The sequence below is a fragment of the Arabidopsis thaliana genome, assembly GCF_000001735.4.
Source record: "Arabidopsis thaliana chromosome 1 sequence".
In the NCBI taxonomy this organism is placed as follows: Eukaryota; Viridiplantae; Streptophyta; class Magnoliopsida; order Brassicales; family Brassicaceae; genus Arabidopsis; species Arabidopsis thaliana.
The window spans coordinates 15,261,407-15,322,899 of NC_003070.9; the positions used below are offsets into that span (position 1 = coordinate 15,261,407).

General features: G+C 39.5%; 7 pseudogenes across 7 annotated transcripts; 4 read left to right on the forward strand and 3 right to left on the reverse strand.

The window, feature by feature from the left end:
* Positions 1–19,829: 19,829 nt before the first annotated feature.
* AT1G40131 lies at positions 19,830–24,519 on the forward strand (annotated as a pseudogene; the record flags this gene model as incomplete). Its single annotated transcript has 1 exon — positions 19,830–24,519.
* A 514-nt stretch (positions 24,520–25,033) lies between these two features.
* AT1G40133 lies at positions 25,034–27,349 on the reverse strand (annotated as a pseudogene; the record flags this gene model as incomplete). Its single annotated transcript has 6 exons — positions 25,034–25,183; positions 25,220–25,628; positions 25,674–25,747; positions 25,831–26,353; positions 26,434–26,506; positions 26,587–27,349.
* Positions 27,350–30,874: 3,525 nt separating this feature from the next.
* On the forward strand, positions 30,875–34,600 carry AT1G40135 (annotated as a pseudogene; the record flags this gene model as incomplete). Its single annotated transcript has 1 exon — positions 30,875–34,600.
* A 4,578-nt stretch (positions 34,601–39,178) lies between these two features.
* Positions 39,179–43,072, forward strand: AT1G40137 (annotated as a pseudogene; the record flags this gene model as incomplete). Its single annotated transcript has 1 exon — positions 39,179–43,072.
* A 102-nt stretch (positions 43,073–43,174) lies between these two features.
* Positions 43,175–45,358, reverse strand: AT1G40139 (annotated as a pseudogene; the record flags this gene model as incomplete). The annotated part of the gene is made up of 1 exon: positions 43,175–45,358.
* A 5,254-nt stretch (positions 45,359–50,612) lies between these two features.
* AT1G40141 lies at positions 50,613–51,725 on the forward strand (annotated as a pseudogene; the record flags this gene model as incomplete). Its single annotated transcript has 1 exon — positions 50,613–51,725.
* On the reverse strand, positions 51,726–55,508 carry AT1G40143 (annotated as a pseudogene; the record flags this gene model as incomplete). The annotated part of the gene is made up of 1 exon: positions 51,726–55,508.
* Between the last annotated feature and the right edge of the window lie 5,985 nt (positions 55,509–61,493).

Genomic DNA, 61,493 nt, shown 5'->3' on the forward strand with positions numbered 1-61,493 from the left:
AGTTTTATATTCAATCATACACATAAGATCTAGTCATATTTAACTTTGAAACGCTAACCTAGATTCTTTTTACTTCTTAAAGTATTAAATATATTTGCTCTTAAACACTAAACATAAACCCTACACCCTAAATCCCAAACCCTAAAATCTAATCCCTAAACCCTAAACTCTAAATCCTAACGCTAAACCTTAAACCCTAAACCCTAACTCTAAACCCTAACCCGTACACCCTAAACCTTAAAACTTAAACCCTAAACGCAAAACCTTAACCTTAAACCTTAAACCCTGAATCCTACTTTAACTTACAGGTTCTTATTGCGTTTCTAGTTTTTATACTGAATGATAAACAAAACATCAAGTCAATTTGGACTACAAAAACACAAACGAAGCTTCTTCATGATTCTCAAAGCTTTGATGGTGAACCCGAAGTTCTTAACAGTTTTTGGTTTTGAATCGTATAACAAGGAAGCACTACTTTACTCTTCGGGATCTCGTTGAGGTTCTAGTTTTATATTCAATCATACACATGACAACTACTCATATTTCACTCTGAAATGCTAACCCAGATTCTTCTTGCTCCTCAAAGCTTTGATGGTGTAGCCTAAGTCTGTATGATTTTTGGTTTTGGATCTTCTAACAGGGAAAGATAAATTTAGGTTCATAGCCCTGGTTGTGGTTTTAGCCCTAAAATTCAATCATCCACCTATCATCTTGAGATATTTGATTCCAAAACGCTTACAAAGATTATGCTTACTTTTTAAAGTATATTTGCTCCTCAACACTAAACCTAAAACCTTAAACCCTAAACATAAATCCTACACCCTAAACTAAAAATCCAAAACCTTAAAACTTAAACCCAAAACCCTAAACCCTAAACCCTAAACCCTAAATTCTTAACCCTAAACACTTAAACCTAAACCTAAAACCATAGTCCCCAAACTTTATAACCAATATCCTACTTTAGCTTCTAGAAGCCTGTTGCGGTTCTAGTTCTTATGCTCAACGATACACAAAGCATCTAGTCATATTTGGCTATAAATCCGCTAACCAAGCCACTTCTTAATTCTCAAAGCTTTGATGGTAAAGTCAAAGATCTTATGAGTTTTTGGTCTTGAATCGTATAACAAGGAAGCACTACTTTACTTTTCGGGATCTCGTTGAGGTTCTAGTTTTATATATTCAATCATACATATGACATCTAGTCATATTTCACTCCGAAACGCTAACCAAGATTCTTTTTGCTTCTCTAAGTGTCATACTATATTTGATCCTAAACACTAAACCTAAACTTTACACCCTAAATCCCAAAACCTAAAATCAAACCCCTAAACCCTAACCGTACCCCTGAACCCTAAATACTAAACCCGAAACCGTAAACCCTAAACCATAAACTCTTAACCCTAAACCCTTAAACCTAAACCCTAAACCATAGATCCCAAACTTTAAAACCAAAATCCAACTTTAGGCTTCAGGAATCCGGTTGCGGTTCTAGTTCTTATGCTCAATGATACATAAAGCATCTAGTCAAATTTGACTAAAAATCCGCTAGCAAAGCTTCTTCTTTATTCCCAAAGCTTTGATGGTGAAGCCGAAATTCTTATGAGTTTTTGGTGTTTTGAATCGTTTAACAAGGAAGCACTACTTTACTTTTCGAGATCTGGTTGAGGTTCTAGTTTTCTATTCAATCATACACAGGACATGTAGTCATATTTCACTCTGAAACGCTAACCAAGATTCTTCTTGCTTCTTAGAATATTATAGTATCTTTGCTCCTAACCACGAAACCTAAACTCTACACCATAAATCCCAAAACCTAAAATCTTACCCCTAAACCTGAAAACCCTAGCTAAACCCTAAACCCTAACCCTAAACCATAAATTTTTAACCCTAAACCCTTAAACCTAAACACTTAAACCTAAACCCTAAACCCTTAAACCTAAACCCTAAACACTAAACCATAGATCCCAAACTTTAAAACCTAAATCCTACTTTAGGCTTCCGGAATCCGGTTGCGGTTCTAGTTCTTATGCTCAATGATACACAAAGCATCTAGTCATATTTGACTACGAATCCGCTAACCAAGCTTATTCTTGATACTCAAAGCTTTGATAGTGAAGCCGAATTCTTATGAGTTTTTTTATTTGAATAGTTTAACAAGGAAGCACTACTTTACTTTTCGGGATCTGGTTGAGGTTCTAGTTTTATATTCAATCGTACACATAACATCTAGTCATATTTAACTCTGAAACGCTAACCTAGATTCTTTTTGCTTATTAAAGTATTAAATATCTTTGCTCCTAAACACTAACATAAACCCTACACCCTAAATCCCAATTCCTAAAATCTAATCCCTAAACCCTAAACCCTAACGCTAAACCTTAAACCCTAAACCCTAACTCTAAACCCTAAACCGTACACCCTAAACCTTAAAACCTAAACCCTAAACACAAAACCTTAACCTTAAACCTTAAACTTTGAATCCTACTTTAACTTCAGGGTTCTTATTGCGTTTCTAGTTTTTATACTGAATGATAAACAAAACATCAAGTCAATTTGGACTACAAAAACCCAAACCAAGCTTCTTCATGATTTCTCAAAGCTTTGATGGTGAACCCGAAGGTCTTAACAATTTTTGGTTTTGAATCGTATAACAAGGAAGCACTACTTTACTCTTCGGGATCTCGTTAAGGTTCTAGTTTTATATTCAATCATACACATGACATCTACTCATATTTCACTCCGAAATGCTAACCCAGATTCTTCTTGCTCTTCAAAGCTTTGATGGTGTATCCTAAGTCCGTATGATTTTTGGTTTTGAATCTTCTAACAAGGAAATATAAATTTAGGTTCATAGCCCTGGTTGTGGTTTTAGCCTTAAAACTCAATCATCCACCTATCATCTTGAGATATTTGATTCCAAAACGCTTACAAAGATTGTGCTTACTTTTTAAAGTATATTTGCTCCTCAACACTAAACCTAAAACCTTAACCCCTAAACATAAATCCTACACCCTAAACTAAAAATCCAAAACCTTAAAACTTAAACCCAAAACACTAAACCCTAAACCCTAAATTCTTAACCCTAAACCCTAAATTCTTAACCCTAAACCCTTAAACCTAAACCCAAAACCATAGTCCCCAAACTTTATAACCAAAATCCTACTTTAGCTTCTGGAAGCCTGTTGCGGTTCTAGTTCTTATGCTCAACGATACACAAAGCATCTAGTCATATTTGGTTATAAATCCGCTAACCAAGCCACTTCTTGATTCTCAAAGCTTTGATGGTGAAGTCAAAGATCTTATGAGTTTTTGGTTTTGAATCGTATAATAAGGAATTACTACTTTACTTTTCGGGATCTCGTTGAGGTTCTAGTTTTATATTCAATCATACACATGACATGTAGTCCTATATCACTCTGAAGTGCTAACCAAGAATCTTTTTACTTCTCTAAGTATCATACTATATTTGATCCTAAACAGTAAACCTAAATTCTACACCCTAAATCCCAAAACCTAAAATCCATCCCGTAAACCCTAACCCCTGAACCCTAAATCCTAAACCCGAAACCGTAAACCTTAAACCATAAACTCTTAACCCTAAACCCTTAAACCTAAACCCTAAACCATAGATCCCAAACTTTAAAACCTAAATCCTACTTTAGGCTACCGGAATCCGGTTGCGGTTCTAGTTCTTATGCTCAATGATACAGAAAGCATTTAGTCATATTTGACTACAAATCCGCTAGCAAAAGTTCTTCTTTATTCCCAAAGCTTTGATGGTGAAGCCAAAATTCTTTTGAGTTTTTGGTGTTTTGAATCGTTTAACAAGGAAGCACTACTTTACTTTTCGAGATCTGGTTGAGGTTCTAGTTTTCTATTCAATCATACATATGACATGTAGTCATATTTCATTCTGAAACGCTAACCTAGATTCTTCTTGCTTCTTAAATTATTATAGTATATTTGCTCCTAAACACTAAACCTAAACTCTACACCATAAATCCTAAAACCTAAAATCTTACCCCTAAACCCGAAAACCCTAAACCCTAAACCCTAAACCCTAAACCCTAAACCCTAAACCCGAAACCCGAAACCCGAAACCATAAACTCTTAACCCTAAACCCTTAAACCTAAACCTTAAACCTAAACCCTAAACCCTTAAACCTAAACCCTAAACCCTAAACCCTAAACCATAGATCCCAAACTTTAAAACCTAAATCTTACTTTAGGCTTCCGGAATCCGGTTGCGGTTCAAGTTCTTATGCTCAATGATACATAAAGCATCTAGTCATATTTGACTACAAATTCGCTAACCAAGCTTATTCTTGATTCTCAAAGCTTTGATAGTGAAGCCGAATTCTTATGAGTTTTTGGTTTTGAACAGTTTAACAAGGAAGCACTACTTTACTTTTCGGGATCTGGTTGAGGCTCTAGTTTTATATTCAATCATATAGATAACATCTAGTCATATTTAACTCTGAAACGCTAACCTAGATTCTTTTTGCTTCTCAAAGTATAAAATATATTTGCTCCTAAACACTAAACGTAAACCCTACACCCTAAATCCCAAACCCTAAAATCTAATCCCTAAACCCTAAACCCTAAACCCTAACGCTAAACCTTAAACCCTAAACCCTAACTCTAAACCCTAAACCGTACACGCTAAACCTTAAAACCTAAACCCTAAATGCAAAACCTTAACCTTAAACCTTAAACCCTAAACCCTAAACCCTAAACCCTAAACTCTTAACCCTAAACCCTTAAACCTAAACACAAAACCAAAGTCCCCAAACTTTATAACCAAAATCCTACTTTAGCTTCTGGAAGCCGGTTGCAGTTCTAGTTCTTATGCTCAACGATACACAAAGAATCTAGTTATATTTGGCTATAAATCCGCTAACCAAGCCACTTCTTGATTCTCAAAGCTTTGATGGTAAAGTCAAAGATCTTATGAGTTTTTGGTCTTGAATCGTATAACACGGAAGCACTACTTTACTTTTCCGGATCTCGTTGAGGTTCTAGTTTTATATATTCAATCATACACATGACATCTAGTCATATTTCACTCTGAAACGCTAACCAAGATTCTTTTTGCTTCTCTAAGTATCATACTATATTTGATCCTAAACACTAAACCTAAACTCTAAACCCTAAATCCCAAAACCTAAACCTAAACCTAAACCCTAAACCCTAAACCCTATTCGTACCCCTGAACCTTAAATCCTAAACCCGAAACTGTAAACCCTAAACCATAAACTCTTAACCCTAAACCCTTAAACCAAAATCCTAAACCATAGATCCCAAACTTTAAAACCAAAATCCAACTTTAGGCTTCCGGTATCCGGTTGCGGTTCTAGTTCTTATGCTCAATGATACATAAAGCATCTAGTCAAATTTGACTAAAAATCCGCTAGCAAAGCTTCTTCTTTATTCCCAAAGCTTTGATGGTGAAGCCAAAATTCTTATGAGTTTTTGGTGTTTTGAATCGTTTAACAAGGAAGCACTACTTTACTTTTCGAGATCTGGTTGAGGTTTTAGTTTTCTATTAAATCATACACAGGACATGTAGTCATATTTCACTCTGAAACGCTAACCAAGATTCTTCTTGCTTCTTAAAATATTATAGAATATTTGCTCCGAACCACTAAACCTAAACTCTACACCATAAATCCCAAAACCTAAAATCTTACCCCTAAACCTGAAAACCCTAAACCCTAAACCCTAACCCTAAACCATAAATTCTTAACCCTAAACCCTTAAACCTAAACCCTTAAACCTAAACCCTAAACCCTTAAACCTAAACCCTAAACACTAAACCATAGATCCCAAACTTTAAAACCTAAATCCTACTTTAGGCTTCCGGAATCCGGTTGCGGTTCTAGTTCTAATGCTCAATGATACACAAAGCATCTAGTCATATTTGACTACAAATCCGCTAACCAAGCTTATTCTTGATTCTCAAAGCTTTGATAGTGAAGCCGAATTCTTATGAGCTTTTTGTTTTGAACAGTTTAACAAGGAAGCACTACTTTACTTTTCGGGATCTGGTTGAGGTTCTAGTTTTATATTCAATCATACACATAACATCTAGTCATATTTAACCCTGAAACGCTAACCTAGATTCTTTTTGCTTCTTAAAGTATTAAATATATTTGCTCCTAAACACTAACATAAACCCTACACCCTAAATCCCAAACCCTAAAATCTAATCCCTAAACCCTAAACCCTAACGCTAAATCTTAAACCCTAAACTCTATTTCTAAACCCTAAACTGTACACCCTAAACCTTAAAACCTAAACCCTAAACGCAAAACGTTAACCTTAAACCTTAAACCTTAAACCCTGAATCCTACTTTAACTTCAAGGTTCTTATTGCGTTTCAAGTTTTTATACTGAATGATAAACAAAACATCAAGTCAATTTGGACTACAAAAACACAAACCAAGCTTCTTCATGATTTCTCAAAGCTTTGATGGTGAACCCAAAGTTCTTAACAATTTTTGGTTTTGAATCGCATAACAAGGAAGCACTACTTTACTCTTCGGGATCTCGTTGAGGTTCTAGTTTTATATTCAATCATACACATGACAACTACTCATATTTCACTCTGAAATGCTAACCCAGATTCTTCTTGCTCCTCAAAGCTTTGATGGTGTAGCCTAAATCCGTATGATTTTTGGTTTTGGATCTTCTAACAAGGAAAGATAAATTTAGGTTCACAGCCCTGGTTGTGGTTTTACCCCTAAAACTGAATCATCCACCTATCATCTGGAGATATTTGATTCCAAAACGCTTACAAAGATTATGCTTACTTTTTAAAGTATATTTGCTCCTCAACACTAAACCTAAAACCCTAAACCCTAAGCATAAATCCTACACCCTAAACTAAAAAACCAAAACGTTAAAACTTAAACCCAAAACCCTAAACCCTAAACCCTAAACCCTAAATTCTTAACCCTAAACCCTTAAACCAAAACCCTAAACCCTAAATCCTAACCACAAAACCTTAAACCCTGAACCCTGAACCCTAAATCCTAAACCCAAAACCCTAAAATCTTAACCCTAAACTGTTAAACCTAAACCCTAAACCCGAAACCTAGATCGAAAACTTAAAACCTAAATCCTACTTTAGGCTTCCGGAATCCGGTTGTGGTTCTAGTTCTTATGCTCAATGATACACAAAGCATCTAGTCATATTTGACTACAAATCTGCTAACCAAGTTGCTTTTTGATTCTCAAAGCTTTGATGGTGAAGACGAAGTTCTTATAAGTTTTTGGTTTTGAATCGTTTAACAAGGAAGCACTACTTTACTTCTCGGGATCTGGTTGAGGTTCTAGTTTTATATTGAATCATACACATGACATCTAATTATATTTCACTTAGAAACGCTAACCAAGATTCTTTTTGCTTTTTAAAGTATTATAGTATATTTGCTCCTAAACACTAAACATAAACTCTACACCATAAATCCCAAAACCAAAATCTTAAACCCTAAACCCTAAACCCTAAACCCTAAACCCTAAACACTAAAACCAAAACCCTAAACTCAAAAATCTTTACCCTAAACCCTAAACCATAGACCCCAAACTTTAAAACCTAAATCCTAGATAGTTTAGCTTCCGGAATCTGGTTGCTGTTCAAATTCGTATGCTCAATGATACACAAAGCTTCTAGTCATATTTGACTACAAATCCACTAACCAAGCAACTTTTTGATTCTCAAAGCTTTGATGGTGAAGCTAAAGTTCTTATAAGTTTTTGGTTTTGAATCGTATAATAGGGCAACAATACAGATGACATGTAGTCATATTTCACTCTAAAACGCTAACTAAGATTCTTTTTGCTTCTTAAAGTATTATAGTATATTTACTCCTAAACACTAAACCTAAACCCTACACCCTAAATCCCAAACCCTTAAATCTAATCCATAAACCCTTAACCCAAAACCATAACGCTAAACCTTAAACGCTAAACCCTAACCGTACACCCAAAACCTTAAAACCTAAACCTTAAACGCAAAACCTTAACCTGAAACCTTAAATCCTGAACCCTACTTTAACTTCCGGGTTCTTTTTCCGTTTCTAGTTCTTATATTGAATGATAAACAAAACATCAAGTTATATTTGACTACAAAAACATAAACCAAGCTTCTTCATGATTCTCAAAGCTTTTATGGTGTGGCCGATGTTCTCATGAGTTTTTGGTTTTGAATCTTACAACAAGGAAGCACTACTTTACTTTTCGGGATCTGGTTGAGGTTCTTATTTTATATTCAGTCATACACATGACATCTAGTAATATTTCACTCTGAAACCCTAACCAAGATTCTTATTGCTTGTTAAAGTATCATTGTATATTTAATCCTAAACACTAAACCTAAACTCTACACCCTAAATCCTAAAACCTAAAATCCAACCCGTAAACCCTAACCCTTGAACCATAAATCCTAAACCCAAAACCGTAAACCCTAAACCCTAAACTCTTAACCCTAAAATCTTAAACCTAAACCCTAAACCCTAAACCATAGATCCCAAACTTTAAAACCTAAATTATACTTTAACCTTCCGGAATCCGGTTGCGGTTCTAGTTCTTATGCCTAATGATACACAAACCATCTTGTCATATTTTACTACAAATCCGCTAACCAAGCTTCTTCTTGATTCTCAAAGCTTTGATGGTGAAGCCGAAGTTCTTATGAGTGTTTGGTTTTGAATTGTTTAACAACGAAGCACAACTTTACTTTTTGCTATCTGGTTGAGGTTCTAGTTTTATATTCAATCATACACATGACATCTAGTCATATTTCACTCTGAAACGCTAACCCAGATTCTTCTTGCTTCTCTAAGTATCATAGTATATTTGATCCTAAACCCAAAACCCTAAACCATATACCCCAAACTTTAAAACCTAAACCCTACTTTAGCTTCCGGAATCCAGTTGCGGTTCTAGTTCTTATACTCGTTGAGGTTCTAGTTTTATATTCAATCATACACATGACATTTACTCATATTTCACTCCGAAATGCTAACCCAGATTCTTCTTGCTCTTCAAATCTTTGATGGTGTAGCCTAAGTCCATATGATTTTTGGTTTTGGATCTTCTAACAAGGAAAGATAAATTTAGGTTCATAGCCCTGGTTGTGGTTTTAGCCCTAAAAATTAATCATCCACCTATCATCTTAAGATATTTGATTCCAAAACGCTTACAAAGATTGTGCTTACTTTTTAAAGTATATTTACTCCTCAACACTAAACCTAAAACCTTGAACCGTAAACATAAATCCTACACCCTAAACTAAAAATCCAAAACCCTAAAACCTAAACCCAAAACCCTAAACCCTAAACCCTAAACCCTAAACTCTTAACCCTAAACCCTTAAACCTAAACCCAAAACCATAGTCCCCAAACTTTAGAACCAAAATCCTACTTTAGCTTTTGGAAGCCGGTTGCGGTTCTAGTTCTTATGCTCAACGATACACAAAGAATCTAGTCATATTTGGCTATAAATCCGCTAACCAAGCCACTTCTTGATTCTCAAAGCTTTGATGGTGAAGTCAAATATCTTATGAGTTTTTGGTCTTGAATCGTATAACAAGGAAGCACTACTTTACTTTTCGGGATCTCGTTGAGGTTCTAGTTTTATATTCAATCACACACATGACATCTAGTCATATTTCACCCCAAAACGCTAACCAAGATTCTTCTTGCTTCTCTAAGCATCATACTATATTTGATCCTAAACACTAAACCTAAACTCTACAGCCTAAATCCCAAAACCTAAAATCCAACCCCTAAACCCTAACCCCTGAACCTTAAATACTAAACCTGAAACCGTAAACCCTTAACCATAAACTCTTAACCCTAAACCCTTAAACCTAAACCATACACCATAGATCCCAAACTTTAAAACCTAAATCCTACTTTAGGCTTCCGGAATCCGGTTGCGGTTCTAGTTCTTATGCTCAATGATACACAAAGCATCTTGTCATATTTGACAACAAATCCGCTAGCAAAGCTTCTTCTTTATTCCCAAAGCTTTGATGGTGAAGCCGAAATTCTTATGAGTTTTCGGTGTTTTAAATTGTTTAACAAGGAAGCACTACTTTACTTTTCGAGATCTGGTTGGGGTTCTAGTTTTCTATTCAATCATACACATGACATGACATGTAGTCATATTTCACTCTAAAACGCTAACCAACATTCTTCTTGCTTCTTAAAGTATTATAGTATATTTGCTCCTAAACTCTAAACCTAAACTCTACACCATAAATCCCAAAACCTAAAATCTAACCCCTAAACCCTCAACCCTAAACTCTAAACCCTTAATAACAAATCCTAAACCCTAAACCCTAAACCATAAACCTTAAACCCTAAACTCTTAACCCTAAACCCTTAAACCTAAAAACTAAACGTTAAACCATAGACCCCAAACTTTAAAACCTAAATCCTACTTTAGCTTCCCGAATCCGGTTGCTGTTCTAGTTCTTATACTTAATGATACACAAAACATCTAGTCATATTTGACTACAAATCCGCTAACCAATCTTCTTAAAGTATTATATTATATTTGCTCCTAAACACTAAATTTAAACCCTACACCCTAAATCCCAAACCCTAAAATCTAATCCCTAAACCTAAACCCTAAACCCTAAACCCTAACGTTAAACCTTAAACCCTAAACCCTTACTCTAAACCCTAAACCGTACACCCTAAACCTTAAAAACTAAACCCTAAACGCAAAACCTTAACCTTAAACCTTACACCCTGAATCCTACTTTAACTTCCAAGTTATTTTTGCGTTTCTAGTTCTTATACTAAATGATAAACAAAACATCAAGTCATATTTGACTACAAAAACACAAACTAAGCTTCTTCATGATTCTCAAAGCTTTAATGGTGAAGCCGAAGTTCTTAACAGTTTTTGGTTTTGAATCGTATAAGAAGGAAGCACTGTTCGCCCATTAAAACGGTACGTGAGCTGGGTTTAGAACATCGTGAGACAGTTCGGTCCACTCTTCGGTATCTTGTTGAGGTTCTAGTTTTATATTCAATCCTACACATGAAATCATAAACTCTTTACCCTAACCCCTAAACCCTAAATCCTAAACCCAAAACCGTAAACCCTAAACCATAAACTTTTAACCCTAAACCCTTAAACCAAAACCCTAAACCCTAAACCCTGAACACTAAATCCTAAACAAAAAAACCTTAAACCCTAAACCCTGAACCCTAAACCCTAAACCCTAAACCCTAAACCCTAAACCCTAAACCCTAAACCCTAAATCCTAAACACAAAACCTTAAACCCTAAACCCTGAACCCTAAATCCTAAACCCAAAACCCTAAACCCTAAAATCTTAACCCTAAACCGTTAAATCTAAACCCTAAACCCTAAACCTAGATCGAAAACTTAAAACCTAAATCCTACTTTAGGCTTCCGGAATCCAGTTGTGGTTCTAATTCTTATGCTCAATGATACACAAAGCATCTAGTCATATTTGACTACAAATCTGCTAACCAAGCTGCTTCTTGATTCTCAAAGCTTTGATGGTGAAGACGAAGTTCTTATAAGTTCTTGGTTTTGAATCGTGTAACAAGGAAGCACTACTTTATTTCTCGGGATCTGGTTGAGGTTCTAGTTTTATATTCAATCATACACATGACATCTAATTATATTTCACTTATAAACGCTAACCAAGATTCTTTTTGCTGCTTAAAGTATTATAGTATATTTGCTCCTAAACACTAAACATAAACTCTACACCATAAATCCCAAAACCTAAATCTTAAACCCTAAACCCTAAACCCTAAACACTAAACACTAAAACCAAAACCCTAAACTCAAAACTCTTTACCCTAAACCCTAAACCATAGACCCCAAACTTTAAAACCTAAATCCTAGATAGTTTAGCTTCCGGAATCCGGTTACTGTTCTAATCGTATGCTCAATGATACACAAAGCTTCTAGTCATATTTGACTACAAATCCGCTAACCAAGCTACTTTTTGATTTTCAAAGCTTTAATGGTGAAGCTAAAGTTCTTATGAGTTTTTGGTTTTGAATCGTATAATAGGGCAACAATATAGATGACATGTAGTCATATTTCACTCTAAAACGCTAACTAAGATTCTTTTTGCTTCTTAAAGTATTATCGTATATTTACTTCTAAACACTAAACCTAAACCCTACACCCTAAATCATAAACCCTTAAATCTAATCCATAAACCCTAAACCCGAAACCCTAACGCTAAACCTTAAACGCTAAACCCTAACTCTAAACCCTAAACCGTACGCCCAAAACCTTAAAACCTAAACCTTAAACGCAAAACCTTAACCTGAAACCTTAAACCCTGAACCCTACTCTAACTTCCGGGTTCTTTTTCCGTTTCTAGTTCTTATATTGAATGATAAACAAAACATCAAGTCATATTTGACTACAAAAACATAAACTAAGCTTCTTCATGATTCTCAAAGCTTTTATGGTGTGGCCGATGTTCTCATGAGTTTTTGGTTTTGAATCTTACAACAAGGAAGCACTACTTTACTTTTCGGGATCTGGTTGAGGTTCTTGTTTTATATTCAGTCATACACATGACATCTAGTAATATTTCACTCTGAAACCCTAACCAAGATTCTTATTGCTTGTTAAAGTATCATTGTATATTTGATCCTAAACACTAAACCTAAACTCTACACGCTAAATCCTAAAACCTAAAATCCAACCCCTAAACCCTAACCCTTGAACCATAAATCCTAAACCCAAAACCGTAAACCCTAAACCTTAAACTCTTAACCCTAAAACCTTAAACCTAAACCCTAAACCATAGATCCCAAACTTTAAAACCTAAATTATACTTTAACCTTCCAGAATCCAGTTGCGGTTCTGGTACTTATGCCTAATGATACACAAACCATCTTGTCATATTTGACTACAAATCCGCTAACCAAGCTTCTTCTTGATTCTCAAAGCTTTGATGGTGAAGCCGAAGTTCTTATGAGTGTTTGGTTTTGAATTGTTTAACAACGAAGCACTACTTTACTTTTTGCGATCTGGTTGAGGTTCTAGTTTTATATTCAATCATACACATGACATCTAGTCATATTTCACTCTGAAACGCTAACCCAGATTCTTCTTGCTTCTCTAAGTATCATAGTATATTTGATCCTAAACCCAAAACCCTAAACCATATACCATAAACCTTAAAACTTAAACCCTACTTTAGCTTCCGGAATCCAGTTGCGGTTCTAGTTCTTATACTCGTTGAGGTTGTAGTTTTATATTCAATCATACACATGACATCTACTCATATTTCACTCCGAAATGCTAACCCAGATTCTTCTTGCTCTTCAAAGCTTTGATGGTGTAGCCTAAGTCCGTATGATTTTTGGTTTTCGATCTTCTAACAAGGAAAGATAAATTTAGGTTCATAGCCCTGGTTCTGGTTTTAGCCCTAAAACTCAATCATCCACCTATCATCTTAAGATATTTGATTCCAAAACGCTTACAAAGATTGTGCTTACTTTTTAAAGTATATTTACTCCTCAACACTAAACCTAAAACCTTAAACCGTAAACATAAATCCTACACCCTAAACTAAAAATCCAAAACCCTAAAACCTAAACCCAAAACCTTAAACCCTAAACTCTTAACCCTAAACCCTTAAACCTAAACCCAAAACCATAGTCCCCAAACTTTAGAACCAAAATCCTACTTTAGCTTTTGGAAGCCGGTTGCGGTTCTAGTTCTTATGCTCAACGATACACAAAGCATCTAGTCATATTTGACTACAAATCCGCTAACCAAGCCACTTCTTGATTCTCAAAGCTTTGATGGTGAAGTCAAAGATCTTATAAGTTTTTGGTCTTGAATCGTATAACAAGGAAGCACTACTTTACTTTTCGGGATCTCGTTGAGGTTCTAGTTTTATATTCAATCACACACATGACATCTAGTCATATTTCACCCCAAAACGCTAACCAAGATTCTTCTTGCTTCTCTAAGCATCATACTATATTTGATCCTAAACACTAAACCTAAACTCTACACCCTAAATCCCAAAACCTAAAATCCAACCCCTAAACCCTAACCCCTGAACCTTAAATCCTAAACCCGAAACCGTAAACCCTTAACCATAAACTCTTAACCCTAAACCCTTAAACCTAAACCATACACCATAGATCCCAAACTTTAAAACCTAAATCCTACTTTAGGCTTCCGGAATCCGGTTGCGGTTCTAGTTCTTATGCTCAATGATACACAAAGCATCTTGTCATATTTGACAACAAATCCGCTAGCAAAGCTTCTTCTTTATTCCCAAAGCTTTGATGGTGAAGCCGAAATTCTTATGAGTTTTCGGTGTTTTAAATCGTTTAACAAGGAAGCACTACTTTACTTTTCGAGATCTGGTTGGGGTTCTAGTTATCTATTCAATCATACACATGACATGACATGTAGTCATATTTCACTCTAAAACGCTAACCAACATTCTTCTTGCTTCTTAAAGTATTATAGTATATTTGCTCCTAAACTCTAAACCTAAACTCTACACCATAAATCCCAAAACCTAAAATCTAAACCCTAAACCCTAAACCATAAACCCTAAACCCTAAACTCTTAACCCTAAACCCTTAAACCTAAACACTAAACGTTAAACCATAGACCCCAAACTTTAAAACCTAAATCCTACTTTAGCTTCCGGAATCCGGTTGCGGTTCTAGTTCTTATACTTAATGATACACAAAACATCTAGTCATATTTGACTACAAATCCGCTAACCAATCTTCTTAAAGTTTTATATTATATTTGCTCCTAAACACTAAATTTAAACCCTACACCCTAAATACCAAACCCTAAAATCTAATCCCTAAACCTAAACCCTAAACCCTAAACTCTAACGTTAAACCTTAAACCCTAAACCCTTACTCTAAACCCTAAACCGTACACCCTAAACCTTAAAAACTAAACCCTAAACGCAAAACCTTAACCTTAAACCTTACATCCTGAATCCTACTTTAACTTCCAAGTTATTTTTGCGTTTCTAGTTCTTATACTGAATGATAAACAAAACATCAAGTCATATTTGACTACAAAAACACAAACCAAGCTTCTTCATGATTCTCAAAGATTTAATGGTGAAGCCGAAGTTCTTAACAGTTTTTGGTTTTGAATTGTATAAGAAGGAAGCACTGTTCGCCCATTAAAACGGTACGTGAGCTGGGTTTAGAACGTCGTGAGACAGTTCGGTCCACTCTTCGGTATCTTGTTGAGGTTCTAGTTTTATATTCAATCCTACACATAAAATCATAAATTCTTTACCCTAACCCCTATACCCTAAATCCCAAACCCAAAACCGTAAACCCTAAACCATAAACTTTTAACCCTAAACCCTTAAACCAAAACCCTAAACCCTAAACCCTGAACACTAAATCCTAAACACAAAACCTTAAACCCTAAACCCTGAACCCTAAACCCTAAACCCTAAACCCTAAACCCTAAACCCTAAATCCTAAACACAAAACCTTAAACCCTAAACCCTGAACCCTAAATCCTAAACCCAAAATCCTAAACCCTAAAATCTTAAACCTAAACCGTTAAACCTAAACCCTAAACCCTAAACCTAGATCGAAAACTTAAAACCTAAATCCTACTTTAGGCTTCTGGAATCCGGTTGTGGTTCTAGTTCTTATGCTCAATGATACACAAAGCATCTAGTCATATTTGACTACAAATCTGCTAACCAAGCTGCTTCTTGATTCTCAAAGCTTTGATGGTGTACGGTTTAGGGTTTAGAGTTAGGGTTTAGCGTTTAAGGTTTAGCGTTAGGGTTTGGGATTTAGGGTGTAGGGTTTAGGTTTAGTGTTTAGAAGTAAATATACTATAATACTTTAAGAAGCAAAAAGAATCTTAGTTAGCGTTTTAGAGTGAAATATGACTACATGTCATCTGTATTGTTGTCCTATTATACGATTCAAAACCAAAAACTCATAAGAACTTTAGCTTCACCATTAAAGCTTTGAGAATCAAAAAGTAGCTTGGTTAGCGGATTTGTAGTCAAATATGACTAGAAGCTTTGTGTATCATTGAGCATACGATTAGAACAGTAACCGGATTCTGGAAGCTAAACTATCTAGGATTTAGGTTTTAAAGTTGGGGGTCTATGGTTTAGGGTTTAGGGTAAAGAGTTTTGAGTTTAGTGTTTAGGTTTTAGTGTTTAGTGTTTAGGGTTTAGGGTTCAGGGTTAAAGATTTAGGTTTTGGGATTTATGGTGTTGAATTTATGTTTAGTGTTTAGGAGCAAATATACTATAATACTTTAAGAAGCAAAAAGAATCTTGGTTAGCGTTTCTAAGTGAAATATAATTAGATGTCATGTGTATGATTGAATATAAAAGTAGAACCTCAACCAGATCCCGAGAAGTAAAGTATAAACCATATTTCACTCCGAAATGCTAACCCAGATTCTTCTTGCTCTTCAAAGCTTTGATGGTGTAGCCTAAGTCCGTATGATTTTGGTTTTGGATCTTCTAACAAGGAAAGATAAATTTAGGTTCATAGCCCTGGTTGTGGTTTTAGCCCTAAAACTCAATCATCCACCTATCATCTTAAGATATTTGATTCCAAAACGCTTACAAAGATTGTGCTTACTTTTTAAAGTATATTTGCTCCTCAACACTAAACCTAAAACCTTAAACCGTAAACATAAATCCTACACCCTAAACTAAAAATCCGGTACCCTAAAACCTAAACCAAAACCCAAAACCCTAAACCCTAAACTCTTAACCCTTAAACCTAAACCCAAATCCATAATCCCCAAACTTTATAACCAAAATCCTACTTTAGCTTTTGGAAGCTGGTTGCGGTTCTAGTTCTTATGCTCAACGATACACAAAGCATCTAGTCATATTTGGCTATAAATCCGCTAACCAAGCCACTTCTTGATTCTCAAAGCTTTGATGGTGAAGTCAAAGATCTCATGAGTTTTTGGTTTTGAATCTTACAACAAGGAAGCACTACTTTACTTTTCGAGATCTGGTTGAGGTTCTTGTTTTATATTCAGTCATACACATGACATTTTGTAATATTGCTTGTTAAAGTATCATACTATATTTGATCCTAAACACTAAACCTAAACTCTACACGCTAAATCCTAAAACCTAAAATCCAACCCCTAAACCCTAACCCCTGAACCTTAAATCCTAAACCCGAAACCGTAAACCCTTAACCATAAACTCTTAACCCTAAACCCTTAAACCTAAACCATACACCATTGATCCCAAACTTTAAAACCTAAATCCTACTTTAGGCTTCCGGAATCCGGTTGCGGTTCTAGTTCTTATGCTCAATGATACACAAAACATCTTGTCATATTTGACAACAAATCCGCTAGCAAAGCTTCTTTTTTATTCACAAAGCTTTGATGGTGAAGCCGAAATTCTTATGAGTTTTCGGTGTTTTAAATCGTTTAACAAGGAAGCACTACTTTACTTTTCGAGATCTGGTTTGAGTTCTAGTTTTCTATTCAGTTCATACACATGACATGACATGTAGTCATATTTCACTGTAAAACGCTAACCAACATTCTTCTTGCTTCTTAAAGTATTATAGTATATTTGCTCCTACACTCTAAACCTAAACTCTACACCATAAATCCCAAAACCTAAAATCTAACCCCTAAACCCTCAATACCAAATCCTAAACCCTAAATCCTAAACCATAAACCCTAAACCCTAAACTCTTATCCCTAAACCCTTAAATCTAAACACTAAACGTTAAACCATACACCCCAAACTTTAAAACCTAAATCCTACTTTAGCTTCTGGAATCCAGTTGCGGTTCTAATTCTTATACTTAATGATACACAAAACATCTACTCATATTTGACTACAAATCCGCTAACCAATCTTTTTAAAGTATTATATTATATTTGCTCCTAAACACTAAACCTAAACCCTACACCCTAAATCCCAAACCCTAAATTCTAATCCCTAAACCTCAACCCTAAACCCTAAACCCTAACGTTCAACCTTAAACCCTAAACCCTTACTCTAAACTCTAAACCGTACACCCTAAACCTTAAAAACTAAACCCTAAACGCAAAACCTTAACCTTAAACCTTACACCGTAAATCCTACTTTAACTTCCAAGTTATTTTTGCGTTTCTAGTTCTTATACTCAATGATAAACAAAACATCAAGTCATATTTGACTACAAAAACACAAACCAAGCTTCTTCATGATTCTCAAAGCTTTGATGGTGAAGCCGAAGTTCTTAACAGTTTTTGGTTTCGAATCGTATAAGAAGGAAGCATTGTTCGCCCATTAAAACGGTACGTGAGCTGGGTTTAGAACGTCGTGAGACAGTTCGGTCCACTCTTCGGTATCTCGTTGAGGTTCTAGTTTTATATTCAATCCTACACATGAAATCAACTCATATTTCACTCCGAAACGCTAACCAAGATTCTTCTTGCTTCTTAAAGTATCATAGTATATTTGATCTTATACTCTACACCCTAAAATCTCAAAACTTAAACCCTAAACCCTAAACCCTAAACCCTAAACCCTAAACCCTTAAACCTAAACCCTAAACCCTAAACCCTAAACCCTAAACTCTAAACCCTTAAACTTAAACCCTAAACCCTAAATCATAGATCCCAAACTTTAAAACCTAAATCCTACTTTAGGCTTCCGGAATCCGGTTGTGGTTCTAGTTCTTATGCTCAATGATACACAAAGCATCTACTCATATTTGACTACAAATCCGCTAACCAAGCTGCTTCTTGATTCTTAAAGCTTTGATGGTGAAGACGAAGTTCTTATGAGTTTTTGGTTTTGAATTGTTTAACAAGGAAGTACTACTTTACTTTTCGGGATCTGGTTGAGGTTCTAGTTTTATATTCAATCATACACAGGACATCTAGTTATATTTCACTTAGAAACGCTAACCAAGATTGTTTTTGCTTCTTAAAATATTATAGTATATTTCCTCTTAAACACTAAACATAAACTCTACACAATAAATCCTGTTGGGGTCAGATTCCACCCAGGTAACCGAGCCAACCATGATCAATGCCTCGGAGATCATGTCGAAGAACCATCCCGAACCGGGCCTCAAAACACCTCGGAGATCACATCGAGGAACCATCCCGAGGCGACATCGAGAACGCCTCGGAGCATCACCACAAAAGGGTTCCCCGACCCGGTCTCGAAGTGCATCATTCGACTAGCGCGGTCCGAGTCGCTCAGCCACGACCTGAGGGTCAGCTCAACCCGGCTCAGAAGAACTTCGGATCGGGTAAGAAAACCTTCAAGAAAAGACTTAACCAATAAAAGATCAAACATACCATTTCCGAAAACCCCGGAAGAGATATTAGAGAATCTCCGAGGATGTCACCGAATATAAAAGTTCCCAAAATCTTCAAAAGATAAAGACAATCTCCTTCGCCAACTCTAAGATAAAGAGAAATCTTCCGAGAATATCGCGAGAAGCGATCTGCCAAAGCCCTATATAAAGCACCTCTGAGGACAAACAAAGGGGACACGCACAAAAACGCTCTCAACCTCAGGCTAACAAAACCGCTCTGATTTTGAAGGCAAAACACTTATTTTCCATATTTCTAAACACTTGTACGATCAAATCCTCATTATTTCAATAATATAACCAAGAACACCGTCCTAATGTTCTTTGAGAATCTCACAAAGATCCGTTCTTTGAAGGAACCCTTAGTACAATTTCTATTGTTCGAGTTTTGACTCTCACAATTTGGCGCTAGAAGGAGGGGAACGATTGAGATTTCTCTTACTCCCAGAACACAGAACCAACCAACCAATCCACAATGGTCAACAATCAGATCCCCGATAACACAGTTGACGCAGAGGGAAACCCGATCCCTCCAAACGAGACAGACGTTCCTGAAGCCACCGCTCCCGCGGTCCTAGCAAAATTAAGAAGTATGATGGCTCAACTTCAGAAGAAGGTAAACGGTCAAGAATAGGCGAATCGGTCTTTGGCGCAACAACTCGAAGCAGCTACCACCCAAGGACAGATCAGGACTACTCGTTTCGGCGCAAGGCATTTTCAGGATCGACGAACAGCAGCAGATCTCAACCCAACACGGCTCGTGTTCCACACACCTGGCAACACGACGAGGCCCATCCGCAGAACCGCGCCGGAAATTGGAAGAGACCGAGCAGAGCCGACAACTTTGGGAATTTGAATCACGACGAGCCGAACAGAATCCGCAGCTCCCTCTTCCCTGAGCAGATTTGCCGAGGCCGATCAGATCGAGGTCTCAAACGATGAAGATTCAGAAGAGAACGTTCGATGGGCTGAGGAATGCGCCAGAGAACAAGAAATAAGCACTATCAAGCTCTCCCTAGCCAAAGCAGAAAACGAGATGAAGCTTGTAAGATCCCAAATGCATAATACAGTCCCCTTGGCCCCAAACATCGACCTCATTCTGGAGGAGTCCCACAACACTCCTTTCACACGCAGGATCTCCAACGCAATAATCTCAGATCCAGGGAAGCAAAGGTTCGAATACTTCAATGGATCCTCCGACCCGAAAGGACATTTGAAGTCATTCATAATCTCTGTGGCCCGAGCCAAATTTAGACCCGACGAAAGAGACACCGGTCTCTGTCATCTGTTCGTCGAACACTTGAAAGGACTAGCCCTGGATTCGTTCTCAAGACTCGAGGGAAATTCTGTGGACACTTTTCAGAACCTATCGACGCTCTTCCTAGAGCAATATTCGGTGTTAATCGATCCTTGCACGTCAGACGCCGATCTGTGGTCATTGTCTCAGCAGCCAAATGAGCCACTTCGAGACTTCCTCGCAAAAATCCGATCTACCCTAGCCAAAATCGAAGGAATCAACGATGTAGCGGCTCTCTCTGCTCTGAAGAAAGCACTGTGGTACAAGTCCGAATTTCGAAAGGAGTTAAACTTGTCCAAACCACAGACAATCCGAGATGCCTTGCACCGAGCCTCGGATTACGTTTCCGATGAGGAAAAAATGGAACTACTATCAAAAAGTCACGAGCCGCCTAAGCAGACGCCTCGCAGCGATAAATCCCAACTCAGCGCTCCGAACCACAAAAAGGGCGCTCAAGGCGGGACATTCGTTCACCATGAAGGACGAAATTTCTCCGGAGCCCATAATTGCCAAGCTGATACACCCCGTGGTCAAGGACGAGGCCGCGGTCGAGGGCGCGGACGAGAATCCTACACCTAGACGAAGGATCAACCCGCAGGAAACGAGTACGAATACTGTGAGTTGCATAAGAGTTACTGCCATCATACTTCCAGATGTCGTAGCTTCGGGGAAAAGTTGGCAACTAAATTCCTAGCCGGAGAGATTGGTGGAGGCCTAACCATCGAGGACTTAGAAGCGGAAAAGGCTAAAATCGAGCAGGTCAATGTCGTGGCCAATCCCGAGCAGGCGGCCCCCGCGGCGAACCTGAAAGGATCCAAAAGAGACCGACGCAATCGCGAAGCAAACGACGATGAGCCAGAAGCTGCTCGAGGAAGGATCTTCACAATTTTAGGAGATTCGGCTTTCTGTCAAGACACGACGGCATCGATCAAACCTTATCAGAGGAAGGCCGACTCAAATCGTACCAACTCCGCGACCTGTGCTCGGATTAGATGACGAAGTGACCTTTCACGAAAGCGATACCAACGGCTTGGACCGTCCGCACAACGATCCTTTAGTCATTACACTAACCATTGGTGATTTCAACGTCGAACGAGTTCTGATCGACACGGGAAACACACTTGACATAATTTTTCTTACAAGTCTGCGAGAAATGAAGGTCGACATGACGCAAATTGTACCAACTCCGCGATATGTGCTCGGATTCTCTGGGGAAACCACTATGACTCTCGGGACCATCAAATTACCATTCCGAGCCAAAGGGGTAACAAAAATCGTCGATTTCCCTGTTACCGACCAGCCGACCGTTTATAACGTAATTATCGCCACACCATGGTTAAATCATTTCCGAGTCGTCGCTTCGACATATCATCTCTGCCTGAAATTTCCCACGAGTAACGGCGTGAAAACCATATGGGGAAATTAGAAAATGCTCGAATCTGCTTCATGGCAGCACACAAGCTCAGGAACCCGTCACTGAGTCAACGGCCGACGCAAATCATAAGAAAGCTAAGCTTGGCCTAGCTGAAGAGAAAGTAATTTCCGAGCAATTATAGCAGCTAAAGATCGAGGAGGCTCGAGAATCCACAAGACCAATCCCCAATCCGATAATCTCTATCTGCCTTGATGACGAAAAACCCGAGCGGTGCGTGGAAATCTGAGGAGACCTAGGAGAAGAATTAACAGCTGAATTCAGAGAAAAAGTCAATACATTCGCCTGGTCCCCGGAAGATCTGCCAGGAGTAAGTGTTGATATCGTATCACACGAGCTCAACATCGACCCGACGTTCAAACTTGTTAAGCAGAAGAGGAGAAAATTGGGTCGGGAGCGAGCAGAAGCCGTGAAAGCCGAAGTAGAGAAATTACTGAGGATCGGGTCCATCACCGAGGCAAAATATCTCGATTGACTCGCGAACTCAGTCGTATTAAAAAAGAAAAACGGTAAATGGAGAGTCTGCGTAGATTTCACCGACCTTAACAAAGCCTACCCAAAAGACAGTTTCCCATTACCGCACCTCGATTGCCTCGTAGAATCAACTTCTGGAAACAAGTTGTTGTCATTCATGGACGCTTTTGCTGGTTACAACCAGATCATGATGAACCCCGTGGATCAAGAAAAAGCCGCATTCTACACAGAACAAGGCATCTTTTGTTACCGAGTGATGCCATTCGGACTCAAAAACGCTGGCAACTTATCAACGCTTCGTCAACAAAATCTTTGCATTACAGATCGGGAAGACAATGTAAGTTTACATCGACGACATGTTGGTGAAATCCATGGCAGAGGAAGAACACGTATCCCATTTGCGCGAATGTTTCCAGCAGCTTAACCTCTACAACGTCAAACTCAATCCAGCCAAGTGCCACTTCGGGGTAAGATCCGGAGAGTTCCTCGGGTATCTAGTCACTCACCGCGGCATCGAGGCGAATCCGAAGCAAATCGAGGCATTGTTGGGAATGGCGTCACCTCAAAACAAGCGAGAAGTGCAACGTCTAATGGAAGAGTTGCGGCCCTTAACCGTTTCATCTCTCGCTCAACCGACAAATGCTTGGCCTTTTACGATGTGCTTCGGGGAAACAAGAAATTCGAATAAACAACCCGATACGAAGAAGCTTTTCAGGAACTCAAGAAGTATCTGGCAACACCACCTATCCTCGCAAAACCCGTAATCGGAGAACCACTATACTTGTATGTTACCGTATCAGATATTGTAGTCAGCGGAGTGTTAGTCCGAGAAGACAGAGGTGAACAGAAACCGATTTTATACGTCTCACAGACATTCACCGGCGCGGAATCTCGCTACCCGCAAATGGAGAAACTCGCTTTAGCAGTCATAATGTCGGCTCGGAAACTGCGACCCTACTTTCAATCCCATTCCATCATAGTAATGGGATCCATGCCGCTTCGCGCTATCTTACATAGTCCAAGCCAATCAGGACGCCTAGCTAAATGGGCAATCGAGCTCAGCGAATATGACATCGAGTATCGGAACAAAACATGTGCAAAATCCCAGGTCCTAGCCAATTTTATCGTCGAACTGCCCACTAAGGAGGCTCGGGAAAATCCACTCGATACAACTTGGCTATTGCACGTAGACGGCTCGTCATCAAAGCAAGGTTCGGGTGTAGGCATCCGCCTCACTTCGACAACGGGAGAAGTCCTCGAGCAATCATTTAGATCAAACTTCGAGGCTACCAACAATGTGGCCAAATACGAAGCGCTCGTAGCCGAACTTAATCTTGCTCGGGGGCTAAAGATAGAAAAAAATCAGAGCATTTTGCGACTCCGAACTCGTCGCAAATCAGTTCAACGTAGAATACACAGCTCGGGACGAAAGAATGGAAGCCTATCCGACTCATGTACAAAATCTGGCGAGGAGAAAATACATCGGCTGACGCCCTAGCTGCTCTAGCCTCAACATCTGACCCGAGCATTGAGAAGAGTCATCCTAGTAGAGTTCATAAAAAAACCAAGCATTGACCTTGGCAAAGAAGAACATGTCCTCCCCATACAAATCGGCACGGATCACGACGACGCTCCGGACGACAGCCAAGACGAGTGCAGCTTAGAGTTGATAGAACCCATTAAAAGCTACATATCCAAAGGGAAATTTCCCTCGGACAAATGGGAAGCTCGGAAACTTAAAAGCTCAGGCTGCACATTTCGTTCTGGTAGATGAAAAACTCTACAAGTGGTGATTATCCGGACCCTTAATGACATGCGTGGAGGCTCGTGCGGAAATCATTCCTGGGAAGAGCCTTAGCCATCAAAATAAAACGCCACGGATTCTTCTGCCGACAATGATCAAAGACTGCAAAATTTTTTCAAAACGATGCAAAAAATGTCAAAGGCACGCACTTATTATTACTCGCATATCCATAGTCGCATTTATTATTTTATAAAGTTTTAACTTCGGCATAAATAATAAATTCGATTCACAACTATTGAACTCTTCGGCTAAATACAATGAGCGACGGCTCGGAGTATCTTTTACGCATGCTCGGCTATAGCACGCTATATAAATACGAGATAAATTCTTTCAGATTACTTATGAGAAGAAATTTCTATCTTCAGAAACCCGGTCATATTCAAACAGCGGTACCCCAGCTCGTTTCTAAATGCTGCTCAAAGGGTGAATCAGATCGGGTCGCAACCGAGAAGTTTCACCCAAAATACTCAAACTGAATCACAGCAGGCAATAAAATAGTTCAGGTTTTTCAGAATCCAACTAAGTGTTTCAGAATTTAAAAATGGATAAAGCCATCCAGGCATATGTTCTACAAGTCATCGGATAAAGCCATCCAGGCACAAGTAAAACAACCGAACAAATTAACAAAACAAAAAAATAATAATAACAAAAACCGGCTCCCACGTCGGGTACTTAGTCGAGCTCTTCAGACGAGCGAATATCTTCGGCAGGCAGAAGCGACCTAGACTGATCAGTGACCCCCGCCTCGTCGGCAAGAGTCTCAACCGATCTGTGGCCGCCCGGACTTAAAGAAGTGGGGTCGGGAGTAGGAGCCTTGAGTTCCTCTTTCAGCTAGGTGATAAAATTGGTGAAATCGACCTCGGTATTGGCGAATTCTTTCAGCCATTCCTCAACCTGGTCCTTCTCAGTTGCCAATACCCCACCTTCCTCAAGTGCCTTGATCAGTTGCGCATTAGCTCGCGCCTGGGATAAGTTCATAAACTGGTCGTTGATCCTGTCAAGGAGCGACACCTTCTGCTCGGGGGCTTTGAGTTTGGCGATAAAAACCTTCGATGTCTCGCGCCTAGCCGTTTGAGAAGCCCGAGCCACTTCGCTATCGCGGAGCCCCCTCGCCTCGGCCAGCATGCGTTTGAAACGAAAAACCTCGGAATCCGCCCTCAAATTGAGCTCGGCCATCTTGATGGCATTCGCCTTGTTCACGAAGGCCTCCCTCTCGACCTCCTCCTTCTCCATCTTCGCGGCGGCGGCTTGGGAGAGCGCCTCGTCTCTTTCTCACTCGACACCTTGAATTCGAGAATCTGCTTCGGCAGACCTGTTGTTCGCCTCAATGTTATTTCTCATGGCCGAATCGTACGAATGCACCATTCGGTTCATCGAGGCGACAGCCTAGAGAACAGATTTAAAAAAAGTTACAGGATCGGAACTCCAAACATAAGGACGAAAAATGAAAAAGTTGAATAGGCGCCTACCCGCATGAAATGAGACGCCGTTTCAGCATACTTCCGCGACTCGAGAAGAGTATCCGGAGGAGGAAGCAAAGGATCGGCGCATCCCCCGAGGAGGTTTGCAGAGGCTACCCGATCTTCAAAAATTGGGAGCTCTAATTCCGCCTTGGCGCCCGAGGCCTTCTTCTTCTTACTCTTCTTCTTGGACGTTAAATCATCCGTCCGAGCGCGCTTACCCACCGCCTTGTCGCTCGCTGGCAGCGCGACAATCGCCTCGGGCAAAGGCGCAGCAGCAGTGGGATCAACCTCTTGAGCCTCGAAAGGCGTCGGATCAACAGGGGCTGTAACATCGGGAACAATGTCCCGGTCTTGAGTCTCATCGGGAGAGGCCGCCTGCGGCGAAATCAGCCCTGCATCCGCAAGGCGTTTCTCCTTTGCCAAGCGTCTCTCTTTATCTTCTTTCTTCTTCGCGTACACCTCCCTCAAAGTAAGTTTGGTTGACTGCATATCGACCAAGAATTGAGTACGATGGTCCGAAGATTCCGACCTGGAAGGACAGAAACGCCGTGAAGAAAACGGAGGGCTCGTTCGACTCGATCCCGAGAGAAATGTTTCGACCAATCGCACTTCCGAGATGATAACGCGTGAAAAGCCGAAAGGAAATCATCTCGAATCGGCTCAAGGAACTTGAGGGTGCGTTCTGCAACAAAGAAAAACTACCGTTAGAAAAAGAAACTATAAAACCGCGTCGGACACAAATAAATTGTTAGCTACAACTACCCGAAGTTCCCCATCTCGTCAGAACCGTCCCGAGAAGGTCGTCGTGAACAGCATCTCCGAGAGCCACGAAGAAGAAGTGATCGGTATACGACTCGTCCTTGTAATACTGATCCACTTCGGATTTGGGAACCCGCCGGATCTCAAGAAGATTTCTCAGATGAGCAAGCGTAATATCAGTTTCAGACTCATAACTCCGAATCAAAATCCCGAGCAGATGTCTCAAGGATTGCATCGTGATCTGGGAGAGGGCAATCTGGTACGATGTCACGTATTCCAAAACCAGTCTCGGGACTGGCAGCCACAAGAAACAACCGTAAATAAATCCCTCATACAGAGTATAGAAACCCGTAGGGGGATTGTCGGCTCGCTCATCGAGACTCGGCACGCGCAAGGTTACTGCACCAAGACCGAATCTGGCCCTGAGATCCGAAATGGACCGCTCAATGCATAATTTTGAGCCAGGGGGATCCGGCACTATCGCCCTCTTATTCTTCTTCCTCTTCTTCTTCTCGGCTTTCTCAAAAGCCCTCTGCTCGTTGAGATGCAGAATGTCTTCCTTCTCGTTCGGGCCAAAATAAAGAAAGTCCTCAATCTTTATCGTCGGCATTAAGGGCTCGGGCACGTCTCGCCAATTGGACGTCCCGTCTTCGTCGGCCATCGGGGCAAGGGGCCTCCGGACGAGAGGCGGCTCGGGATCATCGGGCAAATCCAATTCCCGAGCAATATCGGCATTGGTATCTTCCCGAACCGTAAAAGAGATCATCTGCTCGTGGGCACTCGAAGAAGACACAGCATCATCTTCACCTCAAAGATCACATCGAGGAACCATCCCGAGGTGACATCGAGAACGCCTCGGAGCATCAACTCAAAATGGTTCCTCGACCCGGTCTCGAAGTGCCTCGGATGGCAACCTGGAAAATCATCCTGTGGCGGGTTTCAAGACGCCTCGGGAGTGCATCATTCGACTAGCGCGGTCCGAGCAGCTCAGCCACTACCCGAGGGTCAGCTCAACCCGGCTCGGAAGAACTTCGGATCGGGTCAGAAAACCTTCAAGAAAAGACTTAACCAATACAAGATCAAACATACCATTTCCGAAAAACCCGGAAGAGATATTAGAGAATCTCCGAGGATGTCACTGAATATAGAAGTTCCCAAAATCTTCGGAAGATAAAGACAATCTCCTTCGCCAACTCTAAGATAAAGAGAAATCTTCCGAGAATATCGCGAGAAGCGATCTGCCAAAGCCCTATATAAAGCACCTCTGAGGACAAACAAAGGGGACACGCACAAAAACGCTCTCAAAGGGGACAAACAAAACCGCTCTGATTTTGAAGGCAAAACACTTATTTTCCATATTTCTAAACACTTGTACGATCAAATCCTCATTATTTCAATAATATAACCAAGAACATCGTCCCCGGTAATCAGCAATTCTGTTGTTCTTTGAGAATCTCACAAAGATCCGTTCTTTGAAGGAACCCTTAATACAATTTCTATTGTGCGAGTTTTGACTTTCACAAATCCAAAAACCTAAATCTTAAACCCTAAACCCTAAACCCTAAACACTAAAACCTAAACCCTAAACTCAAAACTCTTTACCCTAAACCCTAAACCATAGACCCCAAACTTTAAAACTTAAATCCTAGATAGTTTAGCTTCTGGAATCCGGTTGCTCTTCTAATTCGTATGCTCAATGATACACAAAGCATCTAGTCATATTTGACTACAAATCCGCTAACCAAGCTATAGTTTTTGATTCTCAAAGCTTTGATGGTGTAGCTAAAGTTCTTATTAGTTTTTGGTTTTGAATCGTATAATAGGGCAACAATACAGATGACATGTAGTCATATTTCACTCTCAAACGCTAACCAAGATTCTTTTGCTTCTTGAAGAATTATAGTATATTTGCTCCTAAACACTAAACCTAAACCCTACACCCTAAATCCCAAACCCTAAAATCTAATCCATAAACCCTAAACCCGAAACCCTAACGCTATACCTTAAACGTTAAACCCTAACTCTAAACCCTAAACCGTCCACCCAAAACCTTAAAACCTAAACCTTAAATGCAAAACCTTAACCTAAAACCTTAAACCCTGAACCCTACTTTAACTTCCGGGTTCTTTTTGCGTTTCTAGTTCTTATATTGAATGATAAACAAAACATCAAGTCATATTTGACTACAAAAACACAAACCAAGCTTCTTCATGATTCTCAAAGCTTTGATGGTGTGGCTGATGTTCTCATGAGTTTTTGGTTTTAAATTTTATAACAAGGAAGCACTACTTTACTTTTCAGGATCTCGTTGGGGTTCTAGTTTTATATTCAGTCATACACATGACATCTAGTAATATTTCACTCTGAAACCCTAACCAAGATTCTTATTGCTTGTTAAAGTATCATTGTATATTTGATCCTAAACACTAAACCTAAACTCTACACCCTAAATCCTAAAACCGAAAATCCAACCCCTAAACCCTAACCCCTGAACCATAAATCCTAAACCCAAAACCGTAAACCCTAAACCCTAAAACCTTAAACCTAAACCCTAAACCCTAAACCATAGATCCCAAACTTTAAAACCTAAATAATACTTTAAGCTTCCGGAATCCGGTTGCGGTTCTAGTTCTTATGCCTAATGATACACAAACCATCTTGTCATATTTGACTACAAATCCGCTAACCAAGCTTCTTCTTGATTCTCAAAGCTTTGATAGTGAAGCCGAAGTTCTTATGAGTTTTTGGTTTTGAATCGTTTAACAAGGAAGCACTACTTTACTTTTCGCGATCTAGTTGAGGTTCTAGTTTTATATTTAATCATACACATGACATCTAGTCATATTTCACTTTGAAACGCTAACCCAAATTCTTCTTGCTTCTCTAAGTATCAGAGTATATTTGATCCTAAACCCTAAACCCTAAACCATATACCCCAAACTTTTAAACCTAAACCCTACTTTAGCTTGCGGAATCCAGTTGCGGTTCTAGTTCTTATACTCAATGATACACAAAGCATCTAGTCATAATTGACTACAAATACGCTAACCAAGCTTCTTGATTCTCAAAGCTTTGATGGTCAAGGCGAAGTTCTTATTGGTTTTGAATCGTACAATAGGGAAATAATACTTTACCTTTCGGGATCTGGTTAAGGTTCTAGTTTTATATTTAATCATACACATGACAAAACGTAGTCATATTTCACTCCGAAACGGAAACCAAGATTTTTCTTGCTTCTTAAAGTATTATAATATATTTGCTCCTAAACACTAAACATAAACCCTAGACCCTAAATCCCAAACCCTAAATCTAATCCCTAAACCCTAAATCCTAAACCCTAACGCTAAACCTTAAACCCTAAACCCTAACTCTAAACCCTAAACCGTACACCCTAAACCTTAAAACCTAAACCCTAATCGCAAAACCTTAACCTTAAACCTTAAAACCTGAATCCTACTTTAACTTCCGTGTTCTTATTGCGTTTCTAGTTTTTATACTGAATGATAAACAAAACATCAAGTCAATTTGGACTACAAAAACACAAACCAAGCTTCTTCATGATTCTCAAAGCTTTGATGGTGAAGCCAAAGTTCTTAACAGTTTTTGGGTTTTGAATCGTATAACAAGGAAGCACTACTTTACTCTTCGCGATCTCGTTGAGGTTCTAGTTTTATATTCAATCATACACATGACATCTACTCATATTTCACTCCGAAATGCTAACCCAGATTCTTTTTGCTCTTCAAAGCTTTGATGGTGTAGCCTAAGTCCGTATGATTTTTGGTTTTGGATCTTCTAACATGGAAAGATAAATTTAGGTTCATACCCCTGGTTGTGGTTTTAGCCCTAAAACTCAATCATTCACCTATCATCTTGAGATATTTGATTCCAAAACGATTACAAAGATTGTGCTTACTTTTGAAAGTATATTTGCTCCTCAACACTAAACCTAAAACCTTAAACCCTAAACATAAATCCTACACCCTAAACTAAAAATCCAAAACCCTAAAACCTAAACCCAAAACCCTAAACCCTAAACTCTTTACCCTAAACCCTTAAACCTAAACCCAAAACCATAGTCCCCAAACTTTATAACCAAAATCCTACTTTAGCTTCTGGAAGCCGGTTGCGGTTCTAGTTCTTATGCTCAACGATACACAAAGCATCTAGTCATATTTGGCGGTTCAGAGCACTACTTTGCCGATAATATACAAACAAAATCAAGGTACGTAACTAATAGTAATTAATTAAACATCTGCACCAAGCAAGTTTTCTATGCGCAAAAATAACCATGAATTACCTCTTTTGGATCAGGTTAACAAGATTCAATGAGGGTGAAGTTCCTGTATATCATGTTCTTGGAGTACCTAATATATTTAGTTCTGTTGGTCGTCCAAGTGGAGAAATACATGAAGTATGGCTATCAGAGGAAGATTATCAATGCGCACATGGATATGTTATACGGAATTGTGATTATTTTCAGGTAATTGAGAGGTATATAACAAAAGTCATACTCCCATTTTAAGTTAATTATAAATGTTTGTTTACTAACCCTTATATGTTGTTTTTGTCTTTATAATATGTTCGAAGATTTTCTTTCTATTAAATATCCAGGATTGAACGAAAAAGAACTCCTTGTGAAAAGAAATGAGGAATATCATGTGTGGGTGAAAGATTATGTATGTCTAAATAGTTTATCTATATGATTTGCATTTATTTATTGTTATTGTTATCTCTAATGATGTTTATTTCTAAATTTGCATAAAGGTTACATATTGGAACTCTAGTAATCCTTTTCCAACTTGGGTTCAAGAGATAGTCGATGGACCTTTGCACAAAGTCAAAACATGGCCAATGTATTTTACAAGAGGCTATTTGTTTCATACGCAGAGTCATGGAGTTGGACGTAAGACTTGTAACTATGGTGTATGTGTGAAAGGTGAAAATTATACGGATGCATCTGACGCCGCAGATTTTTACGGAAACTTAACTGATATCATAGAACTTGAGTATGAGGGGGTGCTCAGTTTGAAAATCACACTTTTTAAATGTTCGTGGTATGACCCTAAGCTCGGAAGAGGTACTCGGAGGAGCAATAGTGGTGTTGTCGACGTTCTTTCATCGAGGAAATATAACAAATACGAACCCTTTATTTTAGGTACGTATGGTATATACATATGGTCATTTAGTTTTCTAGTTCATATACAAATATCTAATTCTCCAAATATGGTGCATTTACAAACAGCATCTCAAGCGGAACAAGTGTGCTTTATTCCTTATCCATACACGAAAAAACCAAAGCGGGAGTGGCTCAATGTTTTAAAAGTAAATCCAAGGGGAAACATATTAGGAAAATATGAAAATAAAGACCCGAGTTTATTGCAAACAGAAAATGATGATGCTGTTTTAATAACAACAATAGAAGATCTTGTACTCGACAATTTGACAATCAATCGCAACCCCATAAACCTCGATTTAGATGCCGGAGATGTCGATCCAGAAGATGAATTTCGATGTAATTTATCGTCTTCTGATGATGAAGAACAAGAAGACGAAGAACAATATTAGTTTTGTGTTTATGATATGTACTTAAGTTATTTCTATTAATTATGATATGTACATAAGTTATTTTGAAAATTATGCAAACATTTTTAAATTATTTTTGAAACACTATATTTGACTAGGTATGTTATGTTTAATTATATTTTGAAACACTATATTTGACTAGGTATGTTATGTCACCCATCCTCTCAAGGCAACAACTTCGAAGAATATCCACCTCTGTCGCCGGATCTCTAGGAGGACAGACTTCAATCCCTAAATGATCTGCTTATGTTGCCGGAGAGGGATAAGTTCGTCACCGTCCTCTCTCCCATTCCTCGACCGAATACGACATGGTATGATCTTCTTCTTCTCTTGTTTGTGATCCCATGTTGTGTTCAATGTCGGTTTAGTTGAGTAATGAGCTTTGTGATATTGATTAGATTGAGAAAATGTCTAAATTGTTTCTTTGTTGTGTCTCGTGTTGTGTTGGTCTGAAAGTCTGAAAGTCTTTGATATTATGGATGTTATGGATGCATCTGACAATCTATTCTGTTGTTTGAAGAGTCTTGTTATGTGTTTTGTTCTTAGGATTTAAGTTATGTGTTTTGCTCTTAGGGTTTAGTTGGGTAATGATCTTTGTGAGATTGATTAGATTGAGCAAATGTCACTTTTTTTTTTTTTTTGTGACGTGTTGTGTTGGTCTGAAAGTCTTTGATATTATAGATGTTACTTTGCAGCCACAATCTATTCTGTTGTTTGAAGAGTCTTGTTGTGTTGGTCTTATTTTGTTGTTTGCGAGAACAAGTAGTTTAAGTTGTGTTTTGATCTTAGGGTTTAGTTGGGTAATGAGCTTTGTGAGATTGATTAGATTGAGAAAATGTCTGAATTGTTTCTCGTTTTAGTCTCGTGTTGTGTTCGTCTTTGGTCTTTGATATTTAGATGTTACTTTGCAGCCACAATCTATTGCAATGTGTTTGAAGAGTCGTGTTGTCTAGGTCTCTACTCTACTTGTTGTTTGCGAGAACAACTGCTTGTGGCTGCAAAGTATCATGTCTGTCATTGTGTAAGTTTAGTTCTAGATGATACTTTGCAGCCACAATCTATGTTCTGCTCTATATGATCTGTTTGTATGATACTTTGCAGCCACAATTTATGTTTTGCTAGTCTTTGGTCTGATATTTAGATATTTTCTGCCATATAATAACTGCTTGTTTTTCTTGTGTATGGAGGTTTACTCGGGACACAAACTCACGACTTGTTAGGAATATCACTAGAGTGTTTACAAACAAATTTGATGGTCCCTTCTACAGCTGGATATGTGTGCCTCAAGAGAGACAAGAGAAATACTTCCTCGAGTTTGCTGTTAAGTGTTCTTTCAGCCCTTCTTATATATATGATTACACTTCTTTTTTTTACTGACATTACCTTTTATATTTGTAGAAAACACACCATTGGGATCCTTTGATCACAGGGACTATTCAGTTTTACTTCAACGAGATCTGTTTAAGGAGAATGAAAGGCATGGTTAGCACTGTAAGAACTAGTCGAAAGAAACCTAAATGGATCGGGAAAACTCTATGGAAGGAAATGACTGCGTACTGGGACACTGAAGAAGCTCAGGAAAGAAGTCAAATCTATTCAAATGCTCGTATGTCTGACCGTAACGGTCTAGGTCCTCACATACACTTCTCAGGGTCTAAGTCATATCATCAAATCCGAGACGAATTGGTAAGTCTTCTCTCTGTTTACTCCTTTGCAACTTTAATCTGATGTTTCTCTACTTTTCTATGACTTGTTTTTTTTTCATTACAAGAAGAGCAATTGGGCAAAACTGTCAGTATTGGTGACGTTTTCATCAAAACACATACAAAACCTGATGGGACGTATGTTGATCGAAAGGCGGAGAAGATTGCAGAGTTATATCAGAAGAATTTGCAGCTGAGGCGGTCTGAGCTCGAGGCTGAAGCTTCTGCTGTTTCAGATGGCACTTCGCGGACACGGGAGCTCACAGCTGAGAAATGTACAACCATATTTCTTTAGGTAACATTTTATGTTTCCCCATTTAGTGTTTTCGAGTTGTCTTTTTTATTCTCTAATCTCAGCTTTTATTATACTTTGCAGTCCACTGAGAGGGATTCGAGAGGCGTTCCTTATGGAGTAGGAAGCCTCAAAGAGTCTCTTGTCAATGGCAAGCGGAAGCAAGCATGTGACTCAACTTCTTTTGTGGCTTTGCAAGAACAATTACTTGAAGCTCAACGCAAGATAGAAGAGCAGGTCTCTTACAATTAGAGGCATGAATCTAAGATTGCTTTGCGTGAAGCTGAGAATTCCCGAGCTGCTTGTCCTTAGTGGAGAAGTTTTTGCGCGAAAATGATCCTTGGTTCCTCAATTTCCTCGAATCTCATTCAGCTAAGGAGACAACCACAGATCCTATCTCACCCTCTCCAGCTGTCTCTCCCTCTTCATCTGCTTCATAGGTTTGAATCTTAACTCCTTCCTCAAGACTCAATATCACGACTCAAAGTTTTTATATATGTGTACTTGTGTTGCTTGTACTTATGCTGAACAAAGTTCTAAGTTGTAGTGAATCGAACATGTTTTTGTAATTTGGGTTTTGTACTTTTCTGAAATGACAATAAATTTGTTTTCATGCTTCTTGTATTGTGTTTATGCTTCTTGTAATGTTTTGTTTTCTCAGGAAGGTTTCCATCTTTATAACAATCATATAGATGTTCTAATAACAATAATAGTCGCAAATTTAGTCATCAAAAATGTAACCAAGCAGTCGGTTTTTGATAACAATTCAGTCACTAAAATTTCCGACTAAATGATATTTCAGTCGCAAATCAGTCTTAAATATAGTGACAACATAGTCGTAAATTTTAACGACTAATTACCTACAACGACTACATAACCCTCAAGTTAATCGTTAATTTGTCGTCTAAAAGTCGCTGAATTTAATGACTAAAATGTCACTAAAAAAGCGATTACTTAAACTTAGTCGTAACTTCGTCGCTCTTTGGCGACTAAAATACGACTACCTTATTTACCGACTCTCGATTAGCGACTAAGTTTAATAGTCGTTTATTTGTCGTAAAGAGGTGTTTAACGACTACAGAGTGACTAATACTGAAGTCGGTAAATGGCAATTTTCTTGTAGTAATTCTTCTTGCTCTTCAAAGCTTTGATGGTGTAGCATAAGTCTGTATGATTTTTGGTTTTGGATCTTCTAACAGGGAAAGATAAATTTAGGTTCATAGCCCTGGTTGTGGTTTTAGCCCTAAAACGCTAAGATTGTGATTGTGATTACTTTCTAAAGTATATTTGCTCCTCAACACTAAACCTAAAACCTTAAGCCCTAAACATAAATCCTACACCCTAAACTAAAAATCGAAAACCTTAAAACCTAAACCCAAAACCCAAAACCCTAAACCCTAAACTCTTAACCCTAAACCCTTAAACCTAAACCCAAAACCATAGTCCCCAAACTTTATAACCAAAATCCTACTTTAGCTTCTGGAAGCCGGTTGCGGTTCTAGTTCTTATGCTCAACGATACACAAAGCATCTAGTCATATTTCGCTATAAATCCGCTAACCAAGCCACTTCCTGATTCTCCAAGCTTTGATGGTAAAGTCAAAGATCTTATGAGTTTTTAGTCTTGAATCGTATAACAAGGAAGCACTATTTCACTTTTCGGGATCTCTTTGAGGTTCTAGTTTTATATATTCAATCATATACATTACATCTAGTCATATTTCACTCCGAAACGCTAACCAAGATTCTTCTTGCTTCTCTAAGTATCATACTATATTTGATCCTAAACACTAAACCTAAACTCTAAACCCTAAATCCCAAAACCTAAAATCCAACCCCTAAACCCTAACCCCTGAACCCTTAATCCTAAACCTGAAACCGTAAACCCTAAACCATAAACTCTTAACCCTAAACCCTTAAACCTAAACCCTAAACCATATATCTCAAACTTTAAAACCTAAATCCTACTTTAGGCTTCCGGAATCCGGTAGCGGTTCTAGTTCTTATACTCAATGATACACAAAGCATCTAGTCATATTTGACTACAAATCCGCTAGCAAAGCTTCTTCTTTATTCCCAAATCTTTGATGGTGAAGCCGAAATTCTTATGAGTTTTTGGTGTTTTGAATCGTTTAACAAGGAAGCACTACTTTACTTTTCGAGTCTGGTTGAGGTTCTAGTTTTCTATTCAATCATACACATGACATGTAGTCATATTTCACTCTGAAACGCTAACCAAGATTCTTCTTGCTTCTTAAATTATTATAGTATATTTGCTCCTCAACACTAAACCTAAACTCTACACCATAAATCCCAAAACCTAAAATCCTACCCATAAACCCGAAAACAGTAAACCCTAAACCCTAAATCCTAAACCCTAAACCCTAAACCATAAACTCTTAACCCTAACCCCTTAAACCTAAACCCTTAAACCTAAACCCTAAACCCTAAACCCTTAAACCTAAACCCTAAACCCTAAACCATAGATCCCAAACTTTAAAACCTAAATCCTACTTTAGGCTTACGGAATCCGGTTGTGGTTCTAGTTCTTATGCTCAATGATACACAAAGCATCTAGTCATATTTGACTACAAATCCGCTAACCAAGCTTATTCTTGATTCTCAAAGCTTTAATAGTGAAGTCGAATTCTTATGAGTTTTTGGTTTTGAACAGTTTAACAAGGAAGCACTACTTTACTTTTCGAAATCTGGTTGACGTTCTAGTTTTATATTCAATCATAAACATAACATCTAGTCATATTTAACTCTGAAACGCTAACCTAGATTCTTTTTTGCTTCTTAAAGTATTAAATATATTTGCTCCTAAAGACTAAACATAAACCCTACACCCTAAATCCCAAACCCTCAAATCTAATCCCTAAACCCTAAACCCTAAACCCTAACGCTTAACCTTAAACCCTAAACCCTAACTCTAAACACTAAACCGTACACCCTAAACCTTAAAACCTAAAGCCAAAACGCAAAACCTTAACCTTAAACCTTAAACCCTGAATCCTACTTTAACTTCCGGGTTCTTATTGCGTTTCTAGTTTTTATACTGAATGATAAACAAAACATCAAGTCAATTTGGACTACAAAAACACAAACCAAGCTTCTTCATGATTCTCAAAGCTTTGATGGTGAACCCAAAGTTCTTAACAGTTTTTGGTTTTGAATCGTATAACAAGGAAGCACTACTTTACTCTTTGGGATCTCGTTGAGGTTCTAGTTTTATATTCAATCATACACATGACATCTACTCATATTTCACTCTGAAATGCTAACCCAGATTCTTCTTGCTCTTCAAAGCTTTGATGGTGTAGCCTAAGTCCGTATGATTTTTGGTTTTGGATCTTCTAACAGGGAAAGATAAATTTAGGTTCATAACCCTTGTTGTGGTTTTAGCCCTAAAACTCAATCATCCACCTATCATCTTGAGATATTTGATTCCAAAACGCTTACAAAGATTGTGTCTACTTTTTAAAGTATATTTGCTCCTCAACACTAAACCTAAAACCTTAAACCCTAAGCATAAATCATACACCCTAAACTAAAAATCCAAAACCCTAAAACCTCAACCTAAAACCCTAAACCCTAAATCCTAAACTCTTAACCCTAAACCCTTAAACCTAAACCCAAAACCATAGTCCCCAAACTTTATAACCAAAATCCTACTTTAGCTTCTCGAAGCCGGTTGCGGTTCTAGTTCTTATGCTCAACGATACACAAAGCATCTAGTCATATTTCCCTATAAATCCGCTAACCAAGCCACTTCTTGATTCTCAAAGCTTTGATGGTGAAGTCAAAGATCTTATGAGTTTTTAGTCTTGAATCGTATAACAAGGAAGCACTACTTTACTTTTCGGGATCTCGTTGAGGTTCTAGTTTTATATATTCAATCATACACATGACATCTAGTCATATTTCACTCCGAAACGCTAACCAAGATTCTTCTTGCTTCTCTAAGTATCATACTATATTTGATCCTAAACACTAAACCTAAACTCTAAACCCTAAATCCCAAAACTTAAAATCCAACCCCTAAACCCTAACCCCTGAAGCCTAAATCCTAAACCCAAAACCCTAAACCCTAAACCATAAACTGTTAACCCTAAACCCTTAAACCTAAACCCTAAACCATAAATCCCAAACTTTAAAACCTAAATCCTACTTTAGGCATCCGGAATACGGTTGCGGTTCTAGTGCTTATGCTCAATGATAAACAAAGCATCTAGTCATATTTGACAACAAATCCGCTAGCAAAGCTTCTTCTTTATTCCCAAAGCTTTGATGGTGAAGCCGAAATTCTTATGAGTTTTCGGTGTTTTAAATCGTTTAACAAGGAAAGCACTACTTTACTTTTCGAGATCTGGTTGAGGTTCTAGTTTTCTATTCAATCATACAGATGACATGACATGTAGTCATATTTCACTCTAAAACGCTAACCAACATTCTTCTTGCTTCTTAAAGTATTATAGTATATTTGCTCCTAAACTCTAAACCTAAACTCTACACCATAAATCCCAAAACCTAAAATCTAACCCCTAAACCCTAAACCCTAAATACCAAATCCTAAACCATAAACCCTAAACCATAAACCCTAAACCCTAAACTCTTAACCCTAAACCCTTAAACCTAAACACTAAACGTTAAACCATAGACCCCAAATTTAAAACCTAAATCCTTCAACCTAAACCTAAATATGCACAAAAACGCTCTCAACTTCAGTCTATCAAAAACGCTCTGACTTTGAAGGCAAAACACTTATTTTCATATTCTAAAACACTTTCACGATCAAATCCTTACTATTTCAATAATACAATCAAGAACACCGTACGCGTTAATCTACAATTCTGTTGTTCTTTGAGAATCTCACAAAGACTCATTCTTTGAAGAAACCCTTAATACAATTTCTATTGTGCGAGTTTCGACTCTCACAATTTGGCGCTAGAAAGAGGGGGTTTCATTGAGATTTCTCTTAGCCCTAGAACACAGAACCAACCACCCAATCCACGATGGTCAACAATCAAATCCCCGGTAACACAGTTGACGCAGAGGGAAATCCGATCCCTCCAAACCAGACAGACGTTCCTGAAGCCGCTGCTCCCGCGACCCTAGCAGAACTAAGAAGTATGATGGCTCAACTTATGAAGAAGGTGAACGATCAAGAACAGGCAATACGATCCTTGGCGCAACAACTCGAAGCAGCTACCTCCCAAGGACAGATCAGGACTACCCGTTTCGGCGCAAGGCATCTTCAGGATCGACGAACTGCAGCAGATCTCAACCCAACACGGCTCGTGTTCTACACGCCTGGCAATACTACAAGGCCCGTCTGCTGAACCGCACCAAAAATTGGAAGAGATCGAACCGAGCCGGCAATCTTGGGAAATCAGGAAACAAACCGCAGCTCCCTCCTCCCCGAGCAGAAGTTACCGAGGCCGATCAGATCAGAATCTCGGACGATGAAGATTCAGAAGAGAACGTTCGGTGGGCCGAGGAATACGCTAGAGAACAGGAAATAAGCGCTATCAAGGTCTCCCTAGCCAAGGCAGAAAACGAGATGAAGCTCGTAAGATCGACATGACGCAAATCGTACCAACTCCACGACCTGTGCTCGGATTCTCTGGGGAAACCACTATGACTCTCGGAACCATCAAGTTACCAGTCCGAGCAAAAGGGGTAACAAAAATCGTCGATTTCTCTGTTACCGACCAGCCAACCGTGTACAACGCAATTATCGACACACCATGGTTAAATCAGTTCCGAGCCGTCGCCTCGACATATCATCTCTACCTGAAATTTCCCACAAGCGACACCGTGAAAACCATCTGGGGAAATCAAAAAAATGCTCGAATCTGCTTCATGGCAGCACACAAGCTCAGGAACCCCGCCACTGAATCGACGGCCGATGCGGATCATAAGAAGGTCAAGCTTGGCCGAGCTGAAGAGAAATCAATTTCTGAGCAATTATAGCAGCTAAGGATCGAGGAGGCTCGAGAATCCGTAACACCAACTCCCGATCCAGTAATCTCCATCTGCATTGAAAACGAAAAGCCCAAGCGATGCGTAGAAATAGGCGGAGATCTAGGAGAAGAGTTAACAGCTGCACTTACCTCTTTCCTCAAAGAAAACATCAATATGTTCGCCTGGTCCCCAGAAGATTTACCCGGAGTAAGTGTTGACATCGTATCACACGAGCTCTACATCGACCCGACTTTCAAACCTATCAAGCAGAAGAGGAGAAAATTGGGTCGGGAGCGAGCAGAAGCCGTAAAAGCCGAAGTAGAGAAATTACTGAGGATCGGCTCCATCACCGAGGCAAAATATCCCGATTGGATCGCAAACCCGGTCATAGTAAAAAAGAAAAACGGCAAATGGAGAGTCTGCGTAGATTTCACCGACCTTAACAAAGGCTGCCCGAAAGACAGCTTTCCATTACCGCACATCGATCGCCTCGTAGAATCAACTTCTGGAAACAAGCTACTGTCATTCATGGACGCTTTCGCTGGTTACAACAAGATCATGATGAACCCCAAAGATCAGGAAAAAACCGCTTTTTACACAGAACAAGGCATCTTTTGTTACCGAGTGATGCCCTTCGGACTCAAAAACGCCGGGGCAACCTATCAAGGCTTCGTCAACAAAATCTTCGCATTGCAGATCGGGAAGACAATGGAAGTTTACATCGACGACATGTTAGTGAAATCTATGGCAGAGAAAGATCACATACCCCATTTACGCGAATTTTCAGGCAGCTTAACCTCTACAACATCAAACTCAATCCTACAAAGTGCCGCTTCGGAGTAAGATCTGGCGAGTTCCTCAGGTACCTAGTCACACACCGCGGCATCGAGGCAAATCCAAAGCAAATCGAGGCATTGTTGGGAATGGCGTCACCTCAGAACAAGCGAGAAGTGCAGCGCCTAACCGGAAGAGTTAAGGCCCTTAATCGTTTCATCTCTCGCTCAACCGACAAATGCTTGGCCTTTTACGATGTGCTTCAGGGAAATAAGAAGTTCGAATGGACGACCCGATGCGAAGAAGCTTTTCAGGAACTCAAGAAGTATCTGGCAACATCGCCCATCCTCGCAAAACCCGTAATCGGAGAAACACTATACTTGTATGTTACCGTATCGGATACTGCGGTCAGCAGAGTGTTAGTCCGAGAAGACAGAGGCGAGCAGAAACCGATTTTTTACGTCTCGCAGACTTTCACCGGCACAGAATTTCGCTATTCGTAAATGGAAAAACTGGTTTCAGGAGTCATAATGTCGGCTCGGAAGCTACGACCCTACTTTCAATCCCATTCCGTCATAGTAATGGGATCCATGCCACTCTGCGCCATCTTACACAGTCCAAGCCAATAAGGACGCCTGGCTTAGTGGGCAATCGAGCTCAGCGAATACGATCGAATATCGGAACAAAACATGTGCAAAATCCCAGGTCCTAGCCGATTTTATCGTCGAACTGCCCATTAAGGAGGCCCGGGAAAATCCACTCGATACAACTTGGCTACTGCACGTAGACGGCTCATCATCTGACGCCCTAGGTGCTCTAGCCTCGACATCTGACCCGAGCCTGAGAAGAGTCATCCAAGTAGAATTTATTGAGAAGCCAAGTATTGAGCTCGGCGAAGAAGAACACGTCCTCCCAATACAAATCGGCGCGGATCAAGACGACCCGGACGACCCAGATGACTGCAACTCAGAATGGATAGAACCCATCAAAAGCTACATATCCGAAGGGAAATTGCCCTCGGACAAATGGAAAGCCCTGAAACTCAAAGCTCAGGCTGCACGTTTCGTTCTAGTAGATGAAAAACTTTACAAGTGGCGATTATCCGGACCCTTAATGACATGCGTGGAAGGAGAAGCGGTTTGCAAGATCATGAAGGAAATTCACGGTGGCTCGTGCGGAAATCATTCCGGGGGAAGAGCTTTAGCCATTAAAATAAAACGGCACGGATTCTTCTGGCCGACAATGATCAAAGACTGCGAACATTTTTCAAAACGATGCGAAATATGTCAAAGACACGCGCCAACAATCCATCAGCCAGCCGAACTCTTATCACCAATCGCCTCGCCGTATCCATTCATGCGATGGTCAATGGATATAATTAGTTCTCGTCTTGACCGACTATTTCTCTAAGTGGATAGAGGCCGAATCTTACGCCAGCATAAAAGACGCTCAAGTCGAGAACTTCGTGTGGAAACATATCCTATGTCACCACGGAATACCTTATGAGATCGTTACGGATAACTGCTCGCAGTTTATATCAACCCGCTTCCAAGGATTCTGTGACAAATGGGGAATCCGACTTTGCAAGTCAACACCACGATATCCCCAAGGAAACGGCCAAGCCGAAGCCGCTAACAAAACAATCCTCGACGGATTAAAAAAACGGCTCGATGCTAAAAAGGGCTCATGGTCCGACGAACTCGAAGGTGTTCTATGGTCGCATCGGACAACTCCTCGCCGAGCCACAGGAGAAACCCCTTTCGCCTTAGTCTACGGAACGGAATGCATAATTCCAGCCGAAATGATAGTACCGAGCTTATGCCGGAGTCTATCTCCCGAGAACGATCCTGATAATACTCAGTGGCTCCTCGACGAACTTGATCTGATCGATGAACGAAGAGATTCAGCCTTGGTTCGCATACAAAATTATCAGAATGAAACGGCTCGTCATTATAACTCAAACGTTCGACAGCGGAGATTCCACGAAGGAGATCGGGTTCTCCGAAAAGTTTTTCAGAACACCGCCGAAGCGAACGCTGGGAAGCTCGGGACAAACTGGGAAGGACCATACCTCATCTCTAAGGTGATCCGACCCGGAATATATGAGCTCGCCGACTAAACCCGGACTCAGAGGAGCGGGCTCAGGAGCTAGAGCTTTGAGATCATCTTTCAGCTCAGCGATAAAGCGATTGAGGTTAGCCTCAGTATCGGCGAAATCCTTCAACCACTCATCAACTTGTTCTTTCTCTCTCTCCAGAACCCCGCCTTTATTAGCTGCGCATTTGCTCGCGCCTGAGATAGGTACATGAATTGGTCATTGACCTCATCAAGGAGCGACACTTTGTGCTCGACAACTTTTAACTTGGCGGTGAAGGCTTCCAAAACCTCCAGCCTCGTCGTCTGAATGGTCCGAGTCACCTCGCTATCACGAAGTCCTCTCTCCTCAGACAACATCCGCCTGAGACGGACAATCTCAGAATCTGCCTTGAGATTCTGCTCGGCCATCTTGATGGCGTTTTCTTTGTTTACGAAGGCCATCTGCTCGAACTCCTCCCTCTCCAAATTTGTCGCGGCAGCTTCGGAGAGCGCCTCATTCTTCTCCCGCTCGGCGGCCTGAATCCGAGACTTCGCCTCAGCTAACTTGCCAACCGCCTCCATATTACTCCGCATAGCCAAATCATATGAATGTACCATCCGGTTCATCGAAGCAACGACCTGAAAAAGGAAAAGTTAGATTTACAATGTCGAAACTAAAGGCAAATTATGAGTAATGAAGCATATACCCGTAAAAAGTGAGATGTCGTCTCGGCATACTTCCGAGATTCCAGGAGAGTATCTGGAGGAGGAAGCAGGGGACCTACGCATCCCCCGAGCAAGTTGGCCGAGGCAATGCGATCTTCGAAGATCGGGAGCACTTTCTCCGCCTCGGGGCCATAAGTTTTCTTCTTCTTCTTCTTCTTCTTCTTCTTCTTCTTCTTCTTCTTCTTTGACGGTTCATTGTCAACCCGAACGCGTTTACCCGCCGCTTTGTCGCTCGCAGGTAACGCCACAACCGCTTCGGGTGCAGCAACACACGGCTCAGCTTCCAGAGCTTCAACGGGTGCCGCATCAACCCGCGCAGCGGCATCAGGAATAACATCCCCGTCTCGGGTCGCCTCGAGAGCGGCTGCAGTGAGATCAATCCCGCGTCAGCAAGGCCTTTCTCCTCCGCCAATCGCCTCTCCTTGTCCTCCTTCTTTTTGGCGTAAACCTCCCGCAAAGTAAGCTTCGTCGACTGCATGTCTACAAAAAATTGGGTACAGTGATTAGAAGACCCTGAGCTAGTAGGACAAGAAGCGCCGTGAAGAAGACGAAGCGCACGTTCAACTCGCTCACGAGAAAAATGCTTCAGCCAATCGCACTTGAGAGTGCGCTCTGCAACAAAGGGAAAACTAGTTAGAAAACGAAACTAACATCGCATCGGGTACAAATAAATTTCTAGCTACAACTACCCAAAATTCCCCATCTCGTTAGAACCGTCCCGAGGAGATCTTCATGAACAGCATCTTCGATGGCTACGAAGAAGAAATGATCGGTATACGGCTCGTTCTTGCTTGGGAACCCATCAATAATTTTCTTTCCCATAGCAGGAGAGATGTAATACCGATCCACTTCGGATTTTGGAACCCGCCGGATCTCGAGAAAATTCCTCAGATGAGCAAGCGTAATTTCTGTTTCAGACTCATAACTCCGAATCAAAATCCCCAGCAGATGTCTTAAAGACCGCATCGTAATCTGTGAAAGGGCAATCTGATACGATGTCACATACTCCAAGACTAGCCTCGGGACTGGCAGCCACAAGAAGCAGCCATAAAAGAACCCCTCATACAAGGTATAGAAACCCGTAGGGGGATTGTCGGCTCGCTCGTCAGGGCTCGGCACACGCAAGGTTACTGCGCCAAGACCAAATCGGGCCCTAAGATCCAAGAGGGACCGCTAGGTGCACAATGTTGAGCCAGGGGGATCTGGCACTATCACCTTTTTATTCTTCTTCCTCTTCTTCTTTTCGGCCTTCTCAAAATCTCTCTGCTCATTAAGACGCATGATATCTTCTGTCTCGTTCGGGCTGAAGTAAAGAAAGTCCTCAATCTTAACCGTCGGCATGAAGGGCTCGGGCACATCTCGCCAATTGGATATCCCGGCTTCGTCAGCCATCGGGGCAAAAGACCTCCGAACAAGAGGCGGCTCGGGATCATCGGCAAATCCAATTCTCGAGCAATGTCGGCATTGTTATCTTCCCGAGCCGTGAAGGGAGTCGTCTGCTCGGGGGCATCCGAAGAAGACACAGAATCCTCTTCAGAAGACGTCCAAACTGCTCTCTGTTTGTAGATCAGGGGAAGGTCGTCTAGGTGATTTGAATCGCTAGAATCGACAAGAGAAGCGCTCGGGATCGACGGAGACTGTTTAGAACTCATTCTCGGCTCAGGGACGATCGGCGAGAAGGGAAACAACCAGAAAACAAGAATTTCTATACCGGAAAAATCAAAAATAACAAAAAGAACGACGGAGCTTCGCCAGAAAATAAAAAACGATAGAAATATCAAGATCAGAGAGAAGGAAGCAAACCTTGTTTATTTTCTTTGAAAACTTCAAATGAAATCTCGAAGGAATGGCTCGCCATATATAAAGAGTTTTTAAAGGCGCGTCAGGTCCGCAACAAACATTTAAAACGTGTTCAAGCGCGTGGGCTCGGCAGAAGGAAAAGATTCACGTGATCCTCGGGAATGAGCTAGAAACGTTTCCACTTCTCAAGAATAGTCGGCGACGCGCGACAGAAGTTTGAGCGTCCGGGAAGATGAAGCGACAGAATTAGAAGACGAACAGTTGGCTCGGTAATCCATTCATGAAGCTCATCGTCTCTCGGCTAAGTCAATGAGCTGGGGGGCAAACTGTTGGGGTCGGATTCCACCCAGGTAAACGAGCCAACCATGTTTAAACGCCTCGGGGGACGTCGAAGAGTTACCCCGAGCCGGGTCACAAAACACCTCGGAGATCACATCAAGAATCCATACCGAGGCGACATCAAGAACGCCTCGGAGCATTATCACGAAATGGTCCCCCGACCCGACCTCGAAACGCCTCGGACATAAACCTAGCAAATCATCCCGAGGCGGGTTCCAAGACGCCTCTGGAACGCATTTTTGAATATCACGGTCCGAGCCGCCCGAGCACGACCCAAGGTCAGCTAAATTCCGGCTCGGAAGAACTTCGGACTAGGTAAGAAAACCTTCAAATAAAAAGGGACTTAACCAATATAAGATCAAACATACCATTTCCGAAAACCCAGGAAGAGATATTAGAGAATCTTCAAAGATGTCACCGAATATAGAAGTTCCTAGAATCTTTGGAAGTCTCCTTCGCCAACTTAAAGATAAAGAGAGATCTTCCGGGAATATCGCGAGAAGCGATCGACCAGAGCCTTATAAAAAGCACCTCTAAGGACAAACAAAAGGGATACGCACAAAAACGCTCTCAACTTCAGGCTATCAAAAACGCTCTGACTTTGAAGGCAAAACACTTATTTTCATATTCTTAAACACTTGTACGATCAAATCCTTACTATTTGAATAATACAATCAAGAACACCGTCCGCGGTAATCAACAATTATGTTGTTCTTTGAGAATCTCACAAAGACTCAGTCTTTGAAGAAACCCTTAATACAATTTCTATTGTGCGAGTTTCGACTCTCACAACCCTAAAATCTAATCCCTAAACCTAAACCCTAAACCCTAAACCCTAACGTTAAACCTTAAACCCTAAACCCTTACTCTAAACCCTAAACCGTACACCCTTAACCTTAAAAACTAAACCGTAAACGCAAAACCTTAACCTTAAACCTTACACCCTAAATCCTACTTTAACTTCCAAGTTATTTTTGCGTTTCTAGTTCTTATACTGGATGATAAATAAAACATCAAGTCATATTTGACTACAAAAACACAAACCAAGCTTCTTCTTGATTCTCAAAGCTTTAATGGTGAAGCCGAAGTTCTTAACAGTTTTTGGTTTTGAATCGTATAACAAGGAAGCACTACTTTACTCTTCGGTATCTCGTTGAGGTTCTAGTTTTATATTCAATCCTACACATGAAATCTACTCATATTTCACTCCGAAATGCTAACCAAGATTCTTCTTGCTTCTTAAAATATTATAGTATATTTGCTCCTAAACACTAAACCTAAACTCTACACCATAAATCCCAAAACCTAAAATCTTACCCCTAAACCCGAAAACCCTAAACCCTAAACCCTAAACTCTGAACCCTAAATCCTAAACCCTAAACCCTAAACCATAAACTCTTAACCCTAAACCCTTAAACCTAAACCCTTAAACCTAAACCCTAAAACCTAAAATCTTACCCCTAAACCCTAAACCCTAAACAATAAACTCTTAACCCTAAACCCTTAAACCTAAATCCTAAACCCTAAACCCTTAAATCTAAACCCTAAACCCTAAACCATAGATCCCAAACTTTAAAACCTAAATTCAATCATACACATTACATCTACTCATATTTCACTCCGAAATGCTAACCCAAATTCTTCTTGCTCTTCAAAGCTTTGATGGTGTAGCCTAAGTCCGTATGATTTTTGGTTTTGGATCTTCTAACAGGGAAAGATAAATTTAGGTTCATAGCCCTGGTTGTGGTTTTAGCCCTAAAACTCAATCATCCACCTATCATCTTGAGATATTTGATTCTAAAACGCTTACAAAGATTGTGCTTACTTTTTAAAGTATATTTGCTCCTCAACACTAAACCTAAAACCTTAAACCATAAACATAAAGCCTACACCCTAAACTAAAAATCCAAAACCCTAAACCCTAAACCCAAAACCCTAAACCCTAAACCCTAAACTCTTAACCCTAAACCCTTAAAACTAAACCCAAAACCATAGTCCCCAAACTTTATAACCAAAATCCTACTTTAGCTTCTGGAAGCTGGTTGCGGTTCTAGTTCTTATGCTCAATGATACACAAAGCATCTAGTCATAATTGATACAAATCCACTAGCAAAGCTTCTTCTTTATTCCCAAAGCTTTGATGGTGAAGCCAAAATTCTTTTGAGTTTTTGGTGTTTTGAATCGTTTAACAAGGACGCACTACTTTACTTTTTGAGATCTGGTTGAGGTTCTAGTTTTCTATTCAATCATACACATCTAATGTAGTCATATTTCACTCTGAAACGCTAACCAAGATTCTTCTTGCTTCTTAAAATATTATAGTATATTTGCTCCTAAACACTAAACCTAAACTCTACACCATAAATCCCAAAACCTAAAATCTTACCCCTAAACCCTAAACCCTAAACAATAAACTCTTAACTCTAAACCCTTAATCCTAAATCCTAAACCCTAAACCCTTAAATCTAAACCCTAAACCCTAAACCATAGATCCCAAACTTTAAAACCTAAATCCTACTTTAGGCTTCCGGAATCCGGTTACGGTTCTAGTTCTTATGCTCAATGATAGACAAAGCATCTAGTCATATTTGACTACAAATCCGCTAACCAAGCTTATTCTTGATTCTCAAAGCTTTGATAGTGAAGCCGAAATCTTATGAGTTTTTGGTTTTGAACAGTTTAACAAGGAAGCACTACTTTACTTTTCGGGATCTGGTTGAGGTTCTAGTTTTATATTCAATCATTCACATAACATCTAGTCATATTTAACTCTGAAACGCTAACCTAGATTCTCTTTGCTGCTTAAATTATTAAATATATTTGCTCCTAAACACTAAACATAAACCCTACACCCTAAATCCCAAACCCTAAAATCTAATCCCTAAACCCTAAACCCTAACGCTAAACCTTAAACCCTAAACCCTAACTCTAAACCCTAAACCGTACACCCTAAACCTTAAAACCTAAAGCCTAAACGCAAAAACTTAACCTTAAACCTTAAACCCTGAATCCAACTTTAACTTCCGGGTTCTTATTGCGTTTCTAGTTTTTATACTGAATGATAAACAAAACATCAAGTCAATTTGGACTACAAAAACACAAACCAAGCTTCTTCATGATTCTCAAAGCTTTGATGGTGAACCTGAAGTTCTTAACAGTTTTTGGTTTTGAACCGTATAACAAGGAAGCACTACTTTACTCTTCGGGATCTCGTTGAGGTTCTAGTTTCATATTCAATCATACACATGACATCTACTCATATTTCACTCCGAAATGCTAACCCAGATTCTTCTTGCTCTTCAAAGCTTTGATGTTGTAGCCTAGGTCCGTATGATTTTTGGTTTTGGATCTTCTAATAGGGAAAGATAAATTTAGGTTCATAGCCCTAGTTGTGGTTTTAGCCCTAAAACTCAATCATCCACCTATGATCTTGAGATATTTGATTCCAAAATGCTTACAAAGATGGTGCTTACTTTTTTAAAGTATATTTGCTCATCAACACTAAACCTAAAACCTTAAACCCTAAACATAAATCCTACAACCTAAACTAAAAATCCAAAACCCTAAAACCTAAACCCAAAACCCAAAACCCTAAACTCTTAACCCTAAACCCTTAAACCTAAACCCAAAACCATAGTCCCCAAACTTTATAACCAAAATCCTACTTTAGCTTCTGGAAGCCTATTGCGGTTCTAGTTCTTATGCTCAACGATACACAAAGCATCTAGTCATATTTGGCTATAAATCCGCTAACCAAGCCACTTCTTGATTCTCAAAGCTTTGATGGTGAAGTCAAAGATCTTATGAGTTTTTGGTTTTTAATCGTATAATAAGGAAGCACTACTTTACTTTTCGGGATCTCATTAAGGTTTCAGTTTTATATTCAATCATACACATGACATCTACTCATATTTCACTCCGAAAAGCTAACCCATATTCTTCTTGCTCTTCAAAGCTTTGATGGTTTAGCGTAAGTCCGTATGATTTTTGGTTTTGGATTTTCTAACAGGGAAAGATAAATTTAGGTTCATAGCCCTAGTTGTGGTTTTAGCCCTAAAACTTAATCATCCACCTATCATCTTGAGATATTTGATTCCAAAACGCTTACAAAGATTGTACTTAGTTTTTAAAGTATATTTGTTCCTCAACACTAAACCTAAAACCTTAAACCCTAAACATAAATCCTACACCCTAAACTAAAAATCCAAAACCCTAAAACCTAAACCCAAAACCCAAAACCCTAAACCCTAAACTCTTAACCAGAAACCCTTAAACCTAAACCCAAAACCATAGTCCCCAAACTTTATAACCAAAATCCTACTTTAGCTTCTGGAAGCCTATTGCGGTTCTAGTTCTTATGCTCAACGATACACAAAGCATCTAGTCATATTTGGCTATAAATCCGCTAACCAAGCCACTTCTTGATTCTCAAAGCTTTGATGGTGAAGTCAAAGATCTTATGAGTTTTTGGTTTTTAATCGTATAATAAGGAAGCACTACTTTACTTTTCGGGATCTCATTGAGGTTCTAGTTTTATATTCAATCATACACATGACATCTAGTCATATTTCACTCTGAAACGCTAACCAAGATTCTTCTTGCTTCTCTAAGTATCATGCTATATTTGATCCTAAACACTAAACCAAAACTCTACACCCTAAATCCCAAAACCTAAAATCCAACCCCTAAACCCTAACCCTTGAACCCTAAATCCTAAACCCGAAACCATACACCCTAAACCATAAACTCTTACCCGTAAACCCTTAAAACTATGTGCAGAACCAAGGAGGTTACAACAAAGGTTTCAACAACTTCATGGAGAACCATCCCAATTTGTCTTACAGAAGTACAAATGTTGCAAACCCGCAGGACCAAGTCTACCCTTCACAGCAGCAGAATTAACCCAAACCCTTTGTTCCATACAACCAAGGTCAGGGTTATGTTCCTAAGCAGCAGTATCAGGGCAACTATCAGCAGCAACTTCCACCACCTGGGTTCACACAACAGCAACAACAACCAGCTTCAACAACTCCTGATTCAGACTTGAAGAACATGTTACAGCAGATTCTCCATGGACAAGCTGCAGGTGCAATGGATCTCGCTAAAAAGATGGCAGAAATCCACAACAAGGTTGATTGCACTTTCAACGATCTGAATATCAAACTTGAGGCACTTACCTCTAAGGTCAGATACATGGAAGGACAAACAGCATCAACTTCTGTTCCAAAAGTAACAGGACTTCCAGGAAAGTCCATATAGAACCCGAAGGAATACGCCACTACTCACGCTATCACCATCTGTCATGATCGAGAGCTACCTACTTGACATGTCTCCACATCAATCACCGAGGACATTGATGTTCAGGACGGGGAGGCTTCTACTCATATTGAAATTTCAGTTGTTGGACTCGACCATTCAGCTGGATCCCGTTTTCAAACTCAGTCCAACCTAGACGAGAAAGCATCCATCATTGAGAGGATGGTGAAACGATTCAAGCCAGCACCATTACCTTCACGTGCTCTTCCATGGAAATTCAGGAAAGCATGGATAGAAAGATACAACTCTCTTATAGAGAAGCAGCTTGATGAGATGGAAGCGGTGATGCCTCTAATAGAAGTTCTCAACCTGATCCCGGATCCTCACAAAGATGTGAGAAAGTCAATTCTGGAAAGGATCAAGATTTATCAAGATTCAAAAGACGAATGTGATGCTAATCCGTCTAGGACCACTGTTAAGAGGAGTGTTCAAGAAAAACTGGAAGATCCTGGAACTTTCATTCTACCATGTTCCAATGGTCAATTGGTTTTCAGCAATTGTCTATGTGATTTGGGAGCTTCAGTAAGCTTAATGCCACTCTCCGTGGCAAGGAAGCTGGAATTCTTTGATAGACAAAATTTCGCGCTAACGATTCTCATTTTCCTAGCTTGCCATTTGTTCTTTGGGAGCTCGCCTGTAACGATGTAATGCTTTATTGGCCCCCTCCAATCAGCCCCCCAATCTTTAGCCGGAATTTGGTTAATTTCGTGAAACACTCGAGGTTCTGGTTCGGGATGTTCATTTGGTGCTAGTACATCCTCGTCAACCCACAGTTCAGTTTCAGCTTCAATTGTAGGGCTAGGAGTGATTTCTTCAATTAGTTCGATCCCAATATCTTCCTGCACAGCAGACTTAGGTACAGTTGTTTCTTTTCACTTTCGCTTTTTGACAGGTGGTAATTCAACAGTAGGTTCGCCACGATCTCGGGCTGCAGCTCGGAATCTTGTGACTACGAATGCCCCCTTTTCTTCCTTAATGCTCCTTTCCGAAATACACTCTATTGGAATGATTCTTCTAACTTCGGGATCGGATGTTGATGTTAGGGCCGTGAACGCATCTGTGGTAGTGTTTTCTCCCCGTGGTATGAGAATGAATTCGAATTTCCTAAAATTTTTAGCCAAGTCTTTGACCACTTCAAGATATGCCTCCATTCGTGAGTCTTTTGCTTCATAATCACCATTGAATTGGTTAACAACCAGTTGCGAATCACAGTAGGCGACCACTTCATTGGCCCCAACTCCCTGTGCCAACCTAAGTCCAGCGATTAATGCTTCGTACTCTGCTTCATTATTAGATGCGGTGAATAACAAGCAAAATGACTATTCAAGGATTTCCGAAGTGGGAGATTCTAACTTGATTCCCACCCCGGATCCATTCTTTGATGAGGATCCATCAACATGTAGCTTCCAAGTCTGGTTTTGCGACTGTTCCTTCTCTCCGGGTACCGGTAATTCTGTTAAAAAATCGGCTAGGACCTGAGCTTTCATGGCGACTCGGTTCTTGTACCCTATATCATATTCACTTAACTCCACCGCCCATTTTGCTAATCTACCGGACTGGTTCGGACTATGGAGAATAGTCCGAAGTGGCTGATTGGATAATACTTCGATTGGATGGGATTGAAAATAAGGACGAAGTTTTCGAGCGGAAGTTACTACTGCAAGTGCAAGCTTCTCCATCATTGTGTATCTGGTTTCAGGGTTCGTCATGGATTTACTTATGTAATAAATTGGTTTTTGTTCCCCCCGGTCTTCTCGGATTAGGACTCCGCTAACTGCATGGTTAGAAACTGAGACGTATAGATAGAGTTTTTCGTCTACCTCTGGTTTGTTCAGTACAGGTGACGAAGTTAGATACGCTTTTAGCTGTCTGAATGCTTCCTCACACTTCTCATCCCAAAGAAATACTTTGTTACCCTTTAAGATTTGATAAAAGAGTAAAGATTTATCGGTCGACCTTGAAATAAAACGATTCAATGCTGCAATCCGACTGGTTAATCGTTGTACTTCCTTGAAATTCTTCGGAGACGGCATGTTGAGAAAAGCGTTGATTTGGTTTGGGTTTGCCTCAATTCCTCTTTTCGTGACAATGTAGCCGAGAAATTCCTTGGATGGGACTCCAAACGTGCACTTCGCCGGATTTAACTTCATTTGATATTGGTTAAGAATCACGAAACACTCTTCCAGATGCTTTACGTGGTCTTCCTTTTTCAACGACTTAACCAGCATATCATCGATGTAGACTTCCATTGTTTTTCCTAGATGCTCGTTGAACATCTTGTTTACCAACCGTTGATAAGTTGGTCCTGCATTCTTCAATCCGAATGGCATAACTTTGTAACAATAGATACCCCTATCCGTGATAAATGAAGTTTTCTCTTAATCTTCCGGATTCATCATGATTTGGTTATATCCCGAAAAGGCATCCATGAAGGATAACAATTCATTCCCGGCGGTTGACTCCACAAGACGATCTATGTGTGGGAGTGGGAAACTCTCTTCCGGACAAGCTTTGTTGAGATCTGTAAAGTCGATGCACACTCTATCCTTTCCATTCTTCTTTTTGACTACAACGGTGTTTGCTAACAATTCTGGATATTGTACCTCCCTTATAGATCCAATTTTCAGAAGTTTATCCACTTCGTCGTTTACTGCTTTAGCTCTCTCCACTCCGAGTTTTCTTCTTTTTGTTTCACCTGTTTGAAACTCGGGTCTACTTTTAACTCGTGACAAATTATATTTGGATCTATGCCAGGCATATCTGCTGCCGACCAGGCAAATAATTTCTTGTTCCTTTTTAACAGCTCAATCAAGGCTTCCTTTACTTCGCCCGATAAAGTAGCTCCGATTCGGACTTTTTGATCTAGTTTATCTGCTTCTAGAATTACTTCGATCACGACATCATCTACTTTATGCCCGCTAGGAAATCTTGGGATCACTCCTTTCTTTGCGGGTTTCATTAATTGTTATTGAATTTTTAATCGGTGGCTAGCTAAATAACAAGTTCTCGAAGCTTCTTGATCTCCCCGAATTGTTTCCACTCCACTCGGAGTTGGGAATTTGAGGCACTGGTGATAAGTAGAAGGGACCGCTTTCATTTGATAGATCCACGGAGTTCCAAGAATGATGTTATAGGCTGCTGGTTTATCGAACACGACAAAATCCACAATCTTCGAGGTCTTTCCAGCCAAAACTGGTAGCTTGATAGTTCCGAGAGACATTGCCTATTCACTTGTAAAAGCCACTAAGGGTGATGGAGGTCCTACCACGTTCGCCTTGCTTATCCCCATCCTTTCCAAAGTGATAAGAAAAATTAAGTCTACCAAACTGCCAATATCAATGAGGATCCTTGACACTTCGAAGTTAGCAACATCCAACGTAATTACGAGCGCATCATCATGAGGTCTTTCGAGATGTTGCGTCTCCATCTCCTCGAACAATATCGAAGTGCCTTGAAAATCTACCTCTTCACTTAAGCTTGATTTCAAATGAACGTTGCGTCTATGCTTCTTGATTGCACTGATGGAGTTACGGTAGAGTTTAGACCCTCCAAGAATTACATTGATTTTACCCTTTGAAGTTCTTGGTTCCTCTTCGCCCGCCGGCCTTGGTCTTTTAGAATTTTGAGTCTCTAGATTATCCGTTGATTCATATTATTGCTTGATGAAATTCTCCATGTTGAATTTTGAGATATCTCCAATGGCCCATAATTCTGCGAGATGCCTCTTAAGGACACTGCAGTCTTTGGTCAGATGTCCACTGTCTCGGTGTATATCGCAGTACGAGCTTTCATCTCGGACCCAGGTGTTCGACCTTCCTTTCCCCTGAAAATGCTTTTCGACGTTGTTATTGAATGGTTGCGAACCAAACTTCCTTGGTCCCTGATTCTCCCGAGGTTCGAACTTCTTGGGCGGAAAAGTGATCGGTGGTTTTGCTTGCTTATTTCTTTTTGCGAAACTTTCTTTTTCATCTTCGACTTCCATCCAATTATTCGCTCGAAATAGTGCGTCTTGAATAGTATCAGGTTTGTGAAGTATCAGATCTTCCTTAAACCTCGAATCATGCCATAATCCCTTTCGAAGAGCAGACAGAGCCGATTGTTGTGAGATTCTTGGGAGCTTTGAAAGCACGTTTTTGAATTTGGTAATGAAAGTCCGAAGTGTCTCATTTCGCCCTTGAGATAGATTCCAGAAGTCGGTGTCCGAAATGCTCTTATCCAATAGAATTGAGTATTGTTTTAAAAATACTGCCGATACTTCGTTGAAATTACTGATCGATCCTGGTTCCAATTGAGTGAACCACATCAGGGCTTGCCCACACAGATTTTTGGAGAAAAGTTTGCAATACCCTGCGTCTTCATCGGCTTCGTTTAGGTCAACTCGCCCAGCGGCTATCAGAAAGGCTGCGAGATAACCTTTCGGATCTTCCAAACTATTATATGGTTCTAAGTTGAGTTTTCGAGAATCTCTGATTCTCAAACTCGCAATTCGCGGAGTGAACGGTGTTCGCCTAGCTTCCTCGATAACTCGGTTGATATCCGGCTCCGAGCTTGTAGCTTGGTGGAATCTCGTCCTCATTTCTTTTAACTCCCGGCTTACTTCTTTCATGGTTTCGAGTTGGTCGAAGTTTTCCTGCTCGTGCTGGTCACTGAACTGGTTATCGTCTTCAGGATGTGTTTCTCCATCTTCTGGTTGATTCTCTGCGTTTGTACCATCCGGGGTCGTTTGGTCACTTGTTGCATTTCGCGGAAGGGAATTTGGGGATCCGAAGATAGTTCTCCGAACTCTAGAATTTCCTGCATTTAAAGAACGGACACGAGACTGAATGGTACTAACATTTTGGCTGAGTGATACCTGGGTTGTTTGCAATGTTTCAACGGTTTTTTCCACGCTTGAGGGTTTTGGCTATCGAAGCGTTGGTAGCATCCTCTCCAGACATTGCGGATCACTTCTGGTATGTAATGCACAGAAAAAATTTGATGACTCAAGAATCCTCCGTCCCCACAGACGGCGCCAAAATGTGGATGTCGAATTCACACTCAAGTATTTATTTACTTAGTGGGAAGGATTATTCTTGAGGACAAATATACTAGAAAATAAATGGATGATTATAGAGAAAACTATGAGTATTGTAAAAGAAAGTGTATAGCTAATTTGCACCAAGAAATGCGTGTGTCTTTACATGATCTTTGGCTCACAATATATACCCAAAGAATACATTTAATTCTTATTTAATCTCAATCATTCTATCTTAAACGCATCCGTTTCCAATCTTCGAATTAATTATTTGAACGTTTAAATTTGAATCCACTCTGGGCCTTCCTGACTTCACCTTTCGGCCCATTCGGCCTCTTCAATCCGAGTAATCTTGACTTCGATTCTTCCCTCACTTCGCAGGTCAGCACCTCATCCACACTCTCACTTCGAGGAAACTTGTGGGCCTTTTATCTTATGGGCTTCTTTTACCCACATAGCAATCTTTGGCCGGATCCGAGCCCATGGTGCGGGATCCGACACCAACAGTTGAGGTTCTAGTTTCATATTTAATCATACACATAACATCTAGTCATATTTAACTCTGAAACGCTAACCTATATTCTTTTTGCTTCTTATAGTATATATTTGCCACTAAACCTAAACTCTACACCATAAATCCCAAAACCTAAAATCTAACCCCTAAACCCTAAATCTTAAACCCTAAACCCTAAATCTTAAACCCTAAACCCTAAACCCTAAACCCTAAACCCATAACTTTAAAACCTAAACCCTACTTTAGCATCCAGAATCCAGTTGCGGTTCTAGTTCTTATACTCAATGATACACAAAGCATCTAGTCATAATTGACTACAAATACGCTAACCAAGCTTCTTGATTCTCAAAGCTTTGATGGAGAAGCCGAAGTTCTAATGAGTTTTTGGTTTTGAATTGTACAATAGGGAAACAATACTTTACCTTTCGAGATCTAGTTAAGGTTCTAGTTTTATATTTAATCATACACATGATACCACGTAGTCATATTTCACTCTGAAACGCAAACCAAGATTTTTCTAGCTTCTTAAAATATTATAATATATTTGCTCCTAAACACTAAACATAAACCCTACACCCTAAATCCCAAACCCTAAAATCTTATCCCTACTTTAACTTCCTGGTTCTTATTCCGTTTCTAGTTTTTATACTAAATGATAAACAAAACATCAAGTCAATTTGGACTACAAAAACACAAACCAAGCTTCTTCATGATTCTCAAAGCTTTGATGGTAAACCCGAAGTTCTTAACAGTTTTTGGTTTTGAATCGTATAACAAGGAAGCACTACTTTACTCTTCTGGATCTCGTTGAGGTTCTAGTTTTATATCCAATCATACACATAACATCTACTCATATTTCACTCCAAAAATGCTAAACCTAAACTCTACACCTTAAATCCCAAAACCTGAAATCCTACCCCTAAACCCTAACCCCTGAACCCTAAATCCAAAACCCAAAACCGTCAACCCTAAACCATAAAATCTTAACCCTAAACCCTTAAACCTAAACCCTAAACCATAGATCCCAAACTTTAAAACCTAAATCCTACTTTAGGCTTCCAGAATCCGGTTGCAGTTTTAGTTCTTATGCTCAATGATAAACAAAGCATCTAGTCATATTTGACTACAAATCCGCTAACAAAGCTTCTTCTTAATTCCCAAAGCTTTGATGGTGAAGCCGAAATTCTTATGAGTTTTTGGTGTTTTGAATCGTTTAACTAGGAAGCACTACTTTACTTTTCGAGATCTGGTTGAAGTTCTAGTTTTCTATTTAATCATACACATGACATGCAGTCATATTTCACTCTAATCATTGCTAACCAAGATTCTTCTTGCTTCTTAAAATATATAGTATATTTGCTCCTAAACACTAAACCTAAACTTTACACCATAAATCCCAAAACCTAAAATCTAACCCCTAAACCCGAAAACCCTAAACCCTAAACCCTAAACCCTAAACCCTAAACCCTAAACCATAAACCCTAAACCCTAAACTCTTCACCCAAAACCCTTAAACCTAAACACTAAACCCTAAACCATAGACCCCAACTTTAAAACCTAAATCCTACTTTAGCTTCCGAAATCCGGTTGCGGTTCTAGTTCTTATACTCATTGATACACAATGCATCTAGTCATATTTGACTCCAAATCCGCTAACCAAGCTTCTTGATTCTCAAAGCTTTTGATGGTGAAGCCGAAGTTCTTATGAGTTTTTGGTTTTGACTCATACAATAGGGAAACAATACTTTACCTTTCAGGATCTGGTTGAGGTTCTAGTTTTCTATTCAATCATACCCATGAAATGTAGTAATACTTCACTTCGAAATGCTAACCAAAATTTTTCTTGCTTCTTAAAGTATTATAGTATATTTGCTCCTAAACACTAAACCTAAACCCTACAATCTAATCCCTAAACCCTAAACCCTAAACCCTAACGCTAAATCTTAAACCGTAAACCCTAATTCTAAACCCTAAACCGTACATACTAAACCTTAAAACCTAAACCCTAACAGCAAAACCTTAACCTTAAACCTTAAACCTTGAATCCAACTTTAAATTCGAGGTTCTTTTTGCGTTTCTAGTTTTTATACTGAATGATAAACAAAACATGAAGTCATATTTGACTACAAAAACACAAACCAAGCTTCTTCTTGATTCTCAAAGCTTTGATGGTGAAGCCAAATTTCTTATGTGTTTTTGGTTTTGAATCGTATAACAAGGAAGCACTACTTTACTTTTTGATATCTCGTTGAGGTTCTAGTTTTATATTCAATCGTACACATGACATTTAGTCATATTTCACTCTGAAACACTAACTAAGATTCTTCTTGCTTCTTAAAGTATCATAGTATATATGATCCTAAACACTAAACCTAAACCCTACACCTTAAATTCCAAAACCTAAAATCAAACCACTAAACCCTAACCCCTGAATCCTAAATCCTAAACCCAAAACCGTAAACCCTAAACCCTAAACAGTTAAACCTAAACCCTAAACCCTAAACCAAAGGTCCCAAACTTTAAAACCTAAATCCTGCTTTAGGCTTCTGGAATCTGGTTGCAGTTCTAGTTCTTATGATCAATGATACACAAAGCATCTAGTCATATTTAACTACAAATCCGCTAACAAAGCTTCTTCTTGATTCCCAAAGTTTTGATGGTGAAGCTGAAGCTCTTCTGAGTTTTTTGGTTTTACCATAAACCCCAACTCTAAACCATAAACCGTACACCCAAAACCTCAAAACCTAAACACTAAACGCAAGACCTTAACCTTAAACCTTACCCTAAATCCTACTTCAACTTCCTGGTTCTTTTTGCGTTTCTAGTTCTTAGACTGGATGATTAACATAACATCAAGTCATATTTGACTACAAAAACACAAACCAAGCTTCTTCTTGATTCTCAAAGCTTTGATGGTGAAGCCGAAGTTCTTATGAGTTTTTTGGTTTTGAATCGTATAACAAGGAAGCACTACTTTATTTTTCGGTATCTCGTAGAGGTTCTAGTTTTATATTCAATCATACACATCACATCTAGTCATATTTCACTCTGAAACGATAACCAAGATTCTTCTTGCTTCTTAAAGTATCATACTATATTTGATCCTAAACACTAAACCTAAACTCTACACCCTAAATCCCAAAACCTAAAATCCAACCCCTAAACCCTAACCCCTGAACCCTAAATCCTAAACCCAAAACCGTAAACCCTAAACCATAAAATCTTAACCTTAAACCCTTAAACCTAAACCCTAAACCCTAGATCCCAAACTTTAAAACCTAAATCCTACTTTAGGCTTCCGGAATCCAGTTGCGGTTCTAGTTCTTATGCTCAATGATACACAAAGCATCTAGTCATATTTGACTACAAATCCGGTAGCAAAGCTTCTTCTTTATTCCCAAAGCTTTGATGGTGAAGACGAAATTCTTATGAGTTTTTGGTGTTTTGAATCGTTTAACAAGGAAGCACTACTTTACTTTTTGAGATCTGGTTGAGTTTCTAGTTTTCTATTCAATCATACACATGACATGTAGTCATATTTCACTCTTTAACTTCCTGGTTCTTTTTGCGTTTCTAGTTCTTAGACTGGATGATTAACATAACATCAAGTCATATTTCACTACAAAAACACAAACCAAGCTTCTTCTTGATTCTCAAAGCTTTGATGGTGAAGCCGAAGTTCTTATGAGTTTTTTGGTTTTGAATCGTATAACAAGGGAGCACAACTTTATTTTTCGGTATCTCGTAGAGGTTCTAGTTTTATATTCAATCATACACATCTCATCTAGTCATATTTCACACTGAAACGATAACCAAGATTCTTCTTGCTTCTTAAAGTATCATACTATATTTGATCCTAAACACTAAACATAAACTCTACACCCTAAATCCCAAAACCTAAAATCCAACCCCTAAACCCTAACCCCTGAACCCTAAATCCTAAACCCAAAACCATAAACCCTAAAACATAAAATCTTAACCTTAAACCCTTAAACCTAAACCCTAAACCCTAGATCCCAAACTTTAAAACCTAAATCCTACTTTAGGCTTCCGGAATCCAGTTGCGGTTCTTGTTCTTATGCTCAATGATACACAAAGCATCTAGTCATATTTGACTACAAATCCGGTAGCAAAGCTTCTTCTTTATTCCCAAAGCTTTGATGGTGAAGACGAAATTCTTATGAGTTTTTGGTGTTTTGAATCGTTTAACAAGGAAGCACTACTTTACTTTTTGAGATCTGGTTGAGGTTCTAGTTTTCTATTCAATCATACACATGACATGTAGTCATATTTCACTCTGAAACGCTAACCAAGATTCTTAAACCCTAAACCCTAACTCTAAACCCTAAACCGTACACCCTAAACCTTAAAACCTAAACCCTAAACGCAAAACCTTAACCTTAAACCTTAAACCCTGAATCCTACTTTAACTTCTAGGTTCTTATTGCGTTTCTAGTTTTTATACTGAATGATAAACAAAACATCAAGTCAATTTGGACTACAAAAACACAAACCAAGCTTCTTCATGATTCTCAAAGCTTTGATGGTGAACCCGAAGTTCTTAACAGTTTTTGGTTTTGAATCGTATAACAAGGAAGCACTACTTTACTCTTCGGGATCTCGTTGAGGTTCTAGTTTTATATTCAATCATACACATGACATCTACTCATATTTCACTCCGAAATGCTAACCTAGATTCTTCTTGCTCTTTAAAGCTTTGATGGTGTAACCTAAAGTCCGTATGATTTTTGGTATTGGATCTTTTAACACGGAAAGATAAATTTAAGGTTATAAGCCCTGGTTA